The 72,089-nt window shown below is 33.0% G+C and overlaps 1 protein-coding gene and 2 long non-coding RNA genes across 23 annotated transcripts; 1 reads left to right on the top strand and 2 right to left on the bottom strand.

Moving 5' to 3' along the window:
* Positions 1-18,380: 18,380 nt before the first annotated feature.
* LOC111883993 (uncharacterized) lies at positions 18,381-23,930 on the top strand. 21 transcript variants are annotated; one of them, XR_006189395.2, is made up of 11 exons: positions 18,381-20,126; positions 20,204-20,310; positions 20,398-20,725; positions 20,822-21,571; positions 21,816-22,237; positions 22,327-22,417; positions 22,495-22,517; positions 22,684-22,830; positions 22,916-23,063; positions 23,374-23,644; positions 23,722-23,930. It is a non-coding gene; the product is annotated as an uncharacterized LOC111883993 (long non-coding RNA). The 21 variants fall into 21 exon arrangements; XR_008230942.1 differs by having other exon boundaries at positions 18,381-18,535; positions 19,831-19,955; positions 20,055-20,126; positions 21,816-22,830; XR_006189396.2 differs by having other exon boundaries at positions 20,398-20,571; positions 20,695-20,725; positions 20,822-20,897; positions 21,512-21,571; positions 21,816-22,830.
* Positions 23,931-39,417: 15,487 nt separating this feature from the next.
* LOC122197069 (uncharacterized) lies at positions 39,418-41,041 on the bottom strand. The gene is made up of 2 exons (XR_006189858.2): positions 40,552-41,041; positions 39,418-40,040 (listed from the first exon to the last, which is right to left on the bottom strand). It is a non-coding gene; the product is annotated as an uncharacterized LOC122197069 (long non-coding RNA).
* A 1,414-nt stretch (positions 41,042-42,455) lies between these two features.
* Positions 42,456-47,068, bottom strand: LOC111883985 (7-ethoxycoumarin O-deethylase). Its single transcript, XM_023880314.3, has 2 exons — positions 46,166-47,068; positions 42,456-43,431 (listed from the first exon to the last, which is right to left on the bottom strand). The coding sequence occupies exons 1-2, from the start codon at positions 47,039-47,041 to the stop codon at positions 42,823-42,825; spliced, it is 1,485 nt and encodes a 494-aa protein (XP_023736082.1). The 5' UTR covers positions 47,042-47,068; the 3' UTR covers positions 42,456-42,822.
* Positions 47,069-72,089: the final 25,021 nt, after the last annotated feature.

Below are 72,089 nucleotides of genomic sequence, written 5' to 3'. Positions count from 1 at the left end.
TCTAACATAGCATACTCTATTATAACCAATTAGCACATTCAATCATTTAATTTAGTTGACACTCATCTTGAATACTATCCTAACTCTCATTCGATGAACGTTTTCAATGTGTAATGAATATCAAATTCTAGTTTGCATCAATAACATGGTGATCATATCATAGAGCACCATTAACATTATTCATTCAAGCTTCTCTTATTCTCTAATAAAACTCATCATAAAAAGTATTATGTAATTGATCTCAATAAATGTTCTATTCCATGGATAACATGTTTATATAACTTGAATTTGTATTATATAACCTTAATTTCAGAAAATAATGAAACCTTAAAAGTTAGGTTTCATGGGGTACATTTGTGATTTATGATCTAGTCCATGTTTGTAATGTCTCGAAAATCCAAGGTATTTTTTTAAACGATAAATTATACAAACGATTTGTTCCAAAACCGATGAAAGTGAATATATCATTTAAACATCAGAGTAATATCATTAATTGCTAATGCGGAAAACTCTAGGGGATGTTGTGCCATCATGTCAGGCCATTGTCCATAGTACCAGATATATACCTGAAACATAAACTGAAAATCGTATGCACAAAGCTTAGTAAGTTCCCCAAAATATCACATACCATACATACATTTTCCATGGGCGACCCCCATTGTCTTTTCCCTAAAATGCCATGGGCTACCCCTATGGTCTGACATCCAAGTACCATGGGCTACCCCCATGGTCTTTCCTTGAAATTCCATGGGCTGCCCCCATGGTCTGACATCCAAGTGTCATGGGCTACCACCATGGTCTTTCATACAAATGCAACAGGCTACCCCTGGGGTCCTCCAGGAAAGTATCACAAAGACAACTAGCATTCCACATAATAAGTAATGGGCCAACATTGGTGCCTTCGACCCATGGATATAGTGAGAAAACTCACCTCATAGTCTGAAAGAATAGTTTCACCGATCACTACTCTAAAATCTATCTCTACCAGTCACCTATAGAAAGTAGCCCAAATCTCAAACTATAAATCAAATTACCCAAAATGCCTTTAGGTAAAACTTGGTGAACCTTGGTCAAAGTCAAATTCAATGGTCAAGGACCAAAAGTCAATATTTCTTCCGAGCAGAGTACGCCATGTGTACCAAGAAAGTAAACAGCATACTTTGGTCTTGACCAAAAGCAGGTACTGACCGCGTACGCAACACAGTCCCAAATTTCGATTAAGAGCTTATTCTATTAAGCCCTTATGTCCAAAACGTAGATCCAAGCCCAAAATGATGTCCTAAGTCATAAATTTTCCAACTTTATGACTTTGCATCACTATAAAGCGCTTAATGTCCAAAACACTAAGTTCTTAACCCAATAAGACACCACAACTCTTGTATGGAAGGGATAGAAGGTACAAGATCACATTTTTATGGTTCATAATGGTTCCATAATGGATAAAGTTTCCAACTTGATCCATTAGAATGGTCCCAACAAACAAGATCTATTCTTTAAGTCTCAAAGGGACCCAAAAGTGCACAAACCATGAAAATAAGGTTTAGGCACTGGTTGTGTACGCCCAACATACTCCTAGTATGCCCAACGTACTCAGGGTGCCTCAATAAGCCCATTGTACGCCCCTCTGTACACCCAACATACTCGGTATAACCTAAAACCGACCAAACTTCAAACGGGTATAACTTGTTCGTTTTAACTTTGATTTTGATGTTCTTTATATCCACCAAAAAATATTAAGTAGCTCTACAATATTATCTAAGTATCTTGGACTAAAAACTTCTCAAACAAAAATCCATATTTCATGCAAGAAACCGACCCGTGACTTTTCCCATTTCACCCTTCGACTCTAAAACACAATTCAAGGGTTTAGATCTCGTAACCATCGTTACCTCCTTCCAAAAGGTTTAAACACCGTCTCCTTAAGGCCCAAAGCCTTTACACAATCAACTTCAAGCCCACGGCCTTGAATTACAAAGTGATCCCGAACAGGGTGTTACAATGTTTTTCCCATTTTTAATCCATCTAACTTGAAGACAGTTGTGTTTTACCTTGTTATCCTCACTTGATTCTCAAAATTCCCTTGATTTGATATTGTTTAAAGTTTGAAATCATCTACACATAGTAGTCATACCAAGAACATACACTCAAATACTTTGAAGGGATTTTTAAGGAGAAGTGATTTAATAAGTCCTGAAATTGGGATATTACAGGGACCAAACGACCATCATAATACCTAGCCTTTAATGACACATATTACCGAGTTAACAAACACATTTAAATTTTCTTCTCAAGAGGATGGCCCACATAGCGACACACATCTTATTAGGTACTGGTCGACCATAACTTTGTCAGTCAAACATTGTTAAAGCCTTCATGCAGCCCGTATGAGGTTTTAAAAAATAACTTTTGGAATGATGCGGTTTATCCAAATTTTTTGCATGTGGCCCTCATGGCTCTTTTTCGACACTTAAGACAGTCACCCCCCCCCCCCCCCTCTCTTTTTTTTCCCTTTTTTCCCCAAATGTTTTCCTCATTTTTCATTATTCATAACTTCTTCATACGATATCCCATTTCAATGAATCTTATATCCATAAAAAGATGGTAAATATTACTACAACTTCAATTTATTAAGTCATGAACATAATTCAAAACTCCTTTTTTTTCATTTATTAACTAGTGATTTTCCAATGACCATAACTACCTCATTTTAACTCTAATTTTCTTGAATCCGTTGTCTATGTTTTCATTAAGAAAATGTCTATAAATTTAATTTTTATGACTCATTTGTAATAATTGTATATTTGTAGCTATTAAGTTGTAAATTTGGTACGAAGGTTGTTAAAATTGTGATAATGATGGAAGGATCATAAAATGTTGCGATCTTGTTGCTACATCATGTGCTATAGTCGGTTATCCTACTGTTGCGTCTAACTTATGTGTCTTTTAGGTGTGCATTGCAGTTACATTCCGAATAAAAACCTAAGTAGAACCAAGAAAGAGATTGTTAAACTTTCCCCAGGGATTGTGCCTTAGGAGCAAACTCCGACTATCAAGTTAGAGTACTGTGTAAAGAGAGTCGAATCCTCATAGCGAAAGGGAGCTGTCTGTATGGACAAAGATGTCTCCATGAGAGAGGGATTAAAGTGAGTAAGGAACACTTACCTAGAGTGATGATAGGACCTATTGTTTATAGGAAAGGAAGGTAAGGTCTTGGAAATATTATATTAGCTACTATACTAGTTTGCTAACATAATATTGGATCTTGTCTGATTGCCATATCTTATTTTACTGTTGCATGAACTTGACAGATATTCGATATTTCTATCCGCATGTCCTTCTATCCTTCCATTTCTATCCTTCCTTATGGGAGGTCAGAGGGATGGTACACCATTATGCCTCCTAGTCTAAAATTTTGTATGACATCAAGACATATGCGTTTTAGACTAAATTCCAAATAAATCTTCTTGCAAAACAAAATCTTTCCAGCTGCCAGACAAAGTCATAATTGTAGTATATCTTCGATGGTTTTTATGTTTTCTACTCTAAGAAGCTGTAAAAACTCCTTTCAAAGAAATCTACAAGATAAGGAATTATCGATACATTGTCGTTATCAAGTAGGGAAACGAATACCTTTTTTAACATTCAAGCTTGCATTCTTCTTATAGTTCATAAAAATCATTTATGCATATTGCAATTAATTCCTTCTGAAACCTTGGTGGTTGTTAAATTTACATGTTGATGTAAATTTAGTCGATATAAAAAAGAATTTCAAACAAAGGTAAATGGTTAGTATGCGACTAATAATAATACCAAAAATATTGCAAATGTATAGCTAAAAATATTTTATGTTAGATCTCGATACACAATTAAATCTTAATTGCATTGTGCGCGTCAGCTTGTATTTTGAACTTTTAGTCATTGTGTCTACTTTTTTAAAAAGAATAAAATTTTAGCCTCATAGTATTAATATCTAAAGATAACATGTATGCATTAAGGTTATTTAGTTGAGGGGCTATAAAGTTAATAAATAATCTTGCGAAGTGCCTAAATCATAAACTAGGTGTGTAAGAATCTTTTTCTTTGATAAATATACATATACAAATATTTGAATTAGGTAAGGGATTGATGTATTAGACATGACATTGTATAAGGATCAAAGTTGTAACATGGGTTAATATAATATTAGATATCATTTATTCTTCTCATACCATTCATATTATCGAAAAGGGGTGGAAATGTAAAATAGATTTTTGGTTTAGGTTTAAGATAATGGACAGATAGTTCTTCATTTTCTGAAGAACAAGAAAGGAGAATGACAATTCTAAAGAAATTACCAGTACCAGGTTGATTTCCCGGGTAGCTGAGTATCGACTAGTTAGAAGTCAATCGATGGTGGAAGGATTTATGGTATATCAGAGTTCTAATATATGGAGGAAGGCTTGGAGCAGAAGGCAGTTTGCTTAGGTGGTTTGCTAAATGGATGGAGAGGTAAGTTCATCGTTGAGTACCAGCCAACTAGATACCGAACAAACGAATATTAAATCATTGATCGTCATTCAAGGTGAGTAGCTTTATGTGTAACGCCCCATTTTTACCGTTCCATGGGATTCAATATAAAATATTGTTTACAAAATTTGAAGTAGAAATATATTACTCTTTAACCAAATGAATCATCATAAACATTTAAGAAACATCAATACGATTTACATAGATATATAGAAAGCTTAAATCTGAGTTACTATGAATAAGTTATGCTTCTTTAAAGTTTTGTGTTTAAACCGACACGACTCAGCGTCTCAAAAAAATAAATTTTTGATAGGTTGCTTATTAGAGTAAGAAATATAAAGAATTTCGTAGCAGTTGTTAAACCGAGAGCGTACATATAGAGAACGTCCAAATCTGACTTCATAAGAGGAAGTTATGATTTTTCTAAGTTTCAGCGCAACAGTGTTGGCATAGAAATCAAATTCTGGAATGGTAGGTTATTAGACAAAATAATCTAAATTAGAATTTAAGTTCTCGTCAATAGGAGCCTGTCAATATATAGACCATCGAGAATAGAGTCCGTATGTAGGAGTTATAAATTCTGCAATGATTTCTAACAGCCTAGGCCTACCAAAAATATACATTTTTTATAGACTAAGAATTAGTTGTTGAGATGTAAAGCAAAGTTGTAGATCTCATCAAGAGATTTTTGGGGATATAACGAACATCAAAAACGGAGCTCGTATAAAGAAGTTATACCATTTTGAAAATCTAGAAAATTGTGCGTGCGAAGTGCGTGGTACACATGATGACGTCGTACCATGAGAAAGCGCCACGTGGCCATGTCGGGGCAACCCCTTTCTATCGAGGCATGGTGATGTGGCTCAACAAGGTTGTGAAACATGGCACCATAGGAAGGTCACACGTGGCACCTTATAAATACGGCTTAGGTGGACACTTCTGGAGACATCAAGACAATAGGGCGCGGCACGCATCCCTATAGGCGTGGTGTACATGGCTTTTCTTGGCTATATATAGAGGCCTCTGTATATGCTCCAACACTCACACCCCTACAACCTATATATTAGAGTTCTCTTTTCACTTTTAGGCCATTTTCTTAGGTTTCTGTGTTCCGACGAAGCCCTACAACTCCTGAGGTATTCAACTAAGTAGTAGCCATCAAGTAGGAGCCTTGTGAGTGTGATTTCTAGAGTTTGGTCAGGAAAAATCACTGTAAGTTAAGTTATACTCTAGTCTTTTCAGTATAACTTATATTTATACTCATAACTTGTTATTATGGACCTATAAATAAGATTTATCAGTAATTACAATCATAATGCTGATTGATCTTACTAGTGGGAAAGGTGTCCAGAATGGTCACCTTCACTTCGTTGTTAGATTTCAAAAAGGTTATATGCCGAAATAGTCCTGCCTCCAAACTGTCCGGTCTAGATGATCCTTATTTTATTGAACTGTCAGTATTCATTGCAGTTAGTGATAGGTCTAACCTACATTTCTAGTTTCCCTAGTATCTAAGAAGCGATAGTATTATGGGTTAATACTTGGCGGGTACGTTACCATCAGTTGGGTCGTCAGTAGATTGATTTTTGTTGTCAAAGGAACTGTCCAGGTGAGTTCATCTCACTATTTTATGTATTCCAGTATATATATATATATATATATATATATATATATATATATATATATATATATATATATATATATATATATTCGTGTATGTTAGGATATAGGAACCAGTAGTGTAGAGCCCATAATATAGCTTTCTATGTGCAAGTAGAGCTAAATATGTAGTATCTATCTGCATGATTGTTGGTATGCTTAAAAGTTATTGAAAATTAGTTAGGGGGTGATGACGGAAATACAAAAGGTTGTGAGCCTATAGGCCTACGTGTTAACGAAATGGCATGTAGGCCATTAGTCCACATTGATACGTGTTAATGAAATGGCATGTAGGCGGTAAGTAAACACATACCCATGATGAAGAGAAACAACGTGTAGGCCTTAATTCTAAGACACACACATTACTTGTATGCATGTATATGTATTGTGGTATATGATATATTCAGTGAACTCGCTAAGCCTAGGGCTTACCTAATTGTTACAAATGTTTTTCAGGCACTTCATTGGTTCGCCAGAAGGGCAAGGTTCGATTGTACTCATGTATGTTTGCAATCCTGTTTTCCACATTATACACTGATGTAGTTGAATATTTAATATGTAAAAATTGTTATGGTGCAAAGTTCTCCTTGGATGTGGCTTACCTCTTGTGATGTGTAATGGGTTTAGCATTTCCTATAAATAAGAAGTGAGTGGCTCCCATTTTATGTAAGACCCATTTTGGAGAGTTTAGTTTAGTGAGAGAAATAACAATATCCACTTGTACTTTTACAAATCTAATGGAGCCTAAACGTGTTTATTTACTCTTTGTGTTCTTTATGATTGATTAATTCACTTGATCTTTACAATTCCGCACATGTCATCATAATCTGGGTCACCATAATTGGTATTAGAGTTGTTGTTCTTAAAGTTCTTAAGAATTGATCCATGATAACATTTTTCATTGGTGAATCTTAAATGTGTGTAATTTCTTCATCTTTGAGAGAGTTTTTAATTACAGAAATCGAATTTATTCCTTCATTTGATTCAAAATTCGATTTTCCCTCTCTAGAATACTTGTTAAGTTCACTTTCTCTCTCTAGAACTTGGTTCATCTTCACTTTCTCTCTCTATAGATTTCATTCATAGTCACTTTCTCTCTCTATAAATATCTATGTTCTTGTGATCATGGTGTATTTGGCTTATGATTCTTGGATCGTAATGATTAAATATGTCAAATAAAAAGTCAATGAGAATCAGTTTTAGGGGTTATTGTTGAAAGGCGGGTTGATTACATAGGAAACTTTGATTTCTTATAGTGGCTGGAAAGATGATCATGGAAAATTGATATTTCAACCTCTTAGAAAGATTGGAAGTTTGATTGATATTACTATGGATATGCTGTGTTGTTATAGTAATAAAAGGAAGGAAAAGAAAAAGAATTATTCAAAAAGGAATATGTTTCTCTTATTGAAGACCCAAACAATCTTCATGTTCTTCAGTTTGTTGAAGATGTTTTGAAGAAGTTCATCATGTTCATGATGTTCTTGATGTTCAAGAGAAAAGAATTCAATGTGATTATCATGAAGATGTGAAATTTTTTCGTTCAATTGGAGTTCAAAACGATGAATGCATAAATTCTTGTGATTCGTTTGAAGGAATGATGCCATATAGAAAGCCTTCAATCCAAGAAGTTCAAATGTATTAAACTCCAAAAGATTTGATTCAAAATTGCAAAGTTAAATTTGTCAAGATTGAAGTTGTTCTTGAATTCAAAACTTCAAGATCCGAAAAGATGAACATGAAAGACAAAGATCAAAAATAAGAACAAATGGGTTTCTATAGAAAAATCTTCAAAACTTGTCTTAAATATGAAGCAAATTTGGGTTCAAAAGCAACAATCATCAAGTGTTGCAATGAATTCGAATTCTAGACCCAAAATTGTTGAAGATTATCATGAAGATGATGTTAGAACATGGAAAAATGAGAAGAACAGGTTGTCCAACATGCATCGTGGATGGTACAATGTCATATTTGGTGATTTTCTTTTTCCAACCAAAGAACCAAGATCTTCAATGATTTATTCATGTGTTGCAAATGCAAAAAGAATCATCAATAAGGTTTCTCAAATTCTCAATGGATTCTGAAAAATTCATGTTGAGATCGAAGATGAACGATCAATTCATGTATATCGATTCTTTCAATCGAAGTCAAATTGTTGCTCACTCGAATCGAAAGCCATGTTGCTTGGTAATCAAAGCATATTTACTTGAAATCAGGTGATTGGAATCGAAGGTGATTGCTTGAAATCGAAAGTCAACTAAAAGTCAAAATCGACTTTTGATTTTGAGTTTGTGACTGAATTGATTGTGAAATCAAAAATTTATTATTTGGAGTGGAAAGTAGGATTTTGTTGCTCATCTCGATTGTTGAAAGTATGATTGTTATAGAGAATAGATGATATCGAATATGGAAATCAAATATGTTCTTAATTGTGAAATTAATTTGATTTTCGATAATGGGCTTGATGAATAGGTTGATGTCAAAATTTGATTGAGAAAGGTTCATATTATTAATTTCAATTTGAATGGTCCGAAGTAGCGAAAATTTCAACGAGTTTTGGTTGTTCGATTTCGATTTTCTTACAAGTCAGTGAGTTTTGGATTTTGAAATTGGTGAATTAGAAATCAACTAAGAAGAAGGAGTGGAATCGAATGGCTAGATTTTTTTTTATTTCAGTCGATGATGGGCGTTTGGCTAATTCAAATTGGAACAATTTGTTGAAGATATATAGGTTTTGTTTGTGTAGAACAAGAATCAAAGGGTTGATAATGAGTGTAGATGTGAGTGAACAATGTGCGAATGGTGGATTACGAGTGGCCTAATATTGAATGGTTGAAGGATACTTGATATCGACTATTGATTTTGGATAGCGATTTTGGATATTGAATAGTCATAGTATTCGTAATCATAACAAGTATTCATGTTTTTTTCATCTGAACAGAAAGGGGGAAGAAGATGACAGCTTTTTATGATCACTACTTTTCACATATCATGAATGTGAGTGCAAAATTGAACGAACACGACTTAAGTTTCGACATTGATTCTCGATTGGGAAGGATAATAATAACATGTGTATGGTTGAAGTCGAAAGAAATCTTGATTTGGACTTGATTGGAATCGAAATCGCATTTGACTGGCTTAGTTTGAAGTCAATTGAATACGATTGTTGCTACTACCCGTTCGTAATTGGAAATTGATTTGGATATCGAACGCCTTGAGGTCAATATTGATTTCGAGTGATGGAGTCTTGGAGTCGAATGGAGTCAATTTCGATGTGTAGGTTGTTGGTTGATTGGAGTTCAAGTCAAACGAGAGCTGCTTTGAGTCGAACGAAAAATCCTAAATTAGAGTCGAACAAGCATGGCTTAAGTTCGAAATCATATTTGACGGGTAAACCGAATTTGACATATAATGTTTTATGGTCACGATTTGGAAATCAAACTGTGGGGAGGGGGGGAACGAAAATGTTTATTTCGAATCCCTCGTATTTTACCAAGTTGACAGAAATTACCCTATTTCGCAATGGGGCACTTTACCGGGAATAATGAAGATCTTTCATTGAATCCCTGAAGTTTCCGAGTTTTAACAGATTCTGTCCAGTTTTATTGGGGTTTAATTCTGAGAAATGGGAAAATATTTCGAATCTGGACCCTATAGTTAATGCTAATTGTCACTTTATGCCAAGTTTCGCATTTGGGGTAAAGTTTCACATTTAAAGTTGTTTTGGTGCACCAGGTTCCTACGGAATTTCTAAAGTTGATAGTTTATACCCAATTTTCGGATTCTTGCAACTCTCACCCAAAAGTAAAAAAAAAATAATAATAATAATTCACAAAGTTTGGAAGTTTTTCTCGCATTTTCGTGATTGTTTTTCGTGCAAGATTTTTGCAACGTCATTTTTTTCTCACATCAAAGGGGAGATTTATCAAGTTTATTCCTCAAGCGCTTCTCATCCTTTGTGTCTTTTATAATCATTTGTTGATTATAAAAAGGGGGAGAATCTAGAAATGCGTATTCAAAGCTTCTCATGTATTCATTTTGTGGATTTGAAGACTGGTGTTACTTCTAGGGGAGTTGGTCTTGATCGCGAGATCATATGAAATTGAAGTCAGGACATCCAATCCTAACATTAAGGGGGAGAATGTTTGGGTGCAAAGTTCTCCGTGGATGTGGATTACATCTTGTGATGTGTAATGGGTTTAGTATTTCCTATAAATAGGAAGTGAGTGGCTCCCATTTTATGTAAGACCCATTTTGGAGAGTTTATTTTAGTGAGAGAAATAACGATACCCACTTGTACTCTTGCTATCCTAATGGAGCTTAAATGTGTTTATTTTCTCTTTATGTTCTTCATGATTTATTGATTCACTTAATTTTTACAATTTTGTACATGTCATCATAATTTGGGTCACTACAAAAATGAAACAAGTTGGTATCAGAGCCCTGGCTTGATTGAAATACATGAACACTCATGTGATTCCAGACTCAAGCTAAGGATCTAAGTAATTAACGAATTTTTTCATAAAAAGAATAATATAAAAGAAAATGATGTCATGCGTGTGGTCAGCCAAAGCTCAAAAAGGAAAGTGATTCCCAAAATATCCATATTTGTTATGTTTGTTGATATATGAAATGTTAGAAATACATGCTATTATGTAGGCTAGGGATATTTATGGGAATTGTCAGTTAGAATTACCGGATAACTTAGATGCCTTATAGCCTAGAGATTTGTTTGTTATTTGCTGCTTAGAACCAATATTAATATTAATTAGTTATTTAAAAAATACATTAGGTTGTATGCTCCTAGAATTAAATAGTTTTAGATTGCTTGATTTGGCACTGTTGCGCAACCCTTGTCTAAGTCCAACCGATGTTGTGTCAAATCTTTCAGTCGACAAAATGTTTAAGTTTTAGTGGCATACAATTGTATTTATTCGATAATTAGTTAAGATTGGTATAAGTTCTTACTCAACTAATAGTAGGGTGAAGTGGATAGGAATCCTAGAAGGATAGTCCAGGAAGTTTAATATACATTTGATAGGGCATATGTTCATGAGTAGGGTGTTGATAGAGACGCAAGAACCTAGTAAAGTCTAGGAAAGAGAGTGGTTAGACCTTTAGAACATTGGGTGTGAAAAGGCATGTCTGTAAGAGAGTGTAACAAATTAGAAACATTGGGATAATTATTGGAATGAGTATAAACAGGTATGGAAAGTAGTATAAGGGCCCGTACTACAAGAAATACAAGGTTCATACTTGGATCAAGAAGAATCGTAAAGTCACTACGAAGCTGGAGTAGATCGATCGTTACCCTAAAATAGTTTATAGATTTGTATAAATCTGGCCCCATATGTATCTCCAAAATGGTAATGATCACTAAAGGAAGCAGTTCAGGTTCTGGATCAGAAGGATCTAGACCAATTGAGACTAATAAGAACGATTAGATAGAAGCAACAAATATTAGCCGCAGTAAGAGAAATGATTCCACAGATGTTTAGATGTATCAGGATCGAACTAATCGCCATGTTTTCCAACGATATTCCACTGTAGCTAGCACCGCTGCCACATTAGCCATTGTTGTTGTTGTTGCCACAGCCTCCCCTAGGGAGAAGGATATTATGTATAGGGAATCTAACAACACTAAACCCCCAGAGTTTGAAGGTGCCAGGGATCCAATCATGGAAATGAGGTACATCTTAGATGTAGAAGGATGCTTCTACACCTGTGCTTGCCCAATCAACATAAAGTTCAGGTATGCAAAAAATCTCTTCCAACATGGGGTGAAAAACTGGTGGAATTTTTTCATGAAGGACTATTCACCTGTTGAGAAGAGCGTAGTGGCATGGGAGTAGTTTGTGGAAAAGATTAGGGAAGAATATGTTCCAATTATAGAGAGGGAGCGACTAGCTTAGGAATAGTTGTCGCTAAATAAAACCACATAATCGGTAACATAAATCGGCAAGATATTCACGGAAAGGGCCCTATTTTTCATATAATATTCGTCCTCAAAATAGGTGCGGATGTATCGGTACCTCAGCATACTCGGATATTAGAGATTTTGTATCAAGAAATCAATAAAACACCTTGGCGAGATGCAAGAACATGCCAGGAGGACGGAGATGGAGTTGGAAAATCAAGAAAAGGAAAAGAAGAAGACTCCAGCTCTGTCCCATCCAACAACCAAAAGATCCCAACATATAGATTCAAGTTCTAGAGGACAGAAAGGACCAAGGTGTGATAAGTGTGGAAAATCACACGAAGGGATTTTTCGTGCTATAATATACTACAAATGCGGTAAAGAAGGATATTACAGTCGAGACTATATACAAGGAGCACAATGAGTGTGCATACGTGTCCACTGCAACCAAATAGGTCATATCAAGGCCAACTGTCCTCTGTTGATCCTAACGGGCACAGTACAAGCTTCAACACCTACAACATTAAGGATAACAGATAGAAGACGGGGTGGAGTTGAAGCCTAAAGGAGCAAAGGGCGAGCCTTTCAACTCATGGTAGAGGAAGCAAGGCAAGCACCAGAGAACGTGGCTAGTTGTTCTTCGGATCAAGGGAAAGCTCCATCATGAATGAGATTACATCATAGAAGTTAATAGTGCTCTTAGGCGTCAACTAATTTAATATATGTATGACAATACTATTATAATAAAAATGGGATGTTTACTTTACATATGGTTGCTAGTGTCAAACATATGCGTATTTCCAAACAACTTATGCCTATCTTATTTGAAGGAACTCACTTGTGAAGAATACAAGTCATACGACAGGAATATCGAAGGTCGTTGGATATAACAAACATGAGTTTCTTTAAAGTCAAAAAGGAACTACCAAATATATAAGCAAAGCCAACTTAAACTTCGATCAGTGACATGTAGTAGCAGATAATGGGTCGAAACCAAGTGAGGGATAACCAATCCTTAAGGAAGAAGTACGACGAGCCGCTCGACTTTTGGCTTTGACACCAAGGTATAAAGTTGGCAACACAATTAGGTGGAAATTGTTAATTTTAGTTTCATGGTAAGGAATACAACCCAATTAGATAGATGTTTTTATTTAGGTTAGGGTAAAGAAAAAAATATCCATAGGCTTTGAGCTTCTTGCTTCTCAAGAAAAGATTTGGTCTTTCCTCCCAACCATCAAGTAAGAATAAGGAATCTACCGAACTCCCGAGTTCAGATTAGATAGTCAAGAAGACCTAATAGGTGTGTTCTTTCAATGATGTAGGGTTTATCCTCGCATCAGAGGATCAGTATATAAAAAATTCATTAGGTCGTGTAGATCGCCATAAAAAGCGTCAAGTACTCAAGAAATATACAAGACTTAGAGATTTGATTCAAACCTTAGTAAGGATTTAGTAAACTCATTGTAGTAGTTAAATTTAAGGTTGCTAGCACACCTACACTAGGAAAAATAAGCTAACTATAATATAGGATCATAAGTGTTTTAAGGGTACGTCATAGAAAATTTTCATAGGACACAAAATCAAAATAGTACACTGTAAACCTTTTTAAAGGGACGATCGCGAAGAGTGGATCCCATTACGATGTCAAAGATAAATTTCCGTAGTAAAACACTTTATATCAAGTCGAATGTGTCGATATTTCATGCATGAAGGTGACCATTCATCATAAAATATAAATTTAGAAAGACCCAACCGATGAGTTCCTATTTTTGGAAGACTTCGCGAGGAGCTGATGAGTATGTCTAAGGGAGAGAATGAAGTTCTATGAGACATTTAGACATGAATATATCGACTACATCATGATTTGATTTCAATAAAACTGATAAAATAACATCTAGGTGCACTAGGAGCAGGATTTTGGGGATGAAATCTTTGTAAGTGGGGGAGAGTTGTAACATCCCATTTTTACAACTCTATAAGATTCAATATAAACCATTGTTTATAAAATTAGAAGTAGAAATATGTTACTCTTTAGCCCAAGTAATCACCACAAACATTTAGGAAATGTCAATGCGATTTCCTTAGATATATATAAAACTCTTAAATCCAAATTATTATGAAGAAGTTATGCTTCTTCCAAGTTTTGCAATTAAACCGGCACAACTCAGCGTATCGTAAAAAGTAAATTTTGATAGATTGCTTATTAGCCTAAGAAATCTAAAGGAAAGTCATATTAGTTGTTAAACCGAGAGTGTGCATATACAGAACGTCCAAATGTGACTTTATAAGAGGAAGTTATGATTTTTCAAAGTTTCAGCACATTAGTGCGAGCATAGAAATCGAATTCTGGAACTATAGGTTATTAGAAAAAATAATCTACACAAGAATTGAATATCTATTTAATAGGAGCATGTTGATATAGAGAACATTGAGAACGGATTCTGTATGTAGGATTTATACCTTCTGTAACAATTTCCAACAGCTTAAGCCTATCAAAAATATACACTTTGGATAGAGTGAGAATTGGCTATTGAGATCTAAAGGAAAGCTGTAGATATCGTTGAGAGCTTTCCTGGGATATAAAAAACATCGAAAATAGAGCTCTTATAAACAAGTTATATCATTTTGAAAATCTAGAAAATTGTTCGTGCAAAGTGCGTGGCGCGCATGACGATGTGACACCACGATAAAGAACCATTTTTCCATGTAGGGGCAGCCCCTTTCTTCCGAGACCACTAAATGTATATGTGTATGTATCCCATGAGCATATACCACATGTTTTCCTAAATTCCACTACGGCTTTGCATCTTTACCGGTGCTCTACCTCGAAATATATGCCCTATCATGAGTATATTAAACCTCCTAGACTTTCCTTTTAAGATTGATTTCCACTTCACCCTATTGTTAGCTGAGCAAAAAATTCTACCAATCTTAACTATTTATAGGACGAATACAATTACATGCCTCTGAAAATCAAACCGTGTATCGACTGAAAGATCCGACACTAAGGAGGTTAGATTCATACGAGAGCTATGCAACATCGCTAAATCAAGAAGTCTAAAAGTATTCAATTTTCGGAGCATGCAACCTAACGTATCAATATAGGTTCTAAGAAACAATTAAGAAGCAAATCTCTAAGTTATAAGGCATCTTAATTATCAAGCAGATCTATTTAGCAAATCCTAAAAGGATCCCTAACATATATACTAGCATGCATATCTAACATTTCACATATCAGCAATCATAACAAATACAGATATTTTCATAATCACTTTCCTTTTTGAACATTGTTTGAATCTATGCATCACGTTCTTTTCTATTGAATAAAGTTATTTGTCTTAAAAAATGTTTGTTAAAATATTCAGATCCTCGATTTGAGTCTGCAAATACACGAGTATTCTTCCAATTTGGTCAAACCACGGCTCAGATACCAACTTGTAAGGTCCTGATTTTCAACCAAAAATTTTCATTTTTATTTATTAAATATCCCAGAGTATTATTACGTTGTGTAGAAACATGTTGCGAATGCACGTATGTACAATCGAACCTTGCCCTTCTCACAAAGTACCTAAAAAGACATTTATAATAACTAGGTAAGGCTATTCTTAGTGAGTTCCCCAAAATACCATGTATCATAATACATATACATGCATACAAACGATGTTTCCCATACTTTTGTCTTTCTACCATCAATTCTATCTAAATATATGCGAATCTATAGGCTCCCGTACTTTTTTCGTTCCTCCATTAATCCTAACTAAATCTATGAATGTTTATAAGCTCCCGTTCTTTGGTTGTTCCACCATCAACCCTCTAACTAACTATAATGTCATAATAATTACGCACATACAGACCGTACTTTAGACTCTACAAGTACATTCATACTTTCTACCAGATTACACCTAAGCAAATATAGGCTGTTCTATCTATTCTACTAGTTCTCTATCATAATATGTATGGAAATGTATTATGATACATAGTATAGTGAGATAACTCACATGGGCAATTTCTTCGATAATTGATAGCTATTTGGGTGATCCTACTGGCGATCTAACTAGTGGGTAATGTGTCGAACACGTATTAACCTATAATACTTTAACCTATTAATCTCTAAGACGATCTGGTAATGAAAGATAGATCTTTCACTAATCCCAATGAATACTAAGAGTTCTTTCAAAAAGGATCAACCATGCAGGACAGTTGGGATGCATGACCATTTCAGCATATACCATTTCTGAAATCCAACAACCAAGCCAACATGACCATTCTAGACACCTCTCTCGTAAGTAGATCAATCATCATTATAACTGCAATTACTGATAAATCGTATTTATATATCCATAACAATTTCGATGAATATAAATATAAGTTACACTTTAAGAGTAGTAAGTGTAGCCTAACTTACATGCAGGTTTTAGCGAAAATTGGGGATTTCTCAGGCAGAACTCTGAAACCGAAAGATTTTATTTTTTGGGCTCTCCATGACTTGAAGGCTCAGTTAAATAACCCTAAATACAAAGAAAAATTGAGTTCAATGAATGGAAATTCAAGGGGAAACGTTTGGACGGTGTAAGGAATCAAATCGGGCTTCAAAAGCTATTTATATGAAATGTTTAGAGGATGCGTGACGTGCATACCTACCAGGAATGCCACACACTTGGGTGGTTCCTGGGGTGCACATGTCACTTTCCTGGTGGTCAACATGTCAATTTCTAGAAGGTTGTGCGTTGTGCAGGGCGCATGTATGCGTGCGATTTTCTAATTTATGTAAATTTCGTAACTTCTTTATACGATTTCCATTTTCTACATTCTATATACCCGCGCGTAGCTATCAATTAGACCTACAACTTTTGTTTAGACCCCGTCGACTAATTATCAATTTATTTTTAATTTATTATTTTAGAAGTCTTAGGCTGCTAAATTCCATTTAAAATTCATATCTCTTTTATACAACATCTGTTCTTGATTTTCTTTATATTAATAGAATTGTATCTACGAGATCTTCAACTCTCATTTAGATTATTTTGGAACAATCAATCGATCGCGATTTTTGTTTTTTCTGTATCGCGCACTGATATACCGAAACGTCTAAAAACATAACTTCCTCATATGAAGTCAGATTTGGACATTCTCTATATGCACACTCTCAGTTTTACGATTAATATGACTTACATTTTTATTGATTTGGCAAATAAGCAACCTATCAAAATTTTGTTTTTTTACAATACGCAAAGTCATGATGATTTAATCGCGAAATTTCGAAGAGACTTAACTTCTTTATACGAAGTCGGATTTAAGCATTCTGTATATCTATGGAAATCGTATCGACATCTTTTACATGTTTCTAATCATTACTTGGGCTAAAAAGTGATATATCTTTATATCAAGTTTTATAAACAACGATTTATATCGAATCCTACTAAAAAAGTGGAAAACGGGTTTTACATTATAACAATATAATTAAAATACGTGACACTTAAAATTTCATAATTTTGTTACTTTTTGCCCTATTTACACCATAATTCACATATAATCAAGGATTTTCATACCATTTTCAAAATAACATTTTAACTTCTTTAGAAGGAAACTAAATATAGGTAAATGACAACCCATTTTCACTAATAGCATCATTCTAGATAAAATCGTATTTGGATCATATATATATATATATATATATATATATATATATATATATATATATATATATATATATTGAACAAGGTTTAAGAACCAACCTCTCATTCCTTCCTCCTGCCACTAATCACTACTTGTTGATACCATCGCCTCCATTAACACTACATGCCACCATTACCACCCTTCTTCCACATATCACTATCAGGTATGGATCTTTTACTCTCTACGAAGCGTCAAAAATTAGATATGGGTCTAGAAACCATCACCAAGAATCAAATCTAGATACTGGAACTTCTAGTAAAAATGTCCTCATCAAAATCAATCTCTTATATTGTTGATATATTCCACTATATAAAACCCTAAAATCGACATCTCTATTCACTACTAGAAAAAAGGTCCTTAATGACGCACAATTTATGACGTGCACGAATTTACAATACGCAAAAGTGTGTGACGTAAAAATAACGTCATCTCTACAAAATTTTGAAGGATTTTGGACGCGCATTTTTTGCGTGCCCTAAAACTTGTGTCAGAAAAAAATAAAAATAAAAACACGGAGGGCACCCATCATAAAAGGCGTGTCGTGTAAGTATGTCGCTTTATAATTCTTGAACGCGCCTCTAGACTATTTATTTTATCAAAAAAAATCAAAGGGATCATTCTAGGGTTCTTTTAAAGATGGGAGTGCTCTCTGCAACATTCGCTACCTTGGCTCACCTCATCTACCAACAATCTCGACTCATCTCTTTTCGCCGGCAAGCTTGGGCTAACCTTACCTCGACGGAGACCGCCACACATGCTCAAGTTTACAAGCCCTAGGTCAGGTTTAACGACCATCAGATCTTCTTTGTGATTTTTCTCGCACAAGCCTCCCTCTCAATAACGTAGTCTTCCTTGTGTTGATCAGAAGTCGCAGGGCTTGATTCCGAGAGTTCAGCGACCATTAGATCTTATTTCACCCCTCTCTCTGTGCCTTCTGTAAATTCCTCTCTGAATCCTATCTTTGATGTTGATATCTCTAACTAGCCGAGAGAACAAAGGAGAAACATAACTAATTTTTTTGTTGCTTCTTATCGGAAAACACACACAAACACACTTTCTGTGTGCTTTCTCTTTCCTCATTCCTAAGCCCTAACTTCGACTCGGAATCCTACATCTCCGATCTACGAACCTTTGTCCCCTTTGAATCCCTAAGATCAGACCGCCTTCTCAAATTAGGGCTTGCGGTATCGATTCAAAACATGTATCCCACCGCATCCATCATCCATCAAAACATCTATATCCCAAAATGATTGTTTCTTCTTCAAAACCCATTGAACGAGCATGCGTATGAAAAGTTAAAGAAAAACATATGGCATGTCGAAGGTGAAGCATATTCATCCAGTGGATCGTGATTTTTGGTCAAGATAACTCCATTTTCCTATTATAGGTCAACTACAATCCATTATATGTCCTTCGCCTCTTCCCTTGTTCCCCCAATGCCTTCCCTATGCCACCTTCTTCTCTCTTCTTCCAGCGACACCCCAATTCCTTAATCAGACTCATCTCCGTTGCTTCACCAAGTGCCTCTCTATTGCATTGATCTTATTGTTTTCTTATAGTTGTCAATTTGAAGTGTATAAGGTTTTTGATTCAGCGTTTGACTCTTTATGGTCCCCTGATTCAGATTATTCTAGCCCTAATTTGTTTTTTTTCATAGCCCTAATTGCATTTTTTACATTCTTTTGCCTATATCAACTAAACACTTAACCATGTTTCATAAGATACTTAAACACAACTATGTTACCATATATTTTTACAATTTGTAATGTTGTGCTTGTGGTGTGATAGCAAACCAGCAATTTTTGTTAATATGAAAAAAAAATCAAAGTTTGAAATGCCCTTGACTATGAAAATTTCTTTATATACAATCTGGTCTTGTAAACTTAGAGTTGGTTTGCACCTGTTTCATAAAATAGAGTACCTAATCTTTTTGAAGATTTTTTATGATATCTAAATTGCATGAAACTTTTCAAAAGAAAATTAAACTGAATAATTAGTTGATATTTGCATTTAAGTATAATAATTTTATTTTTCTGTTAATTGATGATGATCAACTTTTTGTATTGAACCAGATCTTGAAGTGCTTATACTATTGTTTGGCATCTATCTTTTAATATGCCATGTAGGAAATAAAAGCTGATTGGTAAAGGGATGCTTCATCCCTACTTGTTGCTATTGGTTCTCATTACCAGACCTTGTAAGTAGATAGAAATAGTCAAAAAAAATATCATCATTCTTTCACATCTATATTTGTTCCAAAATGTATGCACAAAACTCAGCTCTTCCAGAAACTCAGCTGAAAGAGGCATCCATTACAACAATGGTTGATGACCCTGTAAAATCAGAGCACACTCGGTGGAATGCAAAGGTATATATTTTATCTCCTAGATTTCTGACTTGAATTTGAGATTAAAATTTGTAATTTCTTTTGCTTATTTGATTCAGATTGTATTAATGAGTGGACACAGTCAAAATGCTTTGATTCAGATTGTATGCGAAAGTCCTCACAGGACTTGATTTGAAAAACTACCAACATTGGAATCTTCCTCGAGGTAGTTTGTTATTGTTTCGAGAGTTTATCTAATTGATTAATTAGATTTTCTTGTTATCTAATCATTTGATTATGTCCATTTTTACAGATTCATTATGACCGAGTTAAAAAAGATGGAATATTTAGCCATAAGGAGGTCACAATACTCTATGTTCCTGATTTATCAGATTGTTTACCTTCTACAGATGCATGGAGGGATCAATGGCTTTCACACAAGAAAACTATCGCTGAGAGAGAGCATCGATATGCTCTTAAAAGAGAGGTTTATTGTTACTGCTTCATATTTTACATATATATTTAAAAATAGATTAGAAAAAAGGACAGATAAAACTAACATATTGAAACTAAAAGTTGTTTCTTCCATCATATGTTTTGGTTTATATAGATAGCTCGAGGAAAGAAGGAAGGATTGAAAGGTAACTAACTTGTTGATTTTATGATACCTGAAAGTTATTTTTTTTTTATAAAAATGTTGTAAGTTTACCTTTTATAAATCTGTTGATTCTATTTAGATAAGGAACCTGGGACACCCAAAGATCTGAAGAAGGATGCAAAATTAGAAAAAAAGAAAGTGCCTGAATCTGATGAGTCAGCATTAAAACTCTCTAGGCATACAAAGGACCAAAACTCCCTTTTATTAAATCTTCTATCTTTGATAAACTGATTAACCAATCTTTTTTATGAAATATAATCAAAATATCAAATCCTCAAATTCCTGCTCCAACTTATATTAAAGTGCCACAAGGCATACAAAGGACCAAAACAATCATTCCATATTTTATTGAATGTAAACTCATGGTTTATTAAAAGAAATTGTAGTATACCCTTTTTAACCCCAAAATGACCATAATGCCCCTTAAAATTACATATATTTGTGTATTATAACAGCTTACTTTTTCATTGTATCTTGAAATTTTTTTACCAATAGTAATCAAACTTTTTTAATAAAGTGATATATGCAAAGTGCAAACATCCAGTATCGGTAAAAAGCATAAGTACATTGTTATTTTTGGTTAAAGTTTTCTAATATAAGTTTTTATAAAGACTTTTAGGAGGCATGCAGAGGTTGTTGCATATGATCATGTTGTTTTCCCAATCTTTAACAAACATTACTATTTTTTTTTATTTCTTTCTTACACATTATTATTTTACTTTATAACATTTACCATTTCTTATATTACTTTCTTATTATTATATTGTAGAAAGAGCAACAGTAGCAGAATTGCATCCCTGATAAACATTATGTCCCCACCTTGCTTACAGTAAGCAAAATCTTGAATCTTGATGTTTTGCCTTTTAGTGATGAAATGTTAAATGACAATTTTACCGTTCCAAATAAATTGTGATTAGATGAGCAAAACCATAAAAAGAGAACTTTTTTTCATCCATTACGAAAAAAAGAAGCAACACCTTAAGTAATTATTCATGCTTTTCATATCCATCAAGTAAATGGCAATTTTACCCTGCTTACCAAATCTAACAGTTGTTCTTTCTCTTTTTTTGTAGTGATTCAATCTCAATCTCATCAATGGCAGCCGCAGCAAGCACAAGTGAAGCGCAAGGACTTGGAATAGAGGAATTCCATGGGTGCACCCTCCTCCATCTTGCTTGTGAAACTGCAGATATTTGGATGATTAAGCTGCTCTTACATTATGGTGCAGCTGAGATGATGTGAAACGCTCAGAAGGTATTTCTATTTTACCCTTCTGCACTTTCTCAAAATTACATGAGCAAATTAAGCAAATGGAAGTTGCAGTTGAGATGATGGTGCTAAAGAAGAGATTCACCAGGTGTATTGTGTGTCTGAAAGAACAGAAGGCAATCCCTTGCTAGGTGTATTTTGCTAAAGAAGACCTTCTTTCCAATTCATTATATTTACTTGTGATTCTTCTCGGTTAATGATATCAGGACATGAGAGAATGTTATATGTAAGAAATCCTTCTATTTCTCTCAAATGTTGAGTTATGTCATGATAATGATATATATTTCTTTTCGGGTTGTTGATGTTGGAAGCCAGAATTTAAGTCATTGATTTATCCCATGTTGTAAGGAGTCAAATTCAGAATTACCACCTGCAGTCAACTGTTTTGGAGATGAGTAATAATCAAGTAATCTAGCAAGTATATGTGTATGTATGATATTTGTAGGGCTAATCTGATGTAATTTTGTTTGTCTGTTTGAGCAGGCAACACTAATTCATTCCAAAAGGTTAATTTTTTTGCATTCCCTAAATTTATTTTTAAACTATAAATACTTTATAATGAAATGTTGTATAATGTTTATCTGGATAAAATCCTATTTTATTACAAGAATGTACCATGGTTGCTGCTTCAGATATGTTCACAGATCATTATTTTGAAATATTTGGTGGCAGTTTGTTTAAATGTTTGTTGTTGACACATACATGAGTTGAAGACATGGAAATTGAGTTATCGGATAATAAGGGCATAAGATTGTCCCATTGTTCAAATACATTGAGAAAATGAGAACAACAACCATACAAATAAACAAGGAAATCAAGGTGTGATTCATCTTTTTTATGTATATAAATAATAATACCATGAATAGACATTAAATTAAAAAAGGTCAATGTTGAGTGCTTTTAGCCAGCTGGCAGTTGCAACACTATTAGGCCCTGAAAAGGAGAGAGAAATCAACTGGTACTTACAGCCTGGACATAAGGAGAAGCTGATTAGACAGTTGACACCAATTATTCACAAGATTTCAGAGATTGTTTTACGTTGTGCTATTAGTGTAAGTAAAATTAATCCCTTTCATATTAGTCAATGTACTCATGCAAAATGCTTGGTCCATAAACATTACAGCCATAGGGCTATCACATGAGGATTGGATACAAGTTCCACCAGCATGAATTTTTCCTCTTCTGTTTTATAAATTATCATCATCACTCAATCATGATGGCGAAGCATGAGCTTGTATAACATCATACCTTATTCAGTCATGGCTTGCATCCATACATTGCAAGAGCAAGAACTAGGTCAAGGTTATGCATATACAATATATTCTTAAAAAATCTAACTAGTGATGTGCATGCTATTTTTAGGTCTGTAATGCAGGCAGAGGAAGGAACATCAAACTTTTGAGGTACAACAGTTTGCCCACTTTGTCCCTTCTTTAAAAAAAATTGTTACGGGCACCAAAAGAGTTGGGTTTTGGGATATGAGAGATCAGTTAAAGCTATTGAAGAATTCAATAGATTTGCAGTACAAGGCAATGTATATGAAACCATATGTTCCAAGATTGCCCCTTCCATATTTGGCCATGACTATGTAAAAAAAGTTGTGGCTTGTCTCCTGTTTGGAGGATCAAGGAAGGTATAATGCCAACTTTACCCTTGAATATTGTTGTCTATACTTAATCATTTAAGAGCTCATTTCCTTTATTTCTACAGACTCTACCTGATGGTGTAAGATTGAGGGGTGATATTAATGATTTGCTCTTGGGAGACCAGAAGACAGGTTGGATTAAAAATTAAACAAGGTGTCTCTTAATAGCAATGTAATAATAGGTTAGATAGTTAGGGATTGTATTTTATGCAATGGATTGTATTTTTTGTATATGATTATTTGTAAGACATTAAATTTTATGCAATGGATTGTATTTTTTATATATGATATTTTATTTTCTATTATTTGACATTAAATACAAATTTAATTTGAAAATTAGTAAATCTAAAAATACTATTTTTTTTAAACATTTAAAAATATGATACGCAAAAATGTGTCTCATCTTTATTTATGACATGGCCTTTCTTGACAGGGGCTTTCTTGATACGCGTTGTGTGTCATTGACACGCGCGTCGTAAGGTTACGACACGCAAATGTGTGTCGTCTTCCTTAATGACAGGGCCTTTCTTGATACACATTGCGTGTCGTAAATGCGCGTCGTCTCTCTTTATGAGAGGGCCTTCCTTGACGCGCATTTGCGCGTCGTCTGAGCCCTTTACGACGCGCAATGAGCGTCGTAAAAGGCTGTTTTTCTAGTAGTGATTATACTAGCATCGTCTTTGCACTATCGTACTATCTTAAGCTACCAACATCATATCACCATATATTTCCACGAAACACAATTCTATACTCTGACGAACTCAAATTTGTTATCATTGACCAGTCACCAATGTGTTCATCAGATTTGTAAATCTCTAATGGTAATGTTTAGATCAAGAAAGTTTAAAAACAAGATTTAAAAAATTGCTTGATGAAATGTTTCAATTGACTATTTAAGTTTTTAAACAGTAAACATAATGAAAACTAAACTATGAATGATTATAGGAAGCCTTAAATAAAATGTAAATGAACTTATAAATAAGTGCATTTAGCTACAACCAATGTAAATTAAATTGTGATTTTATTTTTATTTATAATTTTCTATATATTTATGCATGATTAAAAATAATGTTAATTATTTTGATAATTTGGTTAATGTTTTGTGTTAAACTGTGAATAATCTATCAAATTGTGACTGAGTGAAAAAAAAAACGTATTTATTATAATGTGAATGAGTGTATGAATAGGTGTATAAAATCATGAAAATAGCAATTTATCTATTATTTACCAAAAAAGGCAAACAAAAAAACAATATTGTAACTCTTTAAATCTGGCCCGTCTAATTTTTTAATGAATGGCTAAGATTAATTTCTTTCTTCCTAACATTTTAATACTTACCATTGAACACACACACATAAGAACGGAAAACTGAAAGTCCAAAATACGTGTACAAATCTCTCTGCAACCACCAATGGGTTTTGAGGATCACTAAACAACATTAAAGGGACAATGGAAGAAACAATTTTAGATACTCAATAGGTCCACAACCGGATCTATGAACAACCTATCTAATTGCAACTTGATTAAGCAAGAATACATACCTTTTAGAGTTTGTCAAAACCCTAATAGATCTTTTATTGATTGATGAGAGCTACGAATCCAACGTATAACTCCTCTTTCGTAGTCGCATCCAAGGCAATCAGATACGCAACATCCAACAACAACCCATCCATAGAACACCATCAAAGAAGCTCGAAAAATGTGAATTTTCCTTAACTGCAGATACCACGTCGCGAAAATGTGTAACACCAAGTTTCGGGTATGTTTCTTTTAAATAATTTAATATTTGGATATTGAATTTCTGGTGGCCATGACATGGAGAAGGAGTGACACGGCATAGCCAAAGTTTTGTGGGCACTAAGCTAGTACCACGATGTGACATATATTTTCCTTGGTGTGTGTAACACCCTGTTTTTAGATTAGATCGACTTACGATTTCAAGGAGTCAAAGGCATGATTTGTGGGTAAAACCAAGTGAAGGTTTGTATTATGATCGGATATACTTCATGTGTGAACAAGGAAGGTAAAACTAATCTAAATGAAATAATCAACAAAAAGTAAATAACACATAAATTTTATAAATGTTCCTTTCACCAAGAAAATAGTTTTTGTCTTTACAAAGAAGACGGGGTTGTCATAAAGACAATTGACACAAAGTCACAAACTCTAGCACTATAACGACAACATTAGGGTTTTCCCTAATGTTATATATATATATATATATATATATATATATATATATATATATATATATATACACACACACACACACACACTAATCTATACATATATATCCCTTGATTGACGGGATTATGTGTAATCAATACTAAGAACAGGTCTTTTCATTAAGATATAGAATTTGATCTATTATATATTTATCTATAACAACTGCCTAACATACAAATGATTACAATAGAAAAATTATAAGCTAACAGTGTTGAACTGGCTAAGCTGGCGGTGGCGCCGTCGACTCGTAGACGATGACGCTGAGGAATCAACATGTTATGTATTTGACTCATCAGATCATAAAAATGAGACCTTATAATCTCCCTATCTGATGATGTCAAAACTAATCCTCTTCTTCAGAGTCATCAGAAGAGTCATTGTAGAACTTGTCAACTTCTTTCAAGATTTCAAGCTTTACGCATCGGAATTCATCAAGTTTCAGCTCATCCAGTCTTCTATTTAGCTCCAGTTATATCAGCATGTGATATCATCTTTCCAGCTCATACTGAACTAGTCCTTCCAAAAGAAGATGAAACAAGTGCTCAATGGGAGCATAAGGAAGGTAATCAGTGCGTTGAAAGAACATTTGATTTTGACTATCCAGATAGAAGATCTTGTGCTCTGGCTCTAGAATGAACATGTGTTGAATAGGTTCAACAGCAGCTGGTAATGCATTATTGATGTATCTTGTACCATAAGGAAGAAGGAACTTGGTATTCTTGGACTGCCAGGGAGTACATGTTCTTCCTAATGAGGCTGATCTAGATGAACACACCGATGGACTAGCGGATGGTAGGTTTAGTTTCTTCACTTATTTGAGAAGTTGCTGAATTGCCAACTTCACTTCTTGGGCATGAGCACTTTTCTTGTTGTTGATTATTACAAGAATCTGCATCCACTCGTTGTAGCCAACTTTGACTAGCTCACGAGAAAACACAACTTTAGTGTATTCATACTTAGTTTTCTTTCTTACTAGGTGAAGTTTTAGTGACTCGGTCCTTGGCTTGGTGCATTTTACTTTCATAATCGAATCAATCTTGTTTCTTCGAGTCAGAACGTGTCCAAGCATCTTTCTATCAATCTGGTCGTAAAGGTTTGAAACAATGTGTTGTCTTTCAACATTGTTGTTGAAAATCTTCTTAACCTGTTCTTTAGTTTTTTGGACTTCAAAATTTTTGTTAGCGGAAACAAGTTCTTGAACAAGTTAGGCAGACAAGCGTTCTTAGTTTCTGTCTTCTTTCTTCTCTCGAATGGCAACATTGTATTGCTACATTATGTAATTAACTTCATTGATAGGTAAGCTTCATGTTTTTGCTAACTAACTCAGATCAAAAGTGAGCTTGCTTTTCTTTTGAGGAGGTGCCGAAGTACCACCAGCTGCAGAGTAACTTCTAGCTTCAGAGTTAACAGCTCCCCTGAGAAAGAGGCCTTTCTTTTTCTTGGATTACGCTAGACAACATTATCAGAATCAATGTCACTATTTGTTCCTTAAGGAACCTCTTGAGCAAACTCCCCCTCAAGAAAAGAACCATGATAGATAACGTTTAATGGAACAACAGAAACAATAACTTGTTTCATGAAACCAAGATCCAGAAAACCTTCATAGTCATTAGTTTCTGATTGGTCACTAGCGTCTGGAACAACATTGAGAATCAGCTGATCAGAACAGCATCATCATCAGGATTATCAGCAATAACAATCAGATCTAGAGGATTTGCTTGAGCTTTACTCCTTTCAGTCATCTCAGACTGTAACCATTTGCATCGTTTACGGGCCCTCTTGATAATTCTACCCCTTTTGGCAGCATCAAATAGGGGAGAAGAGCTAAGAGGAGGAAAAGGGGTTTTTGGAGGAGGATGTGTTGGTGGAGGAGGTGGTGGTGGAGGGTTTGTTGATGGAGGAGGAGGTAGAGGAGGCTTATCACCTGGAGAGTTTGGTTTAGTGTTATCAACATCATCTTCACCATTCAAGGCCATAAGTCTCTTCATTGTAGCCATATTCCTTTCAACTTTAGTCAATATTTTATTCATTGACTGAGTCAACTGCACGAATAAGGAAAGTTGGGAAAGCACAACAGTTTCAAAGTTGGAGTTAGCTTCTCCTTGGTCTATCAGATGAAGAACAACATTAATTAGTGATAGTGTAGGAGGAACCATTTCAGCTTTATGGATTGTATCGGCTTGAGGAGAAGGGAATGGTATAGGAGAAGGTACATCCAGGATCATTGGCTCAGTAGTATCTCTAATGGGAGGGGTTCATGCATTATGTACATTGTTATAAGTAGGGGATGTAGATGAAAAACATATGTGCTTGTTTTTCCTTGGAGAATAGTTCATATTATGAGTGAAGTCATCTCCCATGTCAGCTGCTGAATTATTTTCATCTTTATTAGTGTCTTATCCCTTATTAGCTCCTTCTTGATGATCAGCTTCTGAATTCTAATTATCATTGCCTTCTTCATCACCAACATCATCATTGTCATCATCCTCTTCAGAGTATGAGGATTCAACCACATAGGAATTTTCAATCCACTTTTGTATTCTTGCAGTAATAGACTACATTAATTGATGGGGCAACATTGATGATTTTCGAGGAAAGAGGAGGAATTGGAAAGATGATCCCATGACTTTCAACGTAGCCTTCTTCATGAGACAAGATCAACCCAAGCCAGCATGGGTAGGAAACATGCACTGGTCTCTTATTTCCAGGACAACATTCAATAAGCTGATCAAGAAAGATTTGAGAAAAATCCAGTTTCTTATTGTAAACAATGGCAGATAAGATTCTTTGCTCAAAGAGCTTTAGCTGATCCAAAAATCCATTATATTGACCAAGACATTTTCCAATCATACCTATTAAACATTTCCACCCTGCATCGAAACATTGACAAAGAGTGTTCCTGTAGGGATTACAAGCGACGCCCTTAAGTTTAAAGTTATACCTTAGTTTCTCACAAACAGTCTTGCAGCTATCTTCAGAAAGATTTTTAGAGTATCTATCATATAGAGGAAGGTGAAGAGTAACTTGAATGCTTTCCACAACAATAACAACCCTGTATTGACCATCTCCAATGGTTCCAGTGATGGTTTGAGCAATAGAATCAGCAGAGCATGTGTAGTAGAACTCACATACTTGTTTAGGGTATAAAGGTTCTAGAAAGTCGTAGAAAGCATACCGAAGTGGACCGCTTTTGAAAATTCGACAAAGTCTTCGATTCTAGAATTCACAAATAACTTTGGTATATCATCTGAGAATGCCACATTTGTTGATTTAACTATGATGGTGGCATCAGAAGCATGAGGACCTTTGATGACGTTACCATTGGGAGCAAACTCGTACAAGGGCTTTAACATGGTGAATGTGGGGAAGATGACTATGAAGACCTTTTTGAGAGAATACTAATTGCTTTTGAATCATCTATGAAGTTGACCTAAAACGGTGAATTCCTAATTAATACCCAAGTAGTATCTTCCTTTTTTACCTAATCATGAGAGAAGAGATATGCACTGTAAAAATCATGTATCCCAAGATAATGATGAAACTATTGATGTGATTTAAAAAGTTACCGTTTGGATAAGATAGATACATTAAACACATCATCAGCATCATCGTAATCAATCAGTGAGAGGATTGATGACTATCTAGTTGGTTTGAGACATGTCCTAATAGTGTGGGCATAAACTACCATTCACTGACCTAGTATTTCGAGATCTCATCAGCGTGTGGTGTCATACGTTGAATCATAAATCTCTTTTTTTAGATGAAAAATGGCAAGAGTAGATAGGTGTATGTAGTATATCACGGAAAATGATATACCCATCGGCATAGATGTGTCAAGTTCTCAACAGCGTTTGGTACATATGATAAATCATAAAACTTTAAAAAATAATATAAGTGTAAGAATGGATTGATGTATGTGATAGTCTACGGTACACAAACTAACCATCGGCATAGACTTTCGAAATTTTAACAGTGTGTGGTTTTACACAGTGAATCATCAAGCTCTGTTAAGAAGACTTGTGGAATAGAAGTAGGATGCCTCAGTCATACTAATGTGAAATCAACACGAATCATTGACAATGATAACCTATCAGCAAGAAGGGGTTTAATCCTAGCATCATAAAGTTAATTGCAGTCTAGAATCAAAGACTCACCGTTAAATCATAATGGTACCATGTCTACCTCAACCTAGGAGCTCAGGGTCATAAACAACCCTTTGTCATTTAATGACCTGATATTATCTCTTACGTTGATGATTATGCAATCAGGGTAAGCCATTAGGTTATGCTTAATGTTTCAACAGAACATGAGACTTGATGCATACGACAAGCATGCTTCTAAGTACAAGGTCAGGTAAAGATTATTAACTTCAAAATAATAAACACCCTAGCCTTTTTATCAATATTTTTCATTTGGACCAGGCTATCTCACATTTTAAAGTTTAGACAATGCTAGACAATCAGCACGAGAGGGTGACTTAATGCTCTCAGCAGATGGTATCGCCAATGAGAGACTTCGAGAGATTTAGTCACATACAACAACATAATTCTAGGGACAATGTGTTGGATTAGGTGTTTAAGCCCATAACTATAATTGGTATGTACTTGACCCGATAGTAGCATGGCCCTTTTGGGTTGCATTCACTAGAGCAATTTGATATGATGGATATTTGAGAAAGAGGTTATTTGTGATTTATTAATATATTATAAGAATAATATATTAACTGAGAAATCATATTATTTAATTGGTATTGGTCAAGAATTAATTTGGAATTAACTTAGTGATCAAAAGAGACTGATTAAATTAACGAGGACAGATTATGTAAATCAGTAATACCTATAGTTTGGGGCTAATGATCCATGTTGATTAGGATGGACTAATTTAATGTAGGAGTCCATGGAGAGTTAGTCCAAATGGCTTATCATATGGATTATTGCACTAAAGGCCCAAGGAAGTGAATTAGGGTTTTCATGTGAAACCCTGGGAATTCCACACTATAAATGTAACCCCTAGCATCACCAAAAAGTCCCCTAAGAGTTCCAAGATGAACCCTAGCCGTTTTGGTGCCTCCTAGCCTCTCTCTCATTATTCTCCATTTGCTTTTGGTTTTTTGTGACTCCATTAGAGGCATCAAATTTACGGTGCTAAGCTCTTGAAAGGTCAAGTTCTACAACCTACAACAAACAGGTAATCATCATTTGTTTTTTATGTTTCAATTATCAATGTTGTATGCTACTTAGGCTTTATGCTTTGTAAAATGAAATTTGCATGCATAACTAGAGAAAACTAAGATCTAAAGCATTAGTGTTTTATGTGCACCATAAGGATGTTATAGTGCTCAAAACCCATCACAATGATGTGTTAAAAGTTGCATACTAGGCTCAAAATTGCCACCTTTGGATTTCTTTACAAAAGAATAAACATTATAAGAATACAAACAAAAGAACTAGTCAAACAAGAATATAGTTGATGCAGAAAAATGTGTAACATTTTCAGAGAAGTGAAAAGGACTTGATCCGTCAAATCTTCAGAATTGAATGGTCATTAATGCCCTTCCATTTTCTGAGATATCTACCACTTGGAGGAGGCTCATAAGTCTAGATTCTCAATTTACCTTGGAGCCACAAAGATGTATCGGGACAAGAGACTTAGTTATTGATGTCCATGCATGAAGAGGAAGATTACATGGTACGTGGAGAAATGATTGACCTGTCGAATGGTCAAGGTTGAGCACCAGAGTCTGCATGCCAAGTTGCAGCCCTTGGAGTTTCCCATGTAGAAATGGGAACAAATCACTATGGATTTCGTCACCAAGCTATCGAGGACGGCCAAAGTATTTCATGCGATTTGGGTTATCGTGGACCCGTTGGCCAAGAGTTGCCTATTTATCGTTATTCGTGAGAGTTCTTTGGTCAAGAAGTTGGCCGATGTGTATGTACATAAGATTGTCGCTTGCCACAGTGTACTAGTCTCTATTGTAACTGATCGTGATGTATAGTTTATTTCCTGGTCTTGGCAGAAGTTTCACAAGGAACTGGATACTAGACTACATTTCAGCACTGCTTAGCATCCTTAGGCTGGACCATTCAGACGCTCGTGGATAGGCTGAGGGCTGCTGTCATCGATTTTGGTTTGTTGGGATTCCTACCTTCCCCTTGCCGAGTTTTTTTTTACAATAACAATTATCATTTCAGTATTCGTTCACCACCTTTTAAGCTTCTCTATGGAAGGAAGTGTCGTCCACCAGTTTTTTAGGGAGAGGTCAGCCATTGGGCCATGGGTAGGACCTAGGTGGTGCTCTAGACAATAGAGTCCATCTAACAAATTAGGCAGAGGTTGCAGACAGCTTAGAGCCGACATAAGAGTTACGCTAATAAAAGGCGATCCGAGTTGGAGTTCTAGGTTGGGGATATGGTATTGTTGATGGTATCACCCTGGAAGGGTGTTATTCGCTTCAAGAAGAGGGGTAAGTTAGGGCCCCGATTTAACAGACCATTCTGGGTAGTTGCTAGAGTATGAAAGGTAGTTATCATTTGGAATTTCTTGAGGAGCATAGTCAGATTCATAGCACCTTTCATTTTTCTCAGCTCTAGAAGTGTGTGGATGACATTCAAGTTGATGAACGCCTGAGTTGTGTGGCGAGACCGATAGTGATCCTAGACTGGAAGACGAACGCCTTGCATAATAAGGTGGTACCTTTAGTTAAGGTCCAATGGTATCATTAGAAAGGTTCCGAGTGCACTTGGGAACCCGAGGCAGAGATACGGGAGCACTACCCGAAGTTATTTGTCGCTAAGGACGTCTAGGATGAAGTCTGAATCAAGTGGGGGAGAAATGTAACACCAAGTTTTAGGTATGTTTCTTTTGAGTAATTTAATATATAGATGTTGGATTTCTGGTGGTCATGACATGGTGATGGAGGCTCATGACATGGCCAAGGCAAAAGTTTCGTGGGCACTAAGCTAGCACTACGGCGTGACATATATTCGCCATGACGTGTCCGCTGTTTAATGGCAACCCTTAATCTGGGTTTTAGCCCCTATTTAATGGAATATGATGGTTTGGGTTTCCCACCCTCAACCTTAATCATCCTCCCTCGTTCTCCAAGAGAAAACCCTAACCTCCGTTGCTAACCTTTGAGTTTTTGTGTTTTGTGGTGTTTTGAAGAATAAGAACAAGGCACCTTGGACTTTGTTTAAGCAAACAACACTCCTTATCCCTCTTGTGTATGCTTCTAGACTCTTGTAAGTCCTCAAGATCCAATCTTTATGTTACTTGTCTCTAGATCTGGCCCTTTTGTTCTTAATCATCTTGTTCTAAATCTAAGGATCTATGGAGTTTTTGGTCCCATGCTCAAGCTTGAGTTCCTTATTGCCATGTTTTTGACCAAAAAAGGAAGGGACATGCATGTATATAAAGCTACGATTTTTATGGCTTATTAGGTGTAAGAAACCCTTCTGGAAACTTTAGGTGAGCCAATCTAGGGATTGGTTGCTTAATGAGTGTCTTTATGCATTTAGTCGCCTTTATGGAATTAGGGTTTGGGATCTTGACTTATTAAGGTGTTTTAATAGATAAAGTTGGCAAATTTACCCATCAATACCATGGGATGGACCAGCTCTGAGCTTTGGAGCTCTTGGAGTTGTAGGAAAAAGGCTTACTGGATTAAGCTGTCCAGACCAGTCCCCACGACGTGGCCTTAGGTTGCCACGACTTGGCAACTGGGTAAGAACCTGCCTACTTTGTCGTTTAGCGGCCACAACATGGCGACCAGCTGGAGGTTGATCTTTGACTTTTGACCTTTGATCATTGACTTTGACCAAGTTTAAATTTAGGTCATTTGGGGTATTTTAAGTAGTAGGTTGTGTTTTGGTCCTGGAGTGTTGTACAAGTTACTTGTAGAGCCGGTGTTTGGAGCAGTGGTCAATTTAGCTATCGTTCAGATTATGAGTTTAGTATTGCTCACTGTACACATGCGTCAAAGGCACCAATGTCGACCCACTAAGTTATGTATCCTGGAATATATGATGATACTATGATGGCTATATGTTAGACACTGTTGTAAAAATCCGGATTAGGTCCCGATTAATATCCGATTAATCCTTAGGCGCTAGTCGACCAATTAGAGGGCGCTTAGCGATTAATCCCATCATATCTAATGAGTTAAACATTATAAAACGATAAAATTTTAACATTTTGAAGAAGTTTTATCTCAATGGAAATTATTTGAGGCATGATTAGTGTTGTATTAATCATATTAACCTATTTTGTTATCATATTAGTGGTATTTACGAAGTTTGATATGATATTAATCATATTTGTTTTTTTAAAATTCAACAAATTAGCAATTAATGGTACCCGATTAATCTCCGCCTAGCCGATTAATCCCTTGACCTCAGTCCACCGACTAGCTAACGTCGAACGTTTTTTGCAACCTTGATGTTAGACTGGTAGATGTGTACGATTACCTATATTCATTGGTGATATGTTAGACTGGTAGATATGTATGAATATCGACTATTAGTTATCGTTGCATATGTCAATATGTTATTGTTTTGTTGGGTTGAGGTGGTCCTGCTTTTTGCTGAAGGCCAAGATACCCGAGTGGTCCAGTTGATATTATAGGCCCAAGGAAACGGTCTAACTTATGTTGTATGCTAGGGAGTGGTGACTCGGTGGCGGTCCAGCCTAGTGCTGCAAGCCTGGTTTGTGCATTGTATTATGTTGATGTGTATGGTACCTTAGGGGAACACACTAAGCTTTTGCTTACAGATTGATTTTATGGTTTCAAGTACATCAGAGGTCAGGGGCAAGACGAAGACATGATTGTTCACATCATCCAAGATTTTGTTGACTTATTAATTTGGGATACACTGATTCATAATTTTGGTTTTGGAAACTATGTTTTGGTGTAATTTGTTGATTTTGGAATGGTTTTAAAAAAGAAAAATGTTGTGTTGATTTTTGGGATGTTACACAATGAATTCACAATGACGTGGTGTTGCGATTTTGAGGGTTTCGGGAATGTAGAGGTGGGACCAAATATTTCCTAGGGTTTTAAGTAAAACTCATCATTATAAATTCGTTCTTACTACCCTTTATTTATAGTGAATAATAATAATAATAAAAAGCCAAAATGATAATTATATAGTCACCTAATAATTATGCATGTACATGTAATTATTGGATTACTTAAGTTGTCTTATTTTATCCTCCATAACAATTCAAAACTTATAGATTTCATTTAATAAACTAAATACTTTTAATTAATTATCAAATCAAGTCCATATAACTTTCCCATGTTATTTATTGCTGATTTTTTCCTTAGGTATAACCCAAAATGACCCTATTATTAATAAAAATATTACCAATTGTTGTAACTATGTTATAACACATGCACTATTCTCCGTATAACTATGTTGTAACTATATATATATATATATATATATATATATATATATATATATATATATATATACACACACACACACACACACACACACTAACCGTTTACCCGCGCAAAGCGGCGGGCGACAAATAGTTTGTTTCGACAATTAATTTCTTTTCGATGGAGAATGATTATTTTCAATTCAATCATTAGTTTTTTTTGGAAACATGTCATATAAAAAATAAAGAAAATTCATGAAATGACCAAATTATAGGGTGTTGAGTATTTATTTGGATGAAAAAAGATCTGGTCAAAACCTTGAAAAAAAAAAGATTTACAGGAGTTTGTTTAAATTTTAATATTATTTTATTAGTGATTAGTTGTACAATTAGCTTAATGATTTGGACGTTTTAAAAAAATATTATTATTTTATTCAATCTATTTTTAGAAGTAGTGGGATTTCTTTTATAAGATAGTATATATATATATATATATATATATATATATATATATATATATATATATATATATATATATATATATATATATATATATATATATATATATATATATATATATATACCCGAGAAGAATGACTAATTTGATAAAAATGGTAAGAAATGCATTTTTACATATTTATTGGAGAACCGACAAAATTAATCTTTAAATATTGTAAAAACAACATGTTTCGTAAAAAATCAAAACTCAATTCAATTGAAAATGAATCATTTTCGCCATGATTAAACAATGTTGTCGAAGAGTAAATCAAAACTCAACTGAATTGAAAAATGGATCATGTTATGTTCGTATCATTTAATGATTAAATTCATTGGTCAGCCGAAAAATATGTAAATTATGCACTTTTTAATCTTCTTATCAAATTGATCGTCTTTATTTGATTAAGGTTATATATATATATATATATATATATATATATATATATATATATATATATATATATATATATATATATATATATATATATATATATATATATATATATATATATATATATATATATATATATATATATATATATAGAGAGAGAGAGAGAGAGAGAGACTTAGGTTATTTTGTTTTTACTAAGTATTGTGTGCCAGAATGTACAGATCTGGACCAACGGATGAAATTAATCAATGGAGATGATTTGAAAGTGTATGATATTACAATGGGGTAACATGTACCATATAATCACAAAATTTTTAGCAAAATGGTATTTTGGACAAATAACTACATTTATGAAAGGAAATTTTTGGATTTTTAGGGATGATTAATTTTCCTAATTTAAAAAAAAAAAATCTTAATTTTTTAATTAATTCAATTTAAATTTTTACCGATTTTATTCTATCAGAATATTTTTTGTTAGATTGATATTTTTCAGAATTTTATTCTAATAGAATATTATTGAAGAAAAACAAAATTCTTGAATCAGATGTTGAAAAATAACAAACATGCTAATATATTCTTATACATCCGAACTTAAATACAAATTCATATATATTCTTACAAACTAAAAGACTTATACATTTTAATATAGTTATAAATATTCTAATAGAATATCAACAAAAATGAATAACATTCTTAAAAAATAACAGCATTCTGCTGGAATACTCTCGTTCTCCATGTTTTCTTCATTTTCCACATCAATGGCAGCCCCTTCAAAACCTAAAACCCAAAAAAAAAAAAAAAAAAAAAAAAAAACATAATCAACTTTAAAATAGTATAACTTTCAGTATATTCTAACAGAATAAAACTATAATTCTAACAGAATGTGTTAGACATTAAAGACTTTTAATTTATTCTTACAGAATGTACTCGAGTCACTTGATCAAGTATTCCCCGAGTCATCTGATCCAAATTATCGACTTAATCTAATTACAATGACTACATTGTAGCTAAATAGAGGACAATACTTTGGAAAAAGGTCAACTTATTACAATTTAGAAGGTGGTAAATATGACAGTTCAAAGATCACAAATGTTTCTGAACAAAGAGTGCTAAAAATACAGCTGTAACATCACATGTTCGAAGGACTATAACTCAACCAATATTAATCAAATTTAAATGACTTCTGAACCTAACTTGGAGCTAACACAAAGGAGAACATGCAAAAACAAATTTCATATCATTCCGAGCTAGTATGAAAGAGATATGATAACTCAAATATTACAAAAAGAAAAATTGGCTGAAATATTTGATTCAAGCATTTTATCAAACATTTGGCGGGCAAATCAGATGCACAATCTTTATACTTCATTTGATGAAACATACAACATATGTAATTAGTAAATACATGAATGTGACTAAATTTACAATAAAAAAAGATAATACAGTGCATACCTAAAAGCCGATTCGTGCACAAATCTTTATACTCGATTAACAAGGCTGGACTGTTTTTCCTCTTTTTAATCGTGATCTTCTCATCAAGGATGAAGTTAAATCAAAGGATAATGAGATGCATGCTTCTGATTCTATCACCAGTTCATTACGGAAGCTGTTCATTGATGAACCAGAAGAATCTTCTTCGTGTTCATCATCAGAAGCCGACGAATTGGAAGCTCTACCTTCTGGAACTTCCTATGTGTGGAGGCCTAAGACGGAAAGTGGATCATCACCTGTTATGCAGGTGGAGTAGTTCTATTGGGTCTCTATGTGTGTGTGGGTACTGTATGAGATGAAGAGGGAGCGTACAACCCTAATCTGGTGGGGGTGAGGTTTTAAAACTGATATCTTTATTTAAAAGGGGATATTATTTAATTGTATCAATTTACCATAATTAATTATAGTATAGATTACTATTATACCCTTATATTTATTATTAATGATTTATTTTTTTCCTAAATTCCTATTGGTGCATTCATGCACACAATAGTTGCTGAAAACATTTGAACCTAGCTATATATATATATATATATATATATATATATATATATATATATATAGTTAGTTAGTTAGTTAGTTAGTTAGTTAGGTTATATTGTTTCTAGTAACTATTGTGTGTCAGAATATACAGATCTGGACCACTGGATTGAATAGAATGAAAGGTCATGATCTGAGGGTCTATGATATTAAAATAGGATAACATGTACCATACAATCACACTAATTTCAGCATAAAGACATTTTAGTCAATTAACCTATATTAAAAAAGGAAATTTTTGGATTTTTAGGGATAATTAATTATTTTATTTTAAAAAATCTGAATATTTTAAATTAATTCAAATTTAAAAATCCGATTTTATTCTGTCAGAATGATAGAATGCCAACCATAAACTAGTAAATATATTTTTCGACTTTATTATGTCAGAATGATAGAATGCCAACCATGAACTAATAAATATATTTTCGATTTTATTCTGTCAGAATGACATAATGCCAATCATAAACTACTAAATACATTCTGAAAAAATACACAAAATCGATTCTTAAACTAATAATATACCAAATAATTACATTGTATGATTGTGATTCATTGAATAATAACAACATTTTGAAAAAATAACAAGTGTAATTCCTAAAAAAATAACAACAATCTTAATTACATTGGATGAGTGTGATCATTCTTTAATGCATTCTTCAAGCCTTTACCATGAGGTCTTCAAGCCATTTCTGTCACAAATTTATTGCAAAATATTTTGTAGTGATACACTTGTAACAACTGCACATTAAACATATAAAAAGGGGTGTAAACGAGCCGAGCCGAGCCCGAGCCTGACAAAGCTCGAGCTCGGCTCGTTTAATTTGAGGAAGCTCGAGCTCGATTCGAGCCTTAAAATGAAGCTCGAGCTCGGCTCATTAACAATTTAGTGGGCTCGCGAGCCTAATCGAGCCTAAACGATCCTCTATGTGTGTGTGTGTGTGTATATATATATATATATGTGTGTGTGTGTATATATATATATAGAGAGAGAGAGAGAGGCTCGTTTAAGCTCGTTTAGGCTCGCGAGCCCATTAATTGAAGCTCGGCTCGAGCTCATTTAATAAACGAGCCTCATATTTAGGCTCGAGCTCGGCTCGGGCTCGTTTAATTCGATCTCGAGTCGAGCTTTTAACGAGTCGATCCTGAGTAGCTCACGATTAGCTCAGCTCACTTACACCCCTACATATAAACAATTAACTACAATTCTATCAGAATGCAACAATAAATATTCTTACAAAATAAACTATTCTTGCATAATGGTTTGAATATTCTATCAGAATCGCTATTTTACACCTGTTTATTGTTTTTTACATTCTAAATCCAAACTTAATAACATTCATACTAACATGAAAACAAGCCTTGAACAAGCTATATTTACAAATTTCAAAAACATATTACAGCGCGTGTTTATTAAAAGACTATTCACAAATATCATATAAATCAATCATATGCTACTCCATTCACAACATTCTATGTAGAAAAAGAATCAATGAATAATAACAAAGACTTACATGTGCATCAGTAAAATATATGTCAACATCTTCCCATTGCCCGATGCAATCGTGGGTTTACTTCAAGTTTTCTCTGCTCCTCTCACAAAAATGTATAAAAGTCTGCATATTTCTCCAATTCAGGCTTTTACTGAGTCAACTTTCTTTTTGTTTCATATTTACTCATGCCTCAAAGCTCGCGATAATGCTGCTTTGTAAAGGCCTCATATTCACATGCTTTGAATAATGTTCCAAGAATGCAACCCCTTATAGAGTGTACTCATTGTCACTCTCATTCGTTGAGGACTTTTCATAAACACTTTAAAGGCAGAATTCTGAAGACCAAATTCTGAAGGTATACCTACAATATACAAGATCAACAACATAAATAAGTTGACAAACATTTTATTATAAAAGATTTGGAATCGGGTTAACTTTATTTGGGAAATTACATCAAGCCTAACATGTTCAAGTTAATTATTGAGTACAAGCTAAAGATGCAAGAAAAATTGAACCTGAGAATGAATAGAAACTTGAAAAGCAAGAAAAATGTTTAGGCACCTGAGAAAAGTCCATTAAGTTCCTATGACTAATATAACCCCAAACCCTAGAAAAGTCCAGGAAGTTCCTATGGCTTCAGTTAACGATAAGAATGATTGAACAACGATAAGATTTGAAATCTAGTTTGATGTAGCAGCGATTCCACCACAAACACCTCGGAATCTTAATGGATATATCTCGGAATTTATTATAGTTTTGTTCCTCAAAAGGGTTTTTTGTAGATTTTGAAAAGATTGAATGATTGGTACGAGTTATGGAGTTAAAGATTAGTTAGTTTGACTAAAAAAGTCAATAACAAGTATGGTTTTTACCTTATTAGTTTGTGAAGCACATAATCCACAATCAGAACCCTTTAAGCATCTCATACAGCTCCAAGTAGTAGAAGGTCTGGCGGAAGTGAAAGCCGGGCAGGTGATGTTACCGAAGTGGGAGGACTCCACCGTGCTAACAGGCGGCGAATGTGATGTCGTCTCATGAAACACGACGGAAAGAAGCCCTAACGAGAGCACACAAGCGAGCCCCTTCCTCTTCAAGATTCGTGTTGAAGTTATCTCTAATCAAACATCCATCGGTGTTCAAGTTGAAACGAAAATCTGGAAGATGAAGGCTGGCTGAAACGAAAATCTGGAAGATTCATGTTGAAGCTATCTCTAATCAAACATTCTCGTTGGTTGCTAAAGAAGGCTGCAAAAAAGAAAGAGATGTGCTAGGGTTGGAACGGAACAATATGCACGCCTATAAACGAGAACACAAATGACTAGGTCAAATATATTACTTTATTTCCTTAATTGCAAGATTTAAATTAAATGATTTCGTTAATTAAAAGTACAAAATGTACAAAATACCCTTTAAAGATTTATTTAATGATATATTATTTTTTGAATTCTCATTGGTGCATTTAGACACACAATACTTGCTAAAAACATTTGAACCTAGCTCTCTCTCTCTCTCTCTCTCTCTCTCTATATATATATATATATATATATATATATATATATATATATATATATATATATATATAGAGAGAGAGAGAGAGAGAGAGAAAGAGAAAAGAAAGAAAGAAAGAATGGAAAAGGAAAGGGAGAGGGAGAGTTGGTTAGTATGATACAGGTAGTATTCAAAATTTTAAATCATTATCATACCATAATTAATCAATTGATAAAGTTTTATTGATCAAACATATTGGTTCTGCTTTTTGTTATTTGTTTGGTAACACATTGGTTTGTTTCGTATAATATAAATTTGACATCAATACAATATAATACTTAAAGCCCTATCTATATTTTTAAGAGAAATTAAATACCCTCCTATTTTTTGTTCTTACATATCCTCCTACCAAATGAAATTGTGATATGTGTAACATTTAATGTTCATTTAATGAAATTTAATAATATTTTAGGATACTAATATGGCACATGTCATCATTTAAATGGGTAGGAGGATTGATAATATCAAAAGGTAGGACGGTATTTAATTTCTCTATTTTTAATACTTGGTTTTCGTATAAATCCACCGATATAAACCGATTCTACGCGCGCACACACACACACATACATACATATATATATATATATATATATATATATATATATATATATATATATATATATATATATATATATATATATATATATATATATATAGGGTTAGGTTATTTTGTTTTCACTATCTATTGTGTGCCCGCATGACTGATTCTGGACCAATCATTTTTATTATTTTAAGAAAGTAATTAATGCATATTACATGTTGAAGATATAATATGTATTAATTACATCTTCAGCATTTAATATGCATTAATTACTTTCTTAAAATAACTAAAATGATTGGTCCAGAATCAATCATACGGGCACACAATAGATAGTAAAAACATTTGAACCTAACTCTCTCTCTCTCTCTCTCTCTCTCTATATATATATATATATATATATATATATATATATATATATATATATATATATATATATATATATATATATATAGAGAGAGAGAGAGAGAGAGAGTTAGGTTCAAATGTTTTTACTATCTATTGTGTGCCCGTATGATTGATTCTGGACATATATATATATATATATATATATATATATATATATATATATATATATATACACACACACTCTCCCTGGTTTACACTTTTTATATTTTTCTTTTCTCTTACACTTTTGCATCTAATGTCTTTGTACTTTATCACACTAAGAAAGCTAAAGCTTCCCATATATATTTCCATAATTATAAACCAAATATTATTACATTTTCGAAATTTGGTGTTACAATGTGACACTCTCATTTACATTATACGTTGTTGCCTACCAACTTATCATACGTTGTTGCCTACCAACTTATCAGACACAAATCTAATCTTTTGTCTAGCTTGAAACTTGCTTCTTATGTTACAAACATATATTTTCCATATGTATCAAAAGCATAATTAGTCGATCCATTGATTCTTGGTCAAGAAGGAAATACAACCCTATTTTATTAAAGTTGGTTTACCAAATTTGTATAACTTTTTCATTTCTCTTTTGAATGACATACCGCCCCAAGGTTAAAACCTGTGAAATTCAAACTTGTTTCAACTCTGCATGTCATTTTAATAACGGTATCGGAGTTGCACAAAGAGGATAAGCCTTTTGTATGGTGATTCCAAACCTTTCAGTCATGTCTAACTCCCCAGATTTACCATTGTCAAGAACCCAATCAAAGTTATTAAGTAATGATCCTAACATCATAGGTATCATATGTGTTGCAAGTGGTAAACCAGGGCATATTCTTCGTCCAGCACCGAAAGGAATCAGCTCAAAATCTTGACCTCTAACATCAATATCTGAAGTCATGAATCTTTCTGGTTTGAACTCCAAAGCATCCTCCCAGATGCTTTGATCTCTCCCTATGGCCCATGCGTTAACAAGAACTTGTGTGCCTTTTGGGATTGTGTAGCCATTGATTTTTAGCTCATTATCAACTTTCCGAGGAACCAAGAAAGGGATTGGTGGGTGTATCCTTAAAGTTTCTTTCATAATGGATGATAAGTATGGTAGCCTTGAGAGATCATTCTCTTCTACTAATTTTCCTTTACCAATGCATTGTTCAAGCTCCAATTTTGCTTTTTCCATGGTGTGTGGGTTGCGTAGGACTTCTGTCATGGCCCACTCTAACGTACTTGAAGTTGTATCGGTACCGGCGACAAACAAATCCTGAGTTTTTTAGACGGGATAAGTGCATTTTATCATTCAAATAAGAGTAAGAAAAATAATAATTAAATAGGTAACTCATATAATTTGCTTTCAATCATCCGACTAATATGCATGTTTATGACGTATAAAATTAGGGATACTTTTCATTTTAGTTGACAGCTAACACATTAGTCACTATATTAACTGATTATACACAACTAATTTTAGAATTTGTCAAGTTGCGAATTGCGAATTATGAAATTCCTCCCCACTCCCCACCACAAAAAGAACACTAAAACTTAAAAGTTGAAAAATTACTATCCTAAAACTATAAAAACAAATTTGTAATTTATAAGAATCAATTTACAATTTTGAATTAGAAACTTGTTTGATTTTTGTTTTCTAAGGTTCCTTTTTGTATTGCAGCGTAATTTTGAATTTTCTTTAGAGTAATTTAAAGGAAATTACAGGTTGATTGGTGAAAATTTAATTAATATGTTAATTAACTATTTATTTATATATATCTATACTATATTAATGAAACTTTTTTTTTACAGCATCCATTTAGAACCCTATAACCCTTCAAAATTTCACAGTTATATATTTAATTTATTCATTTAAATATGTTATTAAATGTAAAATATTATCATCATAATTATAAACTTTTTGAATTATTAATATAATATATTTAATTTTTTAATTTAATTATGATGTGAAAATCGAAATATTTAAATATTTAAACAATAGTCAAAGATTATTTTTAAGATATCTAAAAAAAGTTTAAATATTTAAATATAAATGTGAATCAACATTTATTTGAAACTCGTTATCTTTATAAATAATATTGTTAATATTTCAAATAATTATTCTTGCTCAAAATTAAAAAGAAAATCAAATAAGTAATTTTAAAACTAATTGTTATTTTTAATTTTAATTTTATTAACCTACAAGTCGTGACTAGAGACTATTGAGATGAATACTGTAAGAATTGTTTTTAATTTTAATTTTATTTACATACAAGTCGCTAGTAGAGATTTTTTTTAAAATACCTAAAAGTAACACAAAACCAATATTTATATTTAATTTTATTAATATACTAGTCGCAAATAGAAATTATTGGATATTGTGATAATCAACATATCGTAACAAATATTATTTTATAATTAATACAAATAATATAATTATTTTCATCACTATATATTTGTCAACAATTTTATTACATAATTTAATTAATATGTCCAACACACGAATACTCGGTGACTAGTTAATTTATAAATTAGTCATTTTTATCAGAATCTTCAAAGGTAACTAGTTATATATATAATCTGATTAAATCATAAAACCATAACTTAAACAATATATGTATATGGTATATCAACAAATATTATAAATAAATAAAATATACTATCACTTTCATATTTGTTTTATTCAAAAAAATCAAATGCAAATATTGATTTATAATTGCCATCTAAAATAAATATCTAGAAAGAATGATGAAAACATAACTATCATAATTACAGATATAACCATCAAAACAATTTTTAAAAGAAACATATTAGAAATATTAAGTATTTATTTATTTATTTATTTAATAAGTGTATAAATCATATTTCATCGTTAATTATTAGGGGTGAGCAAACCCAAACTAAGAAACCGAAAAACCGACAAAAACCGACGAAACCGAAACCGAATCAAAACCGACGGTGTGGGTTTTAAATTTGTAAAAACCGACTTTTCGGGTTTGGTTTCGGTTTTGCCCCCAGAAACCGACCCAACAACCCGAGAAACCGACCTCTCTTTAAAACCGAGAAACCGACCCAGCAAACCCGCAAACCCGATGTTTTTTACTGATTGTTATATATATATATATATATATATATATATATATATATATATATATATATATATATATATATATATATATATATATATATATATATATATATATATACACACACACACTAGCCGTTTACCCGCGTAAAGCGGCGGGCGACAAATAATTTGTTTCGACAATTAATTTCTTTTCGATGGAGAATGATTATTTTCAATTCAATCATTAGTTTGTTTTAGGAAATATGTCATATTAAAAATAAAGAAAATTCATAAAATGACCAAATTATAGTGTGTTGAGTATTTATTTGGATGAAAAAAGATTTGGTTAAAACCTTGGAAGAGAAGATTTATAGGAGTTTGTTTAAATTTTAATATTATTTTATAAGTGATTAGTTGTATAATTACCTTAATGATTTAGACGTTTTAAAAAAATGTTATTATTTTATTCAATTTATTTTTAGAAATAGTGACATTTTTTTTATAAGATAGTAAATATATATATATATATATATATATATATATATATATATATATATATATTAAAAAAATAAAAATAAATAAAAGAAGCTTAGGTGTTTTTCTAATTATTTAACTAATTGTTACATTTCTGGAAAATGGGTTCAAACCCAAAACCCAGGGGTTTAAACCCAGAAACCGTAAGTGTATGGGTTGAACCCAAGAAACCGAGAAACCGCCCAAACCGATATCAGAAACCGAGAAACCGAACCGACCAGAAACCGACCCTATTGGGTTCTGAAAACCAGAAACCGATCATTTACGAGTTGGGTTGGGTTGGGGTCCAAAACTGACCCATGCACAGCCCTATTAATTATGACTATTTAAGAATTAACTTTTTTTTTTACAATGTTTGTTGGATTGAATTGGACTCCATGCTTAAATAGAATATAAATAAATTACTTACCAGAAACATGCTCCGGATGACTTCCCGGTTGAATTCTTCTGGATTATCTTCACTGATTTTTAAACACAAGTCCAATACATCTGCTTCATGTGATCTTTTCATCAGCAACCTCTCTTTGATCAACTCCTCAAAAATCTCAATAACCTTCCCAACATGACGCATCAATCTCCTTCGGATCCCTTGTGGGTCTATCATCTTTAACACTGGGAAATAGTCCACAAGATTTGGCTTCCCGACCTCCATCATGATATTTCCGACCACTTCCTTAAATTCTCTACCCGAATCTTCATAAGGGTCTGTTAAATCCTTGGAGAAAATGGTGTTTGAGAGGAGATTCAACGAGGTTCTGAAAGCAGCACGACCGATATCCACAGACTCATTGGCCTCGCTGGCTTTCCGGCAGTACGCTACCAGCTCCTGCACCTTCTGAGCCCGCAAGTGCTGGTTGGCATCCAAGCAGCTGCCGGAGAAGATGTTGGAGGTGAGGATCCTGCGGAGGGTCCGCCACTGGGGGCCGATGGGGATCCAGACGACGGAATTTTGAGAGTGGTTGTGGGCGTGGAGGCCGTCGGGGACATAGCGGGTGGAGAAAGCAAGATCTTGTTTCTGGAGGACTTCTTTTGCTGCAGCTGCGGAGGAGATGACTAGTGTGGTGATGCGACCAAGTTTTAGCAACATTATTGGCCCATGGATTATGGCTAGCTTCGCTAGAGACTGGTGCGGCTGCTGGCCAAGCAAGTGGAGGTTTCCGATGATCGGCAGCGGGGTTGGGCCTGGAGGTAGGTTCTTCTGTTTGCCAACCCCAAAAAGTGAGAAAGTGGCTCGGATTAGTGCGTAGGATAAGAGCAAACCAAGAAGAATAGCTACAAATTCCATTGTGGTGGCTCTATGGTGTGTATGTCTTTGTCCTTTATATATGCAAAATAAAATTGAAACAAATTAAATTCAAGATATATTTCAAGTTGTAAATTGAGGATATAGCGATGGCAGTTAGCACCTTTTTTTGTCTTTTAACTCTTTTATAATGATATTTTCTTGTTTTTAAATCTTTTTTAATTTTATCTTGAGAAGAAAAATTAAATGATAGCCAGTTACATGTATCAACAAAATAAATCCAATATTTGTCGTTATTTTCTAGTAATTTCCTTTATTATATTTTACTAAGAATAACAAAATGAAAATGCATTTATAGATTTGAACTAATAATTGTCAAGAAAAAAGATAAGCGGATTGTATTTACAAAAACCATGCAAAAGATATAACATCAGATTGGTTGTTTAAAGTGTATATTAGTTAACATGTAGATTTCTAATAAGCATTTTTTATTGTTTCAAAATGTGTTTTTTATAGTTTTGATTGCATAAAAATAACTATTTTATGATAAAATAGTTCCTACTTGGTATCATAAATAAGTATCTGAATAAACCGTTTTATTTTAATTTATTTCAAAATAGTTATTAGAAGTGAAAAACCAAATTGTTTAAAATGAGCTTACGTTTCGATTCTGCAACATACAAAATTCAAAGAAAGGATTAATCAGTAAAACCTATACCTCCGTGCTTTAACGTTTCAATAATGATTATTAACTGCCCGATGGCAAAATCAATGGTCCCAACATGTACATTGTGATCAAGAAAAGGACGAGTGTGGTTGTTGCTGCTGCTGCTGCTGTATTCCACCAAGGAACCGGCACATCATTAGAGTAGACCAAAGGAAAGAGGTGGTGTTGTTGTTCTTATTGTTGTTGGTGCTGTTATTACTACTATTACCTTTTACACCGATTGCATCCAAGTCTGCATTTAGTATTGGAAGTAAAGTTTTTGATCAATATCGTAGGTCCTTCAATATTACGGAAGCAGTTATTTGTATCAGGTCTAGTGTAAAGTAATAACTCGTATAAATCTCACCGAAATTTACTATAATAAAGATTATTATTATTATTATTATTATTATTATTATTATTGTTATAACTATTATCATTATTATTATTATTATCATAATAATTGATTTGACTAAGTTTACAAATTGCAATGTGGGGTACGAATAGTAGTGTCCTTGAATAATATTTTCGTTTAGAAATCTAGTAGTCCTTTTTCTATTTTCATAAAATTGTGTTTTTCAGTTATTCAATATATAAATAGGAGTTGATCCGTACACGATAATTATTTTCCGTACACAACAATAATTGTTTTAAAATGTTGTATTGTATAACTATATAATGCATAAAATCTTGTGTATAGCAAAAAAATATTATGTACAAAACACTTCTCTATACTAATGGGTGCAATTACATGGCAACTACTATGAAATATTTTCATCTAATTTTGCTTTTCAACACCAAGGAATAGTTATTGTAAGTTGGCAACACTACTAGAAAACAAGGGTACCACCGACAAGTTTTTAGAGAATAGAAAAAATCTATCGAAAACAACTACGTAGTGTCGATGAGTTTAATTTGAGTGACTTCATCGATTTCCTATATATACTAAGGTTGGCAGATATTTAGTATGAAAAACTAACAAACATGTTACCAACCGAACCAAAAATGTTGGTAACCAATATATGTTTGGTTGGTAGTACCATACTAATTGATTAATCATGATACGGTAGTGGTACAAAGTTTTTAATACCACGTCAGTATCATATCAACTACTTCTCTCTCTCTCTCTCTCTCTCTCTATATATATATATATATATATATATATATATATATATATATATATATATATATATATATATATATATATAATTTTAGTATGTTTGGTGTTTAATACTTTTTGAGCTAGAATCCCTTACTTGAACGAAACTAGATCTTATGGAATCATATTGAATATTTGACGATACATTCCATACCTTGCGAGAAAACCGATCCTTGTTTACCAACCACACACTGTCTAACCAAATCAAATTCTCTCTCGATACGTTCCTCAAATGATCCAATTCAGGCGGATTCTTCCCCTAACTAACGAAGAGATCTTGGCGGAATTGTCACATATGAAATTGAGCACAATTTTGCAAAGAAATAGACGACTTGTTCGGAATTGCCACATATGAAATTGAGCACAATTTTTCAAAGAAATAGCCGACTTGTTTTTTCGTGAAGAGATGGGAAACATGCTTAATATCATTTGATTTAATAGTTGACTCAACCCCTTGTTGTTTGAAAAAACCCTCCACTTCAATTGGTACTTTTTCACGAAAAGCAGACATGAGATAACAAATCCAGTGTTTCACTAAGATTTCGAATAGTCGTCCCGAATTCAAGTTGATTTTATTTTGCCTCTTCCTCATAGAAAAACGATCAAACAATTTCCAATCATGGTCCTGCGGATCGGATCATCCCTATAATATACAAAGAAAAACTCCAGATATTTGAGATCTTTCTCTTTGAATAAGATCTCAATTCCAGCGACGGTTTCATTAGATATCTTACAACTAGAATCCCTCTTTTTTCCGATCTTGATATTAATATTTATTGTATTAGTAAAGTTAAAGTTTAAACTCATGTTGGTGTGTACCATTTTCATTCAATGCTTTAACTTTTAAACTCATCGCATAAATTAATAGAATCATTTTGACCGAATTATCAATCCAACCATTACAAAACCCTCATTCGCAAAAGCCCCATTCACAGTTCACATGACCCTTATATATGTTGGTTGATACCATTAGCAATATGTACCAATCAAACTTATTGGTAATCACACAAGTTGGTACTGACTATAGTTGGTACGATAGTAGTATGGAAATTTGTGTACCAACTATAATTGGTATGGTACATGATTTAGGGAAAATATAATTAATATGGATTCCACCCCTGATATATACAATTGATTCTAAACTTTGATCGGAGAAAATGGGCCAATGTAATGGTGTTCAACACTTTAAATCCAATAGATTTTGATGGAACCAATTTAATCCAATTATCCATTAGATATTAAATTTCTCAACCGATCCAATCCATTTCATTATATACAACCGATCGAACTAAACCATTCCAACTAGGTATTGGATTGAATTGTTTTATCCGTTGGATATATTTGATTGGTTATCCATTATCTAACCAATTCTAATCCATTTTTTATCCACTAACAATCAAATATAATAAACTAAAACGGTATACGATTACCCTAAATAAAACTAGCAAATAATAATTCAAGTCATCAACTTCAACAATCGAGGTTTAAACATGAAAAATCATTTAGTTAATTAGTTATATTTTAAATTTCTCTAATATAAAATAGATAATATAGTGGATGGTAATTTGATATTTATTTGATTAATATTGGATATGCAACTGGATGAACATTATATCCAATTCAGTCTAATCCAATTGGATTTGAAATTTTGAAACCACTCCAATCCAATTATATTTTGATATCCAATTCATGAGTTCCGTTTGCAGTTGGATCAATTTGTTTGAATTGGATTGGCTCAGTACTATACACCCCTAGGTCAATATGTGTTTCTATCTGTATAGATAGATGTTTCCGTGCATCTATATTTATTTCCCTATGTATATAATCATCTTCTCGTCTCTCCATTTCCATGACTATTAGATGTCCAATAAAATTCATTAATTAGGAAAAGGGAAAATGACTTATATGGATAACTATGTTTCAAAATCGTTCAAAAAATACCATTGAAGTTTGGTGTGTCCAAAAAACACCATCCAAGTAAAGCATTTGTACAAAAAACACCAACGAAGTACATTCTTTGTTCAAATTTGACCTTGTGTAACCGGCAATTACCGGTAAAAATAGGTAAAGGAAAAAAAATAATAGGAAATGACTCAAATGGGAAACTATGTTTCAAAATCATTTAAAAACCACCATCCAAGTTTGGTATGTTTAAAAAACACCATCCAAATAAACTTTTTGTACACAAAACACCAACAAACTATATGTTTTGTTCAAATATTACCCACTGGTAACTGGCTCTTACAGGTCAAATGATGACTTGGTTTAACTATTATAACATGGTATAATAAGTATTGACAAAACAATAAATGATATATTCCTCCTTTAAAAGTCGATTTAGGGTTTCTTCATGAACGAATGACTTCATCTTCTCCTATGATTGCTCTTCTTCTTCTAAAGTGATGATCTCAAACTCAAGTCCAAAACCCTAATTCTTGACTTAAGGCAAAAAGGGCTCCAATGGGCCTCCCTCCCCCCTAAGGCCCAAATCCATAAAAAGCCCAAAAAGGCATCCAAGCCCAACTACAAGGCATCTAAGGCCTAATAGGCTGCTCGTTGTTAGAAGAGTTTATAGTCTTGACCGGTCCTTCATTTATTATCCGGTCTATAGATAGGCACGTCTCTTGTCCCTTCCTTGTTATTTTATTGTTTCGTATCATTTCTTTTGCATGTTTCCTAGGATATGGTTCTGATACTTGTGTACGATGTATTCAAATTTATATTCGTTTGTAACAAGTCGTTGTGTCTGTAATGCCCATTTGGTGATGGATAATGTAGGTTTTGGGGACCGAGTGTTCGGTTTGTGTTGGAGCCCAAGGACATATTAGTAAGTATCAGTTCGAGCCTTTATGAGGTTTAGGTTTATGTTAGAAATTTTGTAAGGCAAGTGGGAGTTGATAGAAGTGTAGAGCTTCTCGTTTGCTTCCTATGGATATAAAGAATGACGAAATCGGACTTAGAATGAAGAAGTTATGGTCTTCAGAAGATTGGCGGTTCTTGATCCTAGCCGAGTACAATAGGCGTACGCTAGAAGTATGTCGAGCGTACTGGCTTGAAATCCAGATCATAGAGGCTTCAACATATATTGGGCATATGCATGGACTTGTTTAACTTAGGCCTCGGGCCCACCTGATTGTAGCAGGTCATTTTTGGGGCTTAAGGCCATGTTGGGGGTTCTTGGGCCATATTAGGCCTTAGAGGCCTTGTAGTTGGGCTTGGATGCCTTTTTGGGCCTTTTACGGATTTGGGCATTAGTCAGAGGGAGGCTTATTGAGGCATGGGTAAAGGAGCCCTTTTTGCCTTAAGTCAAGAATTAGGGTTTTGGACTTGAGTTTGAGATCATCACTTTAGAAGAAGAAGAGCAATAATAGGAGAATATGAAGTCATTCGTTCATTAAGAAACCCTAAATCGATTTTTAAAGGAGGAATATATCATTTATTGTTTTGTCAATAATTATTACGCCATGTCATAATAGTTAAGTCAAGTCATCATTTAACCTGTAAGGGCTAATTACTGATGGGTAATATTTGAACAAAACATATAGTTTATTGGTGTTTTTTGTACAAAAAGTTTACTTAGATGGTGTTTTTTGAACATACCAAACTTGGATGGTGTTTTTTGAACGATTTTGAAGCATAGTTACCCCTTTGAGTCATTTCCTCTTGTTTTTTTTTCTTTTACTTATTTTTTACCGGTAATTACCGGTTACACAAGGTCAAATTTGAACAAAGAATATACTTTGTTGGTGTTTTTTATACAAATACTTTACTTGGATGGTGTCTTTTGGACACACCAAACTTGAATGGTATTTTTTGAACAATTTTGAAACATAGTTACCCATACAAATTATTTTCCCTTAGGAAAAATGGTTCAATGTGTGCTCGTATGTGTATACAGACATGTTTGGGTGCGTCTATATATACATCTGTATGGATTCCACTATGTATATGTTGGATTTTTTATTTTAGACTCATTTATATTGTGAAATGTTATTGGAGCATAATTTAATTCAAACTATGCCTTCTTTAATTTATAATTCTTTCCGGTACACTAGATTATGAATTCTAAGAAAATGCACATAATTCCAAATCCCTACTAGAGTATGTTTTGCTATTTTATGCTTTATCCCTTCTAACAGATGTTATATATTTTTATTTTTATTAACAGTTCATACCTTATAACCACATGGTCATTTACTCTATTTATGCTTTTCTAGTATTATGTTTAACGAGGTAATCAGTAGCGATGTAAATCGTATCAATTGTAAGCTAAATCAAAACATAGTTTTTTTAACGATGATGTGACTTGAACCCTTAACCTTAAGGAGATAAGGCAACACCAAATACCGCTAGGCTACAAGCCTTTTGGTAAATCATAACTCATTTACTTCCAACTTTAGTTGAATGCTTTTTGTACTCGTGCACCAATTAAATGATAAATAATAATTAGTAACCAAAGTTATACCATTATTCACATACACCTCCGGTATTCATAAGCTATTCATTTTGTCTAGAACGACATTTGAAACCTTAGTCTTGGTTGATGGGCATATTTCTACCAACACCCGCTACCGTTGAGCTATTAAAAACAAACAAACAAACAAAGAGAAGTTATACCTTCAATTAATCGGTTGTTAAATTAGTTCGTCGGTAATCCAATGCTTACATGTTTGAACTTACAAATTTGAAAAAAGGAGCGCCTCACCTTTACTTAATTTTTAATAAAACGTGTAAAAAAGATTGGTGATAAAATGCTTACAAAAAGAATAAAGTTAATTTGTAAGTAAAAAAAGGGAAATTTCCAATATATATATATATATATATATATATATATATATATATATATATATATATATATATATATATATATATATATATATATATATATATATATATATATATATATATATATAGGGGAGGGTTCAATTGAGAAAAAAAAGGTTGAGAATGGGAGAATCATTCTCAGCCAATCATTTATTTTTGCCGCAAAAGCCTCTAATGTACCGGCAAAAATGAGAAACGAATGCACATGTGTTTTCCAACATAACATATTTTCTTAAACTATGCTAATCATTACCTTAATATATATACAAAAACATAGTTTTTTTCGTTTTTTTTTAATTTTTATAAACTATTTTTATCAAAAAATGATTTTAAATATACCAAAATTCATGATTTTTTATTCTTTACAAATAGACATCCATATTGATATAGTTTTAAGATAAAATAATTTTTTTTTTATATTTTCGGCTATCGTTATTCATAAATGAATAACAATGCATCAGGTTTTATTGCAGTACATTCGTTATTCACTTATGAATAAAAAGTATGATTTTTTTTTTTACAATTTAAGTATCATTCATATATGAATATAACATATAATAAACATAGTATATTCATATTTTCATATTAGACGATGAATTCACTTGTGAATATTAACATAGTATATTCACTTATGAGCATTAAATGATATTTCATATGTGAATATTACATGTATTACATGGTATATATCACATGTGAATATTACAGAGTATATTCACTTGTGAATATTAGATGATATATTCACTTATGAATATTACACAGTATATTCATATATGAATATTACAAGGTATATTCACTTATGAATATTGAAGGTATTTTGACAAATATATATAATTTTTATATGTTAATTCACATTTGAATAACATACAGACTTGCATATTTGTTTTGTGTTTTTAATAATCATATACTGATTCAGGTGAGAAAACATATTCATATGTGAATATAACGTGGTAATTTAGTTTATGCATTTCATCAAACAGTTGGAGTGCAAACAAGTTAACTATTTTAAAAATGTTAACAACATCAAGTTATCAATTCCAAATCATCATATACTTCCAATTTCGACTTCATATGCGACATCCAATCTCTGATCGATTTCTCAATTTGATTTTGATTTTCCGAAAATCCGATTGGGAACCTGTGATTACCGATTCTAAGTCCCTCAATGTCGACTGTGACTGCGAGTCTAGAACCCCAATTCCAATTTCATGAACAGCGAATAAATTTCGGTTTAGTTGAAGAAATCTGGATGATTATTGAAGGTTGGAGGAAAAATTTTGATGATGAACGAACAGTTATCGAATTTTCTATAGTTACGTATTTGAGATTGAAGGTTATTACGATATTTACAAGTTTGCCACCGTGTCTTTTATGCTTAGATTAAATGAGTGGTTGAGAATGATTCTCTCATTCTCAACCTTTTTTATTTTCTCAATTGAACCCACCTCTCTCTCTCTCTCTCTCTCTCTCTCTCTATATATATATATATATATATATATATATATATATATATATATATATATATATATATATATATATATATAGAGAGAGAGAGAGAGAGAGAGAGAGAAAGAGAGAGAGAGAGAGAGAGAGAGAAAGAAAGTTAAATTCATATGTGGATGGACATCTATTGTATGGTTGTAGAAACTAATAGGATTTTAATAAAAATTAACTATTATTTAATATAATAAAGATATGTTAGTAATATTACATATGGGTTAAATGACATTCCAAATTAGATACCTATAATCTTGGATAAATAATTGAATCACAATTTATATCTTCACACGTTCTCTATCATCTCCAAAACCTTATGTCGTCATTATGTTCATCAAATCATTACGATTACAAAATAAAATCTCAATATGTACTCATCGTTCAATGACTTCCATCAACGCAAAATCAACAACCATCGATCGATCAACATTCCGAGAATCGGTTCTTTCGATATCAAACAAGATTTGGGTCAACTCTCCATTGAAGAAACATAGGTAATTTTTTATTCCAACTCTTGTAACAAACAGTGAGAGATAGTAGCCATGATCGATATTCTAACTCTTGTAACAAACAATGAGAGATAGTAGCCATGATCGATATTCTAACTCAGTTATTTGCATGCATTTCATAATGTGTGTGTACCATGTCAACATTATGAGTTCATGAAATACTTAAATAAACACAATTTGGTATATGTATTGTTATAGGTTCTTAAATATTTGAAACAAATAATCATATCGATTCTTCAATTGCGACTTCGCCTTCTAAGTTTCTAAAGCTACTGTGATATAATTACTGATATATAAGTCAAGTTACATAATTAATATCATTATTAAAACAGTTACGATAATTTATAAAATTTTAAGATTGAAATACTACACATGAAATTAATATATAAAAGCTTTTAATCCTATGGTTAATTTTTAGACTTTGTTATCATCATATGGTAAAAGCTATATAAAAGACTTTAATTCTTGCTTCTTTGTATGATACATAAGCAAATTTCACTTATATTTTATTTTTTCTTATTAAAAAGCTAATTTGAATTGCTTTTTTTTAAGGTCCAAGAAAGCTTCCTATCATTCTAATAGAATAAGATTCTTGCAGAATGTTATTCTCACCGATTATCTAGAAAATTATTAGATAATGTCATTCTCATAGAATCTAAGTGTATCTACGAATGAACCAAGAAGGAAAATGAAGATTCTTTCAAGAATGACGATATTTTTTTGCAAAAGAATTCAAGAATCATAGCAATAATATTTTTTTTGAATGGTTTAGTGTTTTGTTAGATTGTGATGTTCTTTGTTCTTTTTAAACCATTCTTAGTTTTAATCATTAAGAATAATGTAATTGTTAACCATTATTAGTCATATTTTTTCCAGAATAAATGTAATTATTGTTTATAGTCTATTCTTTAAGAACTAATGTAATTAGTGAATCTAAAATATCGTTACTAGTTTATGACTGACATTTTGTCATTCTGACATAACAAAATCGGTTGATATAAAATATTACGTTGGAATTAAAAATAATTAATTTAAAGAATTCAGATGCCACTACCGATTAAACTTCCCTCTCCGACTGCCATCGCCGCTGCCGATTGCCACCTCTGCTTGTCGAGTGTCACCTCTGGTTTGCGACCTGCTACCACTGGCCATGTTCGTCATTTCGCTTTCACTTTTTTTTCTAACCACCGATTACGACTGTGACAATCATAATTGTTGATTTTTTTCTGTTTTTAAGGTTCCGATAAGGACATCACATCACCATCGATTGCAACTATATGTTTTTCCGGCGAGCACATTTAGTTTTCTTTTTCACTTTTGAATGTGTATTGTATGTATGTGGATATGTTAATCATTGTATGTATTGTTGAATGTATGTAAAATTGATGTATATATGTGAACTATTGAATATAGAAGAAAGTATAAGCTGTAATTCCCTGGTGGGAAATCAAAATCAATATCTCCTTCAACTTCTAGTTACCATATTTGTTTAAGGTGTGTAATTGTATGAAACCTTCAAAAAAATAATAATATGTAAAACCATTGAAATTATTGAAACCTTAACAATGATGTGCCTTATGTGAAACTGTTGAATGTGTATGTATGTTGAATGTGTATGTGAAAATGTGTGTATTATTGAATGTATATGTAAAATTTATCCTAAACAACCCATTGTTGATTCCAGAAAAATCCACTATGATGTGCCTTATGTTGGTTAAACATTTTTTATATGTTTACCAGCTTTAGTATGTAAATAATGATTTAAACAAATAAAAGAAAATCAATAGTTAATGGTAAAGTTGTATTTAAAAGAAAACAAAATTCAAATTACTTTGTTATGTTTTTTCTAAAAATGGCATAATAAAATGAATATTGTCAAATTTTTAAGAATAAGATAGTTATTATTCAATAATACAACCATAATTGTAACACCCTGTTCCGGATTGCTTCGTTGCTGGGGGTTGAGGCCTAGTCATCAGTTGACATGGGGGTTAGGAGCTTTGGGCAAGGGAGGATTTAGCCCATATCGGATGTAGTGGCCAAGGTCTAAGTGAACCATGTATTCGATTATGTCTTCGGAAGCCAAGGGTATGATTGTAAATCTAGATCTCGGAATTTTAATGGTTTTGGGCTTTAATCGAAAGGCTTTAAGGCTCGGGTGTATTGCTAGGAGCGTAGGGCTTCTCACAACCTTTTCGTGGATATAAGGTTCGTTGGAAACGGACTTAGGACGAGTGAGTTACAACACTTTGAAGGTTTTGGCTGAATTAGCCCCTAATGGAAAGATGTGGCGGATCAGTCCCATGCATGCAAGGATTTGCATGCGCGTGCTTAGCTGGGTACGCCCAACGTAAGCTGGGGTACGCCCAACATATAAGAGTAAATGATCGCGGGTGGTTCATGAGTACGTCGAGCCTACAATACACGAGGCCTACTCCTTCCAGACCAAAACCATAATTTCCCCAGCTTGTACCCTATATAAGCAACATTATACCACTCCTTAGGTCATTTCAAGTCAGCCACCACCCTTTTCACATCTATGAAACCCTAGATTGCCTTGGATGGAGCTTAGAGCTTAAAAGAAGACTTGTTAGTGTGTGTACAAGAAGAGGAAATTGGTGTTCAAGTGTTGATCACCGAAGAGGGCTTGTAGATCTAGAAAGTTCTCATATTTTGCAACCCATTGGAGGTAAAAAGCTCTGATCTTGACCTTCCATTCCATAGATCCTCTTTTGGGTTGCTTTTTGTCCATTTTTTAGTCTTTTGATTGGTCTTGGTGAGCTAGGGTCGTTTTAACGACTCAAACTTGTAGATCTTGACATTCTAAGGTTCCCTCTCTTATAAAGGTGCAAGCTTTGCGAAGTGTTTGAGTCCAAGCATGAGTTAAAAGCACCCATTAAGCTCTAGAGTCCCATTAAGCCATGCATGTTAGTAAAGTTGCCAACTTTACTTGAAAAGTCACCTATAGAAGTCAGAATGGAGAGTTGGAGCAAGGGCTAAAGTGATTAAGTGCTTATTTAGAGAAGGTTGGACCTCAGAGGAGTACGTTAGGCGTACCCACCTGGTATGCAGACTGTTTTGTTGACTTTTGGGCCTTCGACCATGGACCAGGAGTTGGTTAGGGTAGCCTATTTAGTAATTCAGGCCTTTTTGGAGATTGGGCCTTCTTGGGGTTAGGTCAAAGATAGATCTGAGTCGTATTGGGCCTTGTGGGCCATTTCGGATTTGGGTTATTATTTGGGTTGCAGATTGTTGGACTAGCTTAGGATGTATGTTTGGATTGGAAATAAGTTATTGGACTTAAGGTGAGGCCCATGTAAAGGTTTGGGCCCAATTTGGAAATTTGGGCCGTTAGTGGGCCTTTATGGATTTTGGAGTTTTGGGCTTGATTGGTTTTGGACTTGGGCCTTAGTTATGTATCTTGTTGGGCCATGGGTAAAATGATCATTTTACCCCAAGTATGGATTATGGATCATGGCTTAGAACCCAATTTCTAATTGGATGATAGTGTTGCATTGATAGCTTAAGGAGTTTCTAGGGCAGTAGTTAAGGACTTTTTGAAGTGGACTTCAGCAGTGCGAGGTGAGTTACCTTCTAGTAGAAGTGGGTCGAAGGCACCAATGCTGGCCCACTAGTAGTTATTTATAGTTGAGATGATTGTCTAGTATGCCACTATTTGTTATACTTTATGTGCTAGTATGCTATGATATTGTACGATAGTGGTAGGAAGCGTAGGTTAGACCCCGTAGCCGGTTGAGATAAACCGGAGGGTAGGTCGGGCACCTAGATATGCCTGATAGTATGTTATGCTATGTTATTATGTGGTAGAGGTAGGGGTGAAATAGTCCCCGGTTACCGGTCGAAAGGACCGAATGGGTAGGCCAACACCTAGATATGATAGGCAATTTGTGCTTTATGTGTATATGCTAGGGTATTACGTAGTAGTGGTAGGGGTAAAATAGTCCCTAGTTACCGGTTGAAAGAGACCGAAGGAGTAGGCCAGCACCCAGATATGCTAGGCGGTTACCGGTTGAGAGTGACCGAAGGGTAGGCTAGCACCCAGATATGCTAGGCGATTACCGATTGAAAGAGACCAAAGGGGTAGGTCGGGCACCTAGATATGCTTGACAGTATGATATTTGTATCGTATGTGGTATGATGGGGGAACTCACTAAGTTTCGTACTTACGGTTTACAGTTTTGGTTTCAGGTACTTCTTTTTCAAAAGGAACAGAGTCGACAGGATTGCAGCGCATCACACTATGATTTCCGCATTATGGGATCTTTGGGAGTTCTACCCTGATAATACTTTTCTATGACATGTTTTAGTTATTCAAAATACTGGTTTTATATTATGAAATGAGTTAACACTATGGATGTCTTTATACTTGGGTTTTATACTTACTTGATTAAAAATGAAATTTTTGGTCTTTAATTTTAGGCTGTTACAATAATAAACTAATTATATTATTTATAAATTAGTTATTGAAATATTAATTTATAATAATATTAGTTACCCAAATACATTAAGCGTATGTATTTACATATAGTTTCAAGAACCACCTTATATAAAATCATTAATCTACCGATTATATATGAAAATTTTAATTCAAATAAAGTAAAAATAAATAAACAAACTTACTATGAGAAAAAAAATTAAATAAAAAATAAGATTAAATGAATTTAATGCATCGAAAATCACTTTACGTGTTTTTCTAAAAATGGCATAATAAAATGAATATTATCGAATATTTCTAAGAATATGATAGTTATCTTTTAATAATACAACCATAATAAACTAATTATATTATTTACAAATTAGTTATTGAAATATAAATTTATAATTATATTAGTTACCCAAATACATTAAGCGTATGTATTTACATATAGTTTCATGACCCACCTTATATAAAATCACTAATCTATTGATTATTTATAAAAAGTTTAATTCAAAAAAGTAAAAAAAAAAAGAAAGAAAAATAAACAATTTTATTAAGAAAACAAAAAAAAAAAAAAAAAAAAAAAAAAAAAAACTTAAATAAAAAATTAGATTAAATGAATTTAACGCATCGAAAATCACTATAAGTGTTTTTCTAAAAATGACATCATAAAATGAATATTGTCAAATATTTCTAAGAATATGATAGTTATAATTCAATAATACAACAATAATAAACTAATTATTTTATTTATAAATTAGTTATTGAAATATTAATTTATAATTATATTAGTTACCCAAATACATTTAGCACATGTATTTACATATAGTTCCTGAACCACCTTATATAAAATCACTAATCTACCAATTATGTATGAAAATTTTAACTCGAAAAAGTAAAAACATATAAACAATCTTATTATGAAAAAACAAAACCTAAATAAAAAATTAGATTAAATGAATTTAACACATCGAAAATCACTTTAAGTGTATTGACATTAGAATTTGAGACCTTGCAATCTAATCAAATATATTATTATTTTACCGTTATAATTTTTGTGATTATTATAATCCGACAGTTAGTTAACTAAAAGAAGTAGTGAACGTTAAAACATATTACAATCCAAGCTGTTACTTAATCCATTATATTCGTTAACTTTCTCACTTCAATATCTATATTTAAACACACACACAAAAAAATACAAGTTTGCAGCTAACGGTAACCAACCTTTGAAGATAATATTCGACATAAATACTCAAATGTCAATTGGTGAAGTATATGAATGTTTCATTCAGGAGGTTGGGAGCTATATGTGGTGCGACATCGGTTTTGATAAAGACACATGGAAAGACGTTTCTGAAGCCGAAAGGGTTGGCATGTTCGTGTATCTTTCACTAAATTATTTATAAAGTTATATATTTAATATGTTTAACTTTGATTTATTTTAAATTTCACTATTTTTTTGTAGACATGGTTTGATTTTGGAGCAATTTCATATGATCCCATGGCTTCAGTTTATTGGGTGTCAATGAACAATCAAATATATACACAATATAGAGGCCGCAAAAATGTTGCAAAAACTCGTTTGACTAGTTTTGAAGGGGATGTGGAGGCACTAAGGGCTCAAGCTCCTGCGGTAGTGCTATTTTTAATAATGTAAGTTACAATAATGGTTATTCAGTTATAACATATTTTTTAATGTTTATTTAAGTATAACATATTTTGTAATGTTAAACATAATTTGAATAAACCTAAACCATTTCATCGTGGGCATGTGAATATAAAAGGAGAATTTGTTGATCCTTTGGTTGAAGACGAATATGTAAGTTATTATTACTTAAAAATGACGTAGATTGTTTTTTTTTTGTTTTAGTTTTAACGTATATTGACAATCATTGTGAAATACAAAATTTGTAAGTTGATGAGGTTGCTTTACAGACTCATCACATAGTCGACTCCGGTGGTGATCTAGACACCATTGATTGGATCGCAATATTAGAGAAGGTGTTAGGTGCTCGAAAGGGGCATGCGAGAGCCATTGGGCCTAAACCTCCTTTTGTAGCGAGCACAAGTGTCCTATTCAAACGGTAGTCATAGTCACAAGCACCGAAATCAACACATCTACTTGTTAAATTCTTAAAGAATTTGGTAGCTTTGCTATATTGTTTAGAACTTGATGCATTTATAGTAATTTTTGGTAGTTTGGTAATTTGTTAAATTGTTATAGACTTAATTGATTTGGTGGTTTAATAGTTTGTTAAATTGTTAACGACTTAATTCATTTAGTGGTTTGTTAGTTTGATAGTTTGTTAAATTGTTAATGACTTAATGTGCATGTGACTTAATTGTAGGATGTTAATGTGAATGCTTTTCTTCAAAACCTGGCGTTTGTGACAACAATTGGAGATATTATACGCTCGTTTAAGTACCAAGTCAACAACGAGGAAAACAACGATGGGGAAGACGAAGACACATAGTATTTTTTGTTTTATGTTATGGATGATGTTAGTTTGGATTTATTATATAGTTTATGGATGATATATTTGATGTTTATTTTGGATTTATTAGATAGTTTATGTAATGTGGTATATTTGATGTTTTATGTAATGTAGTATGTATTTATTTATGTATTTTTATAAAATCTGCATTTTATAATATATATATAAACTAATATCATAAATAAATTGTTTTTTCAAAAAAAAAAACCCATTAGCAGCTACACCTTTAAGGACGACATTGACTAATTGCGACGACTACTGATGCTGGGAAGAGTAGCCGGAAAAACTCCGACTGGTGGCCGGAATATCAATAGAGACGACATCATTTGCTACGACAAACGAGTATTGGCTACTAGATAGTAGCGGTGACCCTGTAGTGATGACAAGTTGTCGCTAAAGGTTTTAGTAACGAAAAAGGGCATCAATTGCGACGTTTTTTGTCGTCACTAAAGGTTACGTTTTTTGTCGTGCTCGTTTCCTTTATAAAGGATGGGCAAACGTTTGAATCCCACTCATCTCCTTGGCATTTATTTATTTTTCTCTGATCAATATAGATATACATGTTCGCAGAAGGAAGTAGAAATCAGTATAGATATATATGTTCGTAGAAAGAAGTAGAAATGAAGTAGAGCTCGTAGGTTAGTCGGTAACGCATTGCAATGGTGGTCGCAGGTTCGAATCCCCTCATCTCTTTCTAAAAAAAATTGTTTTTAATAAATAAGGAGAGTGCCCACGTCAGCGGTGCTTCCACAATGGCACGCCACATGGGTAGATGACCTACTGAAAGTGTAAAAAAAAAAGTTAACCTTAATAAATTATATAGTTTCCTGGGTTTTTCTATTAAAAAATGAGGAGTTAATCATTATTTTTCTCAAAATTTTAAAACTTTTCTATAGAGTTTTTTTAAAATATTCATAATGACATGTAAAATGGTAACAAGGTAAATATGTAAAAAAATGTTCAATTGTACTTTTAACAAAATTAAAAATATATTGGTAAAATTTATAAAAAATCTAAAGCTTTGTTAGCCCCTAAATCATTATTTTTAAATTCAAGTAATCTTTTCTTTCTCTTACAATAAAAAAATAGTTTTTAAACACACGTGTCGTAATTGTTAACTTAATTTTTTGTCTTCTCGCTCAAATATCTTTGACCTCGATCCATACTCCGGTTCCTTTGACTACGATATATCCTATAAAATCCGTAATCAAAACGAAAGATTAGCAGCATAATCCCAATAAATCACAAATGATATTCTTTCAAATTTAAATCGGATAGAGTACGTTTGTTGTCTTCATATATAAACCTCAATCGCCATCTGTTTCAAAAGTGTTCCATTGTTTATTCATCTCTCTTGTTTCTATTTTTCGAGCCATCAGCCTTCATTTTGTATGTTTTTCGATTCCAAGTCATCTCTTGTTTTCATTTTGTATGATTTTCAATTCTTTTTGCGATTTCTCCTTTTGCTGTTGCTATCTCTCAAAAAATGTTTGCACAATAATGTTTTGCTTCTCTATTCTTGTAGACACAGAGAAAAAGCTACTCAGATTACAATCATTCCTGATTCTTACTTATAAGGTTTTAAAATTCTTGAAAACGAATTTGGATGTAGTGTTGATGGGGTATGTGGTAAGGTTGTTTTGTGATATATGTTACTACTTTCTCCCACTAAGTCCTAATTTTGTGAGTATTTTTTCATTGGGATAATGACTTAGAAGGGTAATATGTTTTTAGATTTGTACATATTTGGTCATTGAGTTTTTTTCGTCCACATTTACCCTTTCAACTTGTTAAACTGTATACACTTAGTCCTTATGCCCGATTACTCCAGATTAGTTGAGAAAAATCACTTAATAAGGTAATATATTTCTCATGTTGTACACATGTAGTCCTTAATATTTTTGAACATATTTAGTCTTTAACATTTTTTTGTTTCAAAATAAGTTTTTTTTTCTGTTTTTGTACTCATTCAGTACTTATGAATGATTTCTTTATGTTTTTCTGACGATATCTTACATGGGACAATCATTGATGAGGTGTTTGTGGCTGTTGATTCTTATGTCCATTGTGATCTCGACTGCTTGGTTGCGTATGTCTTGTGGTTTGGCTTAGGTCTTATGTTTTGAACGTCGTAACTTCTTCATATAATATCCGATTTTAACGATCTTTTTATCTACGTGTTCGTTTTTTGAGTCTACTACAACTTTTGTTAAGATTACTCATTTTAAAATGTAATATATTTTTACTTACGGTTTTAAAAAAAACATCCATACATGCATTTATAAAAACATATGGATATAAGGATCGTAAGTAAAAATATATTACTTTTAATGGGAATAATCTAAACAAAAGTTGTAGTAGACTAGACTACGAACGTATGGATATAAAAATCGTTCAAATCCGAGATCGTATGAAGAAGTAATTATGTTCAGAACACATGATGTAAACAACCAAGTAGTCGAGATCATGATAGACAAAATCATCAAAAGCCCCAGACACCTCATTAATAATTGTCCCACGTAAAATGTCGTGAAAAAAACCTAAAATACTAAATGAGTACGAAAACAAAAATGACTTATTTTGCAACAAAAAAAATATTTATGACTAAATGTGTACAAAAATAATATGGACCAAATGTTTACAAAGTGATAAATATATTACTCCATTAGGTCATTTTTATCGGCTAACCTGGAGTAGCCAGTCATAAGGACTGAATGTGTACAGTTTAACAATTTAGAAAATAATATGAATGAACAGAAAAAACATAGTGACCATATATATATATATATATATATATATATATATATATATATATATATATATATATATATATATATATATATATTACCATTTTAAGTAGTTATATCTTTTTTATTTTTTATTTTGTACTGGAATTCTAGAAACTGATCTCCATTTCCGTGAATTGACCATGCAACACAAATAAGCATGTAGCTTTAAGGTACTATTATTTTTGTCAACTTTTATATTAATTTCTATTTAGATGTGAGCTTTTTCTTTAAGGTCTTACGGTTATAGGCTACGCGTTATCATTTTGTAAATATCTCTGCTTGATTTTAATAAGTAAACATGAGTTTGTTTAATAGAAAATTTAAATATAAAATTCAGAAGTTTGAATTTATAAAAAAAAAAAAAAAAATAGTGAATTATAAAGATTAAAGTGTTTTTTTTTTCTCTTTTCAATTTAAATAAATAATTTAGATAAATAAATAAAGGAAATTAATGAAACTTTAATTTACTAATTTTGAAATTAGAAGGAAATTGCATTAATGAAAGTGATATGCATTTATTGTTATATTTAAATAATATGTGGAACTAAATAAAATCGAAAAAAACCATAAAATTACATGCGGCAAAATGAATAAGAATATGACACGCTATATATATATATATATATATATATATATATATATATATATATATATATATATATATATATATATATATATATATATATATATATATATATATATATATATATATATATGTTTAAAAAACTGAGTAGAATATCACAAACTAATTCTTGATGTTACATTGGAGTTTACACCATTAAAGGTATATTATGATATGCTTATCTTCAAATGTAGCGCATATATGCATTCTGTAGGTGTGTTTGTAATGTTCTCAAATGAAGTGTTAAAAACTTACAAAATAAATATTTGTGTTCATTATTTCGTTAAATTTTATTCTTACATTGAACGATTAGTAAATGGAAAAGTTCCACAGAATCAGCCACACCAACATGGTAACTTAATGTAACAATTGATAATTTTAGGTCAGAGTTTGTCAGCCGAACCACCGCGAACCCGATTGTATTAAGATAAAGTGTGTAATTCCATATTAATATAATATATTAAACATATTATACTCATAATTACTTCAGAACGTCTCAACCTGCTCTACAAACCGCCCATCATTCATGATCGAATCGAAAATCACCAAAATTAGTTCTATTTGTGACATTAAAATGAATATTTGAAGCAAGTACACTTAGGACCAATTTATAAGTAAATTGGATAAATTATACTCTCAGGACTTTGTGGTATAATGAATGTCAAAAACGGAGGTCTTATGCAGAAGTTACCACCCTTCTAAGAAACCAAATCAGTATAATACAGATTTTCTTAATAAAAAAAAAACCCGTATTGATCCATTAAGGTATTTGCACACCTCATATGAGAATTCCGAGAACGTTTTTGGACTCAGACATAGGTCTAATATTTAATTTGATAATCACAATATTTTTAACCTGTTAGTTTAACAAAGTCGCGAAATCTATCGAATCCATACCAATTAATCACGAAACTTTAAACGGATTTTACCGAAGTTCTACACATTGGATTTAGGATTCATCTAACTTTTAGAAATCCATGAACCAGAAACTATTCTTTGCCAGTCTCAAAAAAATATATGATATCGGGATCGATGGCACAAAAATCGAGAAAGCCAGAAAATATCACCATTTTTGATGTTTCAAATATGACATCATACATTTGGTATTTTGAGTCAAACACAATTGACCTTAAAATTTACTAGAACTTCATACACTCAATTTCTATTCCTCTCTCACGTGATCTCTCTTATGTTTATCAAATTATTGTACATACATTGCATACAAGTCTAACCAAAAGTGCACATCAAAGAGTGTACAACTATCTTATGAGAGTATTTCAAGCATTCATCATTCATCTTCAACCATTCACATTTTAAATCTACTCAAATCAGGAAACCGATTTCAATTACTTGCATCACAAAAGAAAAACACTTCATGTTTCTTTTCTTTCTTGCTTAGTTGTTGCCAAGAACTTCAAGAGGCCAACATCCACATCCCCCTTTCTTTCTTCTTCTTCTTCTTCTTCTTCGTGGCAGCCAAGAACCATAGGAGGTGGTGTTGTTTTCCGGCAAAGCCAAAAAAAGGGAAACAACCCCCCATTTTCTTGCTCCTTCCCTGTCAATTGAAACAAACCCAAACACCCACCTGATCATGTTGCTCCTATTTATGTTTCCTTGTTTACTGTCAATAAACCATCGGAGTAGGTGGCATATTCCAACAAGACCCCAGTGCAATAGCCCCATCACCTTTCTTTTTTCTCTCATCGGATCTACATCAAACCCAAAACACCTCTCGCTGCTTTATTTCTCCCATCAGACCACCTCTTATGGTCTCTCCCATTCGCACATCCTCTCCGAAATAGAAGAAGCTCAGCCAAGGAGTTGCTTCCATTCTTCCTCTTCCTTTTTCGAACCACTGAAGCACCGGAGGTGGTGTGTTTACCAGATGAACTAAAAAAGGAAACAACCCCATGTTTTACTCCTTTTGCAATTGATTTCCACCACTCTCCATCGAAGTTTTGCTTCGATCTCGTCCTTCAAACCATCCAAGCACCGGAGGTGCGTCTTCTTTGTTCATGTGTTTCGTTCATCCTTTTTTCTCGATCTGTTAAAGATGATGACCAAAAGTAGGCCTGACAATGGGTCGACCTTGGTTTGGTTTGGGTTCAACCCATCTATTAACTGGGTAGAAGATTTCAACCCAACCCAAACTATTTCTTTAACTGGGTTGGATATTTCCAACCCAACACAACCTTTTAGATAAATGGATTGTCAATGGGTTGACCTATTTATGTAGTTCCCGACCCAACCTACTAAATAAATGGGTTAAACTTGGGTTAACCAATTTAAAATCAAAAAGTAAATAAATTAAGGAAAGGTTACACCACTTAAATTAGTTCCAAACATAAAAGAATTTTCAAAGTATGTCAAAAACACGAATCTAATTCACAAATACAAATAAATTGTTCAAATAACATTAAAAATATTTAATTTCAATGTGATTTTGGAAAGTGACTAGTATTGTCGGCATTAAGAAAAAGATAGGAACTAAGATTACACTTTTTATAAAACATAAATAATATACAACATTATAATTAATATATTAATACTTTGATTAATACATGATAATATTATTATAGTTATTAAATTATATATATATATATATATATATATATATATATATATATATATATATTAAAGTTAAATGGATTTGCAGGTTGAAAACGGGTTGATTAACAAAAACCATCTCGTTTTGTTAATTAAATTACAAATCAACCCCAATTCCCTCTTATTTTAACCAAAATAGTCCATTTTATTGTAACATCCGGATTCCCAGGTATATTATTTTATTCCTTTATTTTTGGAGGTTGGGAGGGGACTCGGGGAGTTGGTGCTTAAACTCGCCGAGTATGGTTGCAGATTCTTATCCGGGTTCACAGCTGGACTCGGCGAGTTCATGAGTGGACTCGGCGAGTCCATGCTGTTTAATGAAACTCTAATTTCCTGGGTTTGGGACCTACTTAAAGGCCCTTAGGGCCGTCATTTGCGGCTACCAAACCCCAGAGAGAAACCCTAAGAGATCTAGAGCGTTTGTGAGGAAGGATAGGCCACTTTTGATCATTTTGTTGCTGTGATTGCAAGAAGGAGGTGACCAAGGAAAGAGGAGGCTGAAGAAGGAGTGATTCTAGTGATTTCAGAGTTCAGAGACTTCATCTTGAGGTATTTTTCGGAACTTCTTCAGTTTTGGTATTAATTCTTAGAGTTAGATTTTCTAACCCCTTTAGAGGATGGATATGTGGAGCAATTGGTCCCTTCTCGAGTTTATGCTTTGGATCTGGACTCAAAGAGGTCCAGAGACCTTGGAGCTTTATGAGTTATTTTGGGAGCCATGACCTTAGGAGGTTATTTTTGGGGCTAAATCACCAAGTGAGACCATCTAGATGTTATATGAGTGTCAAGGTCTGAACTTTACGTGATTATCATGCTTGGGAAGGTCAGATCTATGGATTTAAGGAACAGATCTGACCTCAGGAGGTCAATGGAGTTTGTGCATGGCATGAACTCGTCGAGTCCAAAGATCAGACTCGGCAAGTATGGTTAGGGTTTCCCGTAAATCACTCAATGAGTAGACTTGCTGAGTTGGGGAAATAACTCAGTGAGTCAAAGGGGGATTAGAGGACTGAAGTTCAAGGCGGAACTCGCTGAGTTGTTCTTGAGACTCGGCGAGTTGAGTCGGGGTGGCCCCGCGATTCATGCCAGGTGTGACTCGTCGAGCAAGGGGAAGAACTCGACGTGCCAAGCGGGACTAAAGAGTTAGTGGACATGCGTAGACTCGCCGAGTCGCCCAAGTGCACTCGACGAGTCAGGTCAAAGTTTGACCGTTGACTTTTGTTGACTTTTAGGGTTTGGTCAACAATGTGGCCTTTAAGCCAAAAGAGGGGTAAAATGGTCTTTTACCCTTCTGAGGGTGCTAAGAGAGGGTTGAGTATAGTTATATTTATGAGAGTATTTACTTTATGTGATTAAGCGGAGGCTAGATCACATTTCTACCGAGTCAGAGATTTACCAAGACATCTGAGGTGAGTCTTCTCACTATACTTTACCTAGTGTAGTAACAGAGTTATGTGGAAGAGTATTTTAGAGTTATATGCCAGTGTATTTGCATGTTATTATGTGCTGTGATTTATTGTGATGTGTGATATGCATGATTCAGAGTTTACAGAGTTAGGACCAGTGGGTCCATAGAGTTATGGGACCAAGAGGGTCCCACAGAGATATTCGACCAGAGGGTCAACAGAGTTACAACCTTGAGTGACTGATGTGTGTTTATGTGGTATTTTCGGGAACTCAATAAGCAATTATGCTTATAGTGTTATGTGTGGTGTTTCAGGTACCAGCGATGATCGCGGGAAGGCGTCGGCATGACTCGTACATACGTACACTGGAGTTCATATGTTTTGATCTTGGGGTTTTGTATTGAGATGATGTTGATAAAATGTTTTGGGTAAATGAATGTGAATGATACTTTATGTTTTTTTTAAAGGTGAAAAAAAACTGTTTAAATTTTTACGGTGTTACATTTATTAACTAAATTACAAAAAAATCAATAATAATTTGTTTTAAACTCAAAAAGTGTCAAGTTGCGATTTCTCACGACAAGCTTCAAAAAACCGATCAAAATACGAAATCATGCAACGAAGGTGAGTCTTTATGGCCCCATTTTATAATTTTATGATTCTTGAGGGGAGATACATACATGTCTAGGTTTTATGAAATTTTGATGCTATTTTGTGTTCATTTCATGTTATGGTTCTATGATTAGGTTATTGAAATGTTGTTTGGATAATTTTGGGTTATTTATATGTTTTAAACATACAAATGCTTTAAATGAAATGTTACACATATAATGACAACTTACGATGCTTTTTTAAGTTTTATATGAAAAATAAACTTAAATTTTTTTGGTTAAATGAAATGTGGTCTAGAGCATGGATATATATATATATATATATATATATATATATATATATATATATATATATATATATATATATATATATATATATATATATGTGTGTGTGTGTGTGTGTGTGTTTTATGTGTTTCTATAAACGATTTTATACAAAAATTGTCAAAACATGAATTTTATATAAAGTAGTTACAATTTTATATAAAAATGGGTTTATTACAAAGTCCAAAAATGTTGGGTTTTTATACTACATTCGTCCCAAAATTATAGTCCATCGTTTCTTTTTAATTTATCCAAAAATAATAGTCCACTTCTAAAAATAAATAACATTTTTACCAAAATCCCCTCATTATTATTTAACCAATTAAGCATTTAATGGAACATTAAATGCAAAGTAATGACAAAATTGTCATTTTATTAAATAAAGATAGTGGTAATTAATCCTTCTTTAATTTGTGTGTTTTTTTGTCCGTGGACTATAATTTTGGGACGGAGGGAGTATAATATAATAACATACTAGTTTATAACCTGTGGGAACCACGGTTATAAAATTAATCAAACTTTTATAGTAAAAACTCAAAATTATTAATAAGTTATTTTAAATAAATTATTAATTTAAGAGATATTTTTATTAGTTATGTGAAATTATAATCATTGATTCAAATAAATATATAAAATTAATTTTTAACATATATTAGATATTTTTTATTTGTGAATTAATGAAAACAATAATTTAAAATTCAAAATTTAAAATTTAAAATGAAATCACATTAATGAGGAAGTGTAATAAATTTAAAATGGAAAACTAATAGATTGACAATTAGCAACACATTAATTAAAATATCTATGGCAAAAAAACTACTCTTTTATTAGTATAAGGATTATATTCATAATTTTTTTAAATAAAAATGAAACATTAGTGGTGTTTAACACTTGTTATAATGATATGTATGTATATGACATAAAGACACTCTATCGTGAAATTTTTTATTTAATGTCATTTGAAATAATATACAGTAGAAGTGAATTATTATGAGTTCGGTTAATAATTACTTGTTTGTATATTTGTGTCGTATTTGAACTATGTGATATGAGTGATTTAACATTAGTTGGAATATGGATTTATTTGTAGAAGTAGGTTA

The sequence above is a fragment of the Lactuca sativa genome, chromosome 3 (assembly GCF_002870075.4).
Source record: "Lactuca sativa cultivar Salinas chromosome 3, Lsat_Salinas_v11, whole genome shotgun sequence".
In the NCBI taxonomy this organism is placed as follows: domain Eukaryota; kingdom Viridiplantae; phylum Streptophyta; class Magnoliopsida; order Asterales; family Asteraceae; genus Lactuca; species Lactuca sativa.
The sequence above is the reverse complement of the archived record's forward strand: the minus strand, read 5'-3'. Positions and strand labels throughout refer to the sequence as shown.

Coding starts and splice junctions, on each gene's coding strand:
- LOC111883985 (XM_023880314.3), bottom strand. CDS start 47,041: ATGGAATTTGTAGCTATTCTTCTTGGTTTGCTCTTATCCTACGCACTA. Junction 43,432..46,165: donor TCATCCGGAGCATGTTTCTG/GTAAGTAATTTA, acceptor TAAAAAACTCAG/GATTTGTTTGTCGCCGGTAC.